The sequence below is a fragment of the Pygocentrus nattereri genome, chromosome 5 (assembly GCF_015220715.1).
Source record: "Pygocentrus nattereri isolate fPygNat1 chromosome 5, fPygNat1.pri, whole genome shotgun sequence".
Taxonomy (NCBI): Eukaryota; Metazoa; Chordata; class Actinopteri; order Characiformes; family Serrasalmidae; genus Pygocentrus; species Pygocentrus nattereri.
In genome coordinates this window covers 39,404,810-39,476,898 of record NC_051215.1, presented here as the reverse complement: position 1 = coordinate 39,476,898, position 72,089 = coordinate 39,404,810, and the positions used below count along the sequence as shown (strand labels likewise).

At 39.0% G+C, this 72,089-nt stretch overlaps 4 protein-coding genes and 1 long non-coding RNA gene across 8 annotated transcripts in view; all 5 read right to left on the bottom strand.

Moving 5' to 3' along the window:
* smap1 (small ArfGAP 1) overlaps positions 1 to 10,266 on the bottom strand; it is a 95,377-nt gene extending 85,111 nt beyond the window's left edge. Inside the window, exon 1 of one of the 2 annotated variants that reach the window (XM_017722796.2) lies at positions 9,970 to 10,266. In XM_017722796.2, coding sequence (XP_017578285.1) covers positions 9,970 to 10,087 — 118 coding nt within the window. In that variant the 5' untranslated portion in view covers positions 10,088 to 10,266. The remainder of the gene's footprint in view (positions 1 to 9,969) is intronic. The other variant, XM_017722788.2, reaches the window with a different exon arrangement.
* A 1,014-nt stretch (positions 10,267 to 11,280) lies between these two features.
* Positions 11,281 to 13,802, bottom strand: sdhaf4 (succinate dehydrogenase complex assembly factor 4). The gene is made up of 3 exons (XM_017722865.2): positions 13,654 to 13,802; positions 13,311 to 13,442; positions 11,281 to 11,673 (listed from the first exon to the last, which is right to left on the bottom strand). Exons 1-3 carry the CDS (start codon positions 13,724 to 13,726, stop codon positions 11,564 to 11,566), a joined length of 315 nt encoding a protein of 104 aa, XP_017578354.1. The 5' UTR covers positions 13,727 to 13,802; the 3' UTR covers positions 11,281 to 11,563.
* A 4,682-nt stretch (positions 13,803 to 18,484) lies between these two features.
* Positions 18,485 to 22,601, bottom strand: tlx1 (T cell leukemia homeobox 1). Of its 3 annotated transcripts, none has more exons than XM_017722838.1 (3): positions 21,955 to 22,601; positions 20,761 to 20,998; positions 18,485 to 19,269 (listed from the first exon to the last, which is right to left on the bottom strand). In XM_017722838.1, the coding sequence occupies exons 1-3, from the start codon at positions 22,406 to 22,408 to the stop codon at positions 19,059 to 19,061; spliced, it is 903 nt and encodes a 300-aa protein (XP_017578327.1). In that variant the 5' UTR covers positions 22,409 to 22,601; the 3' UTR covers positions 18,485 to 19,058. The 3 variants fall into 3 exon arrangements, with proteins under 3 accessions (XP_017578327.1, XP_017578334.1, XP_017578342.1); XM_017722845.1 differs by having other exon boundaries at positions 18,485 to 19,266; XM_017722853.1 differs by having other exon boundaries at positions 20,761 to 20,962.
* An 18,377-nt stretch (positions 22,602 to 40,978) lies between these two features.
* LOC108442207 lies at positions 40,979 to 68,268 on the bottom strand. The gene is made up of 3 exons (XR_001859008.2): positions 68,190 to 68,268; positions 43,020 to 43,486; positions 40,979 to 42,361 (listed from the first exon to the last, which is right to left on the bottom strand). It is a non-coding gene; the product is annotated as an uncharacterized LOC108442207 (long non-coding RNA).
* lbx1a (ladybird homeobox 1a) lies at positions 52,278 to 55,163 on the bottom strand. Its single transcript, XM_017722137.2, has 2 exons — positions 54,243 to 55,163; positions 52,278 to 53,480 (listed from the first exon to the last, which is right to left on the bottom strand). The coding sequence occupies exons 1-2, from the start codon at positions 54,547 to 54,549 to the stop codon at positions 52,987 to 52,989; spliced, it is 801 nt and encodes a 266-aa protein (XP_017577626.1). The 5' UTR covers positions 54,550 to 55,163; the 3' UTR covers positions 52,278 to 52,986.
* Positions 68,269 to 72,089: the final 3,821 nt, after the last annotated feature.

The following is a 72,089-nucleotide window of genomic DNA, read 5'->3' as shown; positions in this document are numbered from 1 at the left end:
ACTCCCCACTGCACATACAGAGGAGGGAAGAGAAGGGCAGGAGTGAAGGGCTTAGGGCAAAAACACTTACTGATTGAATCTCTTCAAACAAACTGCAATAGTACTCTGCTGCCTCCTAGTGGCCAGTTCTGCAGCCCACTTCTGCACAACTCGGTCACAAATTAACCAGCTGCATTTGGTTTCAAGTTTGGAAAATACATTCTCAAATAAAAGCCTGGATTAAAGCCTTCAGCAAGACCTTCCACACTAATGCAGCGTTTCTCTCACAACATATGAAGCCCCTAAATTGAACACAGCAAACCTTTAAACACATTCCAATGTATTAGTCACCAGAACCTCAACAAAGACAGAAGGCGCTGCACTTCCAAGAGCCAAATTGCTTAAAGTCACAATCCATTCTCAGAAGAAGGAAGAACTGACAGCTGCCTAGCAGGCCCCACAAACCTGCTGAGGCAAGAAGACGACATTAGAAAAGCCTTTTATTCTCTTTAACAGTGTGCCCAACGAGAAATAACCTGTGTTCAGCACTCTGTTCTGGAAGCCTGGACAGAGGCTATTTTCACATCCATTCTCTGTTCTCCCCAGGGAGAATATACACCATTTCAAAGAGCGAACACAATGGCCGCTTATACCATCTTTCCTAACCAGTCTACCAGGCCATGGATGAATCTGCAGAATACAGAGAGAGCAATTCACTGAACCTATGCAGATGTACATTACAATTCACATTTACATCAACCTCTGGGACAACACAACACGATGCTTAGCACACAAACAATACACAAACAGATTGTATTGCAATTGTATTGTAAAAATATGCAAAGAGGCCAAGCAATTTCAGGAATGCATAAAGCAGTCTGGCAGACTGTACCACAACAGGGCTGCCTGATATGGACGAAAAAACTACACTGCAATTAGGACAGTACATATTACGACTGTCTCGTGGCGAATCTTTCATGCAACATGGTTGGGCAATCCTGCATTATCTGAAAAAAATCTTTTGTTGAAAGATATGAATGACTTAATTTACTGAAACTGAGATTAGACAGGAAGCTTACAGCAGCGCAGAGTTTTAAAAATTGTGATTGGGAGGCTTATTTGCATATTGCAACTTTCTGCAATATATCAGCACTGCAAAGGTCAGTATCTACATAACGGTAACTAAAAACAACACTTTAATTGAACTATTTAATAGTGTAATATCACTTCCCAGAGGGAGAACAATGTGTGTTCAGGGTGTTTCAAATCTTAAATAATGGATTCGGCTTCATTACGACAACACATTGTGTGAATCTAACTGACAGAAGGCAGGTCACATACTATAATCCTCTCCACCACTTTCACAATCTTCTGAAGGGCAGATGTGTCAGGTACTGTAGAATAGACACAGCTATACCACACTGTGAATCCATTAATGAGGACACCTTCTGTGGTGCTGTGCTATAAGCTTTGAGAAGCTGTTTCTCAACGCTGTATTACTTTAAATACTGCAGAAACTGACTTGCACCTATGACTTTGAGAGCAGCTACAGTAAAGTAGCTGTCTAGATCCACTGCTGTGGTCATTTATGCTAATTGGGCTGTGGCGAATAATGGGTCTTCTGACATTCACAATATCCAAAGGATTTTTGCTTCAATGATTTGAACAGTTTCTCTGTGTAGGCAATGGAAACGGAAATTGTCAGTAATATTGTATGAATGCTGACAAAGCTTTTTTCCACTCACTTAGCGGAAAAATGTCTGCCAATATCTGATATGGCAATAGCTGAAATGTCACAAAAGAAAAACGAAAGAACACAAACTTTTCTTATCAGTATGATATGAGGAAGTTAGTAGGGCCAAAGCTACACAGGTTATGACATGAAGTAAAGATGGAAACATCAGATACAACTTAACATCAATAAACCAAGACAGCAGCAAAACAACAGTTTTCTGCAGGAAATGATGTCTTTATGTAAAGCATTTTAAAAACTAACTTTGATTAACTGAGTTCGATTAACTGATTAACACTTCAGTACAGCATCAGTACTTTGAGGACATTAACCTATTAAGTATCTATTAATAAAAAGAATAATCCAGTACATTTTTTATTAATATTTATGTCTTTATTAAACAATGTAGGCTGTAGCCTAAGATTTAACAACATAGGCCTTTAGACAAAACAATTATTGTTAATATATAGAAAATGTCAAAAGTAAATAAAATAACAGCTACTTCAGTTGAATATCATATCATAAATTAATTTTAGACATATTATCACCTCACTTCAGAGCATAGCCAACAGCACTACATTCCACATGGCTATTGAAGTTAAAAGAGCAGAAATGCCTGAAAAAGAAGTCACTTGCAGGAGCAACAGATCAGACAATAGAATAGATCAGCAATAGATCAGACACTGAGAAAAATGCTTAAGCAATAGAGAAAATTGCAATACGCAGCTGGTGTACCATGAATGCATGACAAATTTGATTAATCATCTCAAATATGCCAGTATATATATATATATATATATATATTTTTTTTTTTTTTTTTTTTTTTTTTTTTGCATACTGCCATGTGACCAACCTATACTGCTTCCGACTCACGCAATCACTTTTTTTCTCTGTTCATTTCTAATTTAACAGTTTCATTGAGGGTTAAAAAACAGCCTAATCAGCAGATTCAACAAATCTGCAAACAACAAAACCACAAGCTTTTACCACCGTATTAGAGAAGAGAAGCCTCCACACATTGTTGGTACAGCACAGGAGCTGCTCTGAAACTGCTACACCAAGAATGGCACATTTAGTTAATTTCTTGTTTTAAATATTTCTGTATAGTTTTGAAGGATCTAGCACAGTTGATTAAATGAAAGATCTGTTCAGTCAGATGAATGACAAAATATTTAAAATATTGTTTTTAAGGGTGAACAAATATTTGAGCACAAGTATTAAAAGCCTGTAAATGCTGTTTGCACCAGCAAAAAAAAAAAGACAAAAAAAGATTTACAATTATAAAGACACTGTAAACATCAAATATGCAGTAACTGCATAAATTGCATAGTAAAAAGTAGTTGCCGGCATTTCACCCTATTACGGCATTACCTTGTTTTTAAATTGACTGATTTTACAGTATATTTCTGAAAATATAAAATATAAATACTGTATTCAGTTTATCATATCCATTTGCCATGTGTTGCACCATTGTTCACTAGTGCAGTGTTTTCAGCAAGCTGAAATAGAACAAATAAATATAATACATGCATTATATAATTATGATTATCGTATAAATAATTATTATTTCTATATTGCACAAAAGCAATAGCAAACCATCATTGCTACGGATTAGTCCAAAAACAGCTGTATCATCAACTGAAAACTAATAGATAATACTATAGAGGGTCGTACAAGCATGAGGCAACAAGGAGAACAGCACAGAACTGAAATAGCAACCACCTGGAGTATGCTGTCAGCGAAACCCCAAATTGTCAGCATGCGGTCCGTATGGGTGCCCACCTGCCAGCAAACGGATGGAGGAGAGGGCACAGCATCTTTGAGCTTCCCTCTTTGCCAACTTCAGAGATGCCAGCAGTGTGACACTATGGTACTCATTCTGTGGCCAGTGTCCAGTGTCCATCAGGTAATCACAAGCTCTACAGCACAACCAAACATTGGTCAGGCTGTTCAAGTGCACATGATAATGTATCTACACCATATTAAGGGAAGAAAACCCACTAGCGTGGCTATTTTTTTCTTTTTCTTTGTTTATGCCAAACGTTTTCATATACAGGATTTTGTGAAGACTGATTTTGGCGCAGACACATTTTTGTTATAGTCTCCATTGTTTGCTTTGGCTTCTATAATGTGACATTCTGGCACACAATAAATGTGTTATTTCTTTATACCAAAAATGTTATTATTTCTTTATACCAAAAAATTAAGCTCAGTTTTATCAACATGTTTTGCTCTGAGCAGAATATTTCAGTGACGCTGGGCTACATCCCAAAATGTCTGCATTTTACTCATTTTATTGCACTTGTAATCCTACACAAATAAGTGTTAAATTTCTCTGTACAGTTTTTCAAGCCAGATCTCCTTCCACTTTCTATATAAATGTGCGTGTATCAGCACTGACATATGTACATTAAATAAACCTCATATTAGGGCATATGTAAATCATTAACCCCTGAGTACATTGGAATTTACATCCTACTGTATTTTATCTTATTGTGAAACCTAACGTATGTACATGTTCAGGGCAAACCAACACTCCATCAGATGTGTGCAGCTCGCAGTGCTCACTATGTGCCCACATTCCAGTACTAGCGTATGACATCAGCTCTTTCACAAGAGTTTCACACAGCTGTTAACATGTTTAGACACAGACTGAACAAAATGCTTTACGCTCTCTGTAAGCAACACAAAATAAACAGAAACTGACATTACAAATGTTTTTTTTTTTTCAAAGATATAATAGTAGAAATATACAGTGTTAATCATAATTAGCCTCTAGAACGATTCTACAAACAGGCACAATTTAGTGCAGTCAGCAAATATGCAGTCTAACAAACCACAAAAACTCTGTTGTGTGTGCTATGCTGACAATGCTGAGAACGCTGACAAATCTCTAATGATCCAGGTTAAGCTGGTTTTCAACAATACCAAGGGAGGTGCCAACGCGGTAGCACATTACTTCCTTGGCAAAATAATAGCCCTATTGGTTTTTGTAGCTGAAACAGTGGGCGAGTGTATTATGCTGCACCTTGATGCCAAACAGCTTACAGTAGGATGGGATAAAGGAAACTGGAGGGGAAATATGTCTTTAATGACAAAAGGAGCCGTGTCATTTGCAAGACTTTAAAAATGAAAACACAGAGGACAGTATATAAGCCTACTTCTCCAAAACAGCAGAGCAAAATTTCTCTGAAGGACTTGAGAGGGAAAAAACCCAGAGCAGACCATTCTGCAAGACACACTAAAAATAAGCTATGAGAGATCAAAATTCTCAGACCTGCTGTGGTCTAGAGATAATACCCTGAGGGCTATACTCTAAGAAAAAAATATAAGGAGCTAAAGCTACAGAACGTTCAATGAATTCCTTTCAGAACTGTTTTTTAAATATGAAAGAGGCATGTTTGAAATTGGGATTTCCAATATGAGAGGAGAGGAGAGGAGAGGAGAGGAGAGGAGAGGAGAGGAGAGGAGAGGAGAGATTTTCAAAAAGCTGAGGCTTGCCATATTCTGTCATGAAGAAACATGGCCATGATATTGGGGTCAGGGGCTATTAAACAGTGAGGGCAGGAAAACCAGTAACACAAGAAATGTAGTTTACTCAATGCCTGACTTTATACAAGGTCAAAAAATGACTTTATAAAAGGTCAGCAATTTATTACACTGCAAATGGTCACAGCAAAAAAAGCCATTACAGTTAGAGATCACAGGTGTCTGTAATTACACATTTTTAAATCACCTGTTGAAATTCCAAGAAAAAATATGCATGGTTAACTTACATGAAATGTATTAAAAATCAACCCGCTTAATACAGAAACAAACCATACACCAAAAATCACGATAAATTACTTAATTAACCTGAAAATAAGAATCCATATTCATAATTAATTACACAACACATTTCTGTAGCCCAGCTTTTCTGACACAAAGAATACCAACTACTGGTAGTTCCTCGTATTTTCTTTTTGGTCAGAAACATAGCAGCCTACTTCTATGCTGCAGAAACAAACTACTTTTCTTGTTATCATTCCCACAGGTAGAACACTAACTAGAACAATTAGTGTAGCTGTTAAGTGACAAGCCAAAGACATTGTACTTAAATGATATTTTAAGTGTAGGTGATATCTGAAGCTGACAATACTATAATACTTTTGTTCTAAGAGGAAATATATCAGAGTTTTAAAACAAAGCAGATAAAGCAAACATAAGGTTTTTCCGCTAGGCAGAACAAACTTTCAGACACTGAGAGGTAGTTCAGGAAGCAGTAATGGTAGTGATACGATTATCTAAATGTCAGTAATATGAATAGGAGCCCTGCGATGGACTGGCGACCTGTCCAGGGTGTATGGTGGACCTGTCCAGCCTGATGACTGCTGGGATAGGCTCCAGCACCCCCCCGCGACCCTGACGGAGAAGCGGCTTAGAAAATGGATGGATGGATGGGTGGATGAATAGGAGCATGAACAATACCACATTACCACAGCAAACACAAACCTTTAAAGGAACACACTAATGTTCTTCAACCTAACCAGCTGCATCTACAGCATATTGTTGGCTACTGGACAACAATATTAACAGTTAGAAAAGAAAGGAAAACTCACAGAGTCAAAAAACAATCAAAAGAAAGGGCCTCAAAGGAATTTGAAGCATCTGCTGATGGACTTCTATTTAGTGTTTTGAATGAATTGGTTTTCTTTTTCTTTACTAGGCACTGGAAGTAACTTCACTGTCCATGGTAATCAATCACATGCTATAGAGACAGGGGTTAAGAAACACTGGAGCCTTCAGAGAGGACTCATTCCCTTCCAGGTTGACAATCTGGATAAAGACATATACAGTTTAACAACAAAAGGGATAATTAGCAAAGAATTTTGAAAGGCCACACATAGTGCAGTGGGTAAACTGAATGAAGCATTAAACATATTCTGTATAAAAATGTAGTATTTACCACCTTCTTTTTTCAATGATTACCCTTCTTAGTCTCTAAAGAAAGCTTCAGCTTCTTCAGTAAAATTAATCAGTATATTTAGACTGGTTGTGCAGTGGAAGCTAGTGTTTCCCTGAATGTATGACCTTATTAAAACCATTCAGTGACCCCTTGCACTAACAACTGCCCTGCAGTGATATGGGGCTTATACCAATTGCTAGGTAACAGGCGTGTGACAGGAGTAGTGTAAGCCTAAGGCAGGGACCACCTGTGATGTAACCTGTGAGTCACACATGCAGGGACATCCATTAGAGAACAAGGCAAAACCAAGATCCAAGTGAGAGTGGGTATGCATAGAAAATGTGTGTCTGTACAGCATATGTACATGCTATACATCTAAAAGTATGTGTACACCTATATGAGCTTGTTGGACATCCCATTTCAAAACCATGGTCACCAATATGTAGTTGCCATTGGAGTTGACACTGTAATTCATCTCAGTGGTGTTCAGTGGGGTTGAGTTCAGGGCTCTGTGCAGGCCACTGGAGTTCCTCCATACCAAACTTGTCAAACCATGTCCTTATGGCCTCGCTTTGAGCCCTGGGGCACAGTCATGCTGAAACAGGAAAGGGCCTTCTCCAAATTTTTACCACAAAGTTCAAAGCATATAATAGCGCAAAATATCTTTGTATGCTGTAGCATTAACATTGCCCTTCACTGGAACTAAAAGGCCCAACCCAAACCCTGAAAAACAGCCCCTGAACCATTATCCCTCCACCAAACTTTATGGTCGTTAATATGCATTCCAGTGGGTAGTGTTCTCTGGCATCATGTGTTACATGCTTTAGCACTCAGCAGGTTCACTTTGTGAGTTTGCATGGTCAACCACTTAATTCACAATAATAGCACTTACAGTTGACAGGGGCAGATCTAGCAAGGTAGAAATTTCACAAACTGACTTGTGGCAGATGTGACATCCTAGAACAGTGTCACATTTAAAGTAATCAAGCTCTACACAAAGACATTCTACTGCCAGTGTTTGTCTGTAGAGGTTGCATTGCTAATAAAGTTAATAAAATCAAGCACATGGACATGCAATCTCCACACACTGACTTGTGGCAGAGGTGGCATCTTAGGACATTGTCAAATTTACTCAATGAACTCTTCATTACGACCTATTCTATGGCCAATGTTGCCTGTGAAGATTACATGGCTGTACGCTTAATTTTATTAACCCTTTAGCAATGGATGTGGCTGAAAGAACTGAACTCTCTAACTAGGAGATGTTTCCATATACTTTTGACCATATAGTATATATGTGTGTGTCTGACTGTTTGGCTGTAGATCAGTGTGTAAGCAGTCTTGTAAAGATTAAAACCCTCTGGAGCCACTGTGCTCACTCATGCTTGGCTGATCACTGCGTCATATCTTCCCGTCACATCCATGAAATACCAACCCGCCCAACTCCCCTAATGCCATACGTCCCTCTTGGTTTGTCTGGCAGACAGCAATGCATGTCAATCTGCCTTTCCTACTACATGCCAGTAATCAGTCCAGCACACATGCATCTCTATCTCAACAAACAGCCAGCATCAGCAGCTGTTTACACACAATATGCTAACCAGTCACACCAGAGGGAATACTGCCTACCTGGCTGCAGACTTTGTAAGTGAAAACATTGGCTAGGTCTATAAAGGGGCAGGGGAAATAATTTCTTTATCACTCAGACATGTGCACATGGCACACAAAGCCAATTTAGATTTTGTACAAATACAGCACCTATGAGAGGGTAAGATACAACAATGCAAACAAAGGCATGAATAAACTACAGAGCCTGTTTCCTTTTTCTGGATAGAAACTGTGCAAAACAGAAACCAGGGTGTAAAGCAGCAATAAGGTCTGTATCTAGCTTGTGATCTGAAAGAACCAGTGACTTCTATGCATACCTCATACTCACCCACAGAGAAAACTCACCAAATTACAGTAACACTTCTTCACTGAGCAAACGGCAAAATGGTTCTTGAACTAGTCACAGAACTGGGGTAACTGACCACCTTTTTCTTTCTCAAATACTACAGCCATGAGAGCCCCTGTCTATAAGTTCACAGTTCTAACGGTAAAGAGCTGAATGGAATAAAACACATGATTTTTGAGGCCTGCGCCACTGCAACAATCACAAACTAGGGGGAAAATCCTTCAAAAAAAGACATACTCCTATCAAAAAGCTGCAAGCTTCCATGTAGGGGCCTGCTAAAAACACCCAACTTTAGCAGTTCAACACTGTTCTGCTTGTCAACAAATGATTTTCTATGAAAATGAAGGAAGCGTACGAATAGGAAGCTTTACACGTAAGCAAGTAAGGAAATGAGAATGCAATGTTTCGTCCTCTGAGTGCCAACATCTCACTTACATTTACAAAATGACTGAGACAACATTTTAAGAGTTCAACAACTCAAAAAACACCCACGCAAGCCCTTCTCCCACAAAAACAAAACAAATCTGTTATTTCAGGACTGAAGTTCCACAATAAAATATTCATGAAATCCCATGTCACCTAAGATCCCTCAGCCACCACAGATAACTCAGAGCCTGAGCAGCACCTGAGAAGTAAGGAGCATCACAGATGAGTCATCTAGCTAACGCTGCCTTTAAATAAACTAGCACTACTGAGAGGCTGCCCAATACTGATAGGAGCACTGCTAAACTGTGATCTGGAATTAAAGCTTCAGCGATGGAGGAGATCTACTTTCACAGTCGATTATTAGACTGGTGAAAGCTGGGTTAAGTGTATAACGTTGCCAGTGTTCGCCAACTGCAACCACTGACTGAATTTTACACGTGAGTTTTGCGTAAACAGTACGTACATGCTTGATGCTGAATTTTAAAACCATCATATCATTAGTGACAGAGTAGGACTAAGACGATACTGTACATTGTGGTTTATAGGTTAACATGTTATCATCACTGGTTGTCAGTGAGGAAGGTTTCGCTTTAAATGAACACCCAACAAAACTGCATAGGAACAATCTAATTATCGGTTCCAGACACGTTTTCCATTCATGCATAAATTATAACTCGTCGTTCAAGGGCACTCCACTCCACAGACTGACTGACAGGCTGCACTTCTCTCTCTCCCTCCCTTAAGACGCCGAAGGCTCGCTAGCCGCCTTTAGCACTGCTAGCCTGCTGAGACACCGCTGTTAGCTGGCTGGCTAGCCGACTAGTGCTAAACCAAGAGAATCAATGGCTCCGCTAATGCGGCACGAAAACGCCAGCTGACATTGGGACGTTACTAATTCCCACACGCGGCTGGCTCCCCGGCAGCAGCGCTTACCTTTTGCCTCGCAGTCGGCGCAGTATTTGTTGTCCTCCTCCCGGAGCATTTTGGACAGGATGGCCTGATGCTGCTCATTCAGCTTCTGAGCCTTCTCCCTCTCCGAACGCGTCGTCATCTCTGCCTTTCTGTCTGTAACGTTTCCTCACACAATCACCAGCTTTCCCTGTGTCTCTCTGTCTAATTTATCGGTGTTAAATGGAAGACCATGCCCCGGGAAAAAACCGGACACTGTACAGGTCTGCGCCGCTGAAGCCCGGCTGCGAGACGGAATATGGCAGATTGAATCGACTACCCGGAAACGGAAGCGATCGTAGTATGAACAAAACGCTATTTTCCAAAGCGCCATAAGTGTAGGTTATACCAGTAAGTCACAAAGCTTTTTCATGCTGTTTTATTGATATTAAAAATAGTTCACACAAATCGAACGCTGTGAATTAAATAATAAAGTTAAGGCTGTTTTACGTCATCATACAGAAGCGTCGTCTGTGCTTCTCAGTGATTGGTCCGTTGTTCTGACGCAAAAACAAAACAGGTTTAGAATGGAATGACGTGCTTGTGCCCATTCACTGACACTGCACAGACCTGCCCATCGTCACACCTACAGGCAGCCATCTGGCCGCTGTCTAGTAGCGGTAAGTCAAGGCAACTGGATTCGATATGGTATAAATATGTAGACTTCCCGGCTTTGTCGGTTTCATAACTTTGATGAATCATAAAAGCAGTAGGTGTGCTCAGAGTTTCACATGGACAGACTGAGCACACCAACCTACATTATGACTGTACCAACAACAAGCCTCTAAATAAATATTAGTAATTATTAGTAATAATGAATGAAATACATCAACAGGGAGTTTCCCCTCCTTTTCTCTAATCTTCTGGGAAGGTTTTACCCCAGATGTTGGAACACTGCCATGAGGATTGGGTGGCATTTAGCAACACTTAGTCAAGTCAGATACTGGTGCTGAATGACTAGTTCTGGATCATGAAATGGCATAAATACAAGAATTATTCAATTGTTTCAATCACTTCAGAGAATGTAGTTACATAGACCAGTGCTGCGAGACGTATACCTTTCTAATTGGTGCTTAGCATCCGGCATGGATGGTTTTTATTACCCCCCCAGGGGTAAAAAGCATGAAGAATAAACTTGAAACAATTTCATATTAAGCTAGCAAATTTCATCTGATAACTCCATAATGGGTACAAAAGTGAATTAGACTACAGTAAATCATTACAGATTGTTTCCATGTGGTAAAAACCATAACCATACAAAGAATATATATGGACACAGGGGGAAAAAAAACCCACTCCTTTTTCCAAATGTTTTAATTTGTTCATACTGACACATATTTTAGTGAGAGAATAGTACACAGTGTTTTTTTTTTTTTTACAAAAATATTTATTTTAGCAAGAATTAAATTATACAAGTAGAGGACGCATCTATTTAGTGTCCACTACTGAACAAGTTGGGTCACTTCTCAAAAACCTTAACAACCATCTAAAGAGATGAACGGTGCCTCTTGGTTGGGATGCACATCTCAAATACATAACAGTATTTTAAAAAAACCCTCAATATTCTTTGTGAAGAAACCTAAAAGTCAATACAGCGTCCCTTTCTCTCCCAGTCTCCATACCGTGTTGGCTCAGGGCCTCTGGGGCCCCCTTTCTCTTTTGTGTGTGGATTCACATCATCTGGAAACTCTGTTTAGAGGAAGAAAAATAAATAAATACAATGTGCAATTAGGTGCATACTGTGACTATTATGCTTGGACTGTCATCAGTATCATTTTGATCTCTACTACCTCTATACTCACACCACACTTAAACATTTTTGTTTACTATACATCTATCTACAAAAAGGTGACAAATTAAAGGTTAAATGTTAATGAGTGGAGAAACATGAGTACAGATGCTTCACGACAGGTGTACTACATGATGCAATAACATAATACCCTGTGCTCTGTGGCATGCTTCAAAGTACTGAGAAGGCACATTTGACCTTGATTTTGGATCAAAATGGCAAGAGGACAAAGATTTAAATGACTTTGAAGAGGGTTCATTGTTGAGGCATGGATGGCAGGAGTCACAAAGACTGCACCAAGATGCACACCAAGAAGATAACCTGAATGCTTGATCCTAACAGTGCCCCTGTCTTGCAGCTCTGTTATATTGGGTGGGGTGGGATTGTGCTGCCATGGTTTGGGTTCACCTTTCTCTTTAGAGCAGGTGTGTTGCCTGAGTCCATGTAACTCATCTAATTGATAATTAACAGATGAGTTACATCAGGGGTGTTTGAACAGGACAATCACCAAATTATGTGGTAATCCAGCCCTCCAATACTGCCTTAGAGGAGTCTCTGCAAATTATCACAAAGTTATGATGACTGATCACCTTTATCCTATTATGAATCATTCCATCCTGATGGAAACCCTATCTTTAAGGCATTAGGATTAAAACCTGCTGGTTTTGCTTTCTAATGTAAATTGGTTTAATGGTTACGTTTAGAAACCAATAGCTTCCTATAGGACACACAGTCCTTTGCACTGTGATATTAACCCATGAGGAAAACCATTGAAATACCATTACTAACTATTGGGCACCACCAGAAACTAACAGAAACTTTTAGTGGTTTCTATGTTTACTTTTCAGCAGAGAAGGACAGGCAAACTGGTGAACATGCATGGTACATAAATTACTGTGTAAATTATTAATGGTATAAGGCAGATCACTGTAAACATAATACAAAAATACAGTACACATATTGCACACTGGACAATCCAGGTAGCTTACAGATCATTATGTGCGCAAGGTTTTGTCCAGCATGTTGGCAATATTGATATGCACAGATGGGTCACATATTAAAGGAAAAGCCAACATGCAATGTCTTAGTAAAATGTTGGGCCACCACGAGCCAACAAAACAACTGTAATATACCTTGCCAAAATGTCTCCAGCTCTCTGGAACTGTCCTGGAATGATGGAACAACACTTTTCCAAAGATATTCCCTCATTTTAAAAAAGTGTTTTCATGATGATGATGATGGTGGTGGTGGTGGTGGAGAGTACTGTCCAGCATGTTGATCTAAAATCTGCCATAGGTATTTAATCGTGTTGCGACCTGGTGACTGCAAAGTCTATAGCATATAGTTTAAATCATCTTCAGGCTCCTCAAACAATTCACTGACTCCTCATGGCCCTATATGTCTTTTTTCAGGGGAGTAGTTTTACGTCTACTGTAAAGATGAGCAAGTGAATTGATATTGTGGTTTACAAGATTTACGACACACGCTGCAACTGTAACGTCAGACAGGGAATTATAATAAGGAACCAATGACCTACTTTCAAGGACGTCTTTAGCTTCTGAATCTTTGGCGTCCACGTCGAACCTTCCCTGTGGTGTTTTTGCTTTGCGTAGCGGCTCTTTATCCTTCACCACTCCTCCGGCTGAATACCCGTTCCTCCTGGAGCATGCTGCAACACACACAACCACAACAAATCTGCAAAGACGAGTCGATGGTCTAGCTAGTCTGTTTCAAAGCTGCGTAATTAACCGTGTCTATCGACATCACAGTACATCTACACGAATTCAGCAGGGGGTTTGCTAGCTGAGTTAACTGATTAACGTTCGTGAGCTCTCGTCCTGTAATACACCCAGGGTGAAACGGCTTAACGAACCAGTTACCTGTTACAGACTCCAGTAACAAACCATTCCTTACTAAACATTTGGTGTTGGACCAAAGCCGTAAAAAGGACATTCCGGCCGAGCGCGACTCCGACACACAGCAACTTACACCACTGCCCGCTGCTCGGACAACTTGCAATGACGTAGGCTGCGCGTCATCATCTAAGGGACGCAATCCATTCAAGAGCTGCACAGCAGCGCAGCGTGTGCGCATTAACAGTCCTGGTTCAGTCTGTTTTACAGACTGATACATTTTCTTTTGCACAACACGGAACACATATGATAGACATGTGATAGATAAAGCCATTAACCTTTTATGCCTTCTTGGAAAATTACACATTCATAAGTGTAAAACGGACTGTAGCTCAAATTGGAGTTCATGTTATTACATCATAACGCGCTCCACGTCTGCCTGAAGATTCTGCATTCGAAAAATAAAATAAAATAATTGAATTCTAAGTTAATATCGTTTTAAATACTGTTATTTTTATTAGTTAAAACGTTTACTACAGATGATGATGATGATGATGATGATGGCAGTGGTGGTGAAAATGATCACAGTAATTTATTTGGGATTTTTTATTATCATTGTTATTTCTGTTTATGTATTTTTCTCTATCATCTCCATCCATCCATCCATCCATCCATCCATCCATTTTCTAAGCCGCTTCTCCGTCAGGGTCGCAGGGGGGTGCTGGAGCCTATCCCAGCGGTCATCGGGCGGAAGGCATGATACACTCTGGACAGGTCGCCAGTCCATCGCAGCGTCCATTGTTCTATCTACTTCTTTATTTTTGCGTCCAGTCATTTACGTAAATTTGTGAAGTGAAAATGTATTCTAAATTGAAATCGAAACATTACACTTATCAAATGAATACCTCCTTAATGGGTTTTTTCTAATGTATTATCTTATTGTCATGCTGGTATGAAATGACTAGGTTTAACCCCTGTCCTGAAAAACCAACCTTCAGTGTTTAGCTTTAACATTTTAGTTTTTTGTGTAATATCAAACTAATAAACACTTCCTCCACACTGACTCTGAGCACAGGTGTTCTTCAGGGGTATGTACTTAGACCCCTGCTGTATTTCCTGTTCATGCACAACTGCATTTCTGAGTACAGCTGCAGTGTCAGCCTGATCCTCATCATAAATGGAGATCCTCATTGCACAGTGGAAATCAGTGCTCTATCTGTGGTGCGATGATAACAGTCCTAGGCGAAACAAAGAAGATGATTGTTGGCTACAAGGAACAGCCCATTTACAACAGCTGAGGTGTGGAAAGAATCAACTGCTTTAAGTTTCTTGCACCATACAGAGCATCATTACTGGTTCGGCTGTCACTCCCTATGTAGCTATAATGCTGTCCAGAGAGTGATGATAACAGTACAGGTCACTATAAGCAATAAACTCTACAGGAAATCAACTCACAATGCCTGAAGAAAGCCCCCAAAACTGCTGCAGACTGCAGGGTCCTCCATAGGTATCTGCCATCAGGTAAGTGGTACTGGAGCATCCAGTCACAGACTCGCAGACTACTGAACAGTCTTTAGTTCACTCTCTCAATATTATTGTCACTAAGTAAACTAAACAACTAGTACAACTAAGTCTTGTGTCTAGTTGTACATTGACTGTCACTGAGTAACTTTATACATAATGCTGCTTAGTTTTAGTCAATGCTGCTGATGGGTTTATTTTCTTTTCCTTGCACTACTGTTATATTTAGTACGATAAACTTTATATTATATTTTGCACATATAATTATTCATGTTTTATAATTTATATGTAATGATAGAATACGTTTTTCCATGCACCCAACAAGATTATCAGCAGCCCCACATGACTGATTCACCATCACACCTCACAGTGGAGATTAGCTTTCTTCTTCATGACATTGGCTCTTTTTATGCCAAATCCTCCACTGGTATTTGTTGCTCCCACTGAGCCTTATCTGACCAAGAACCTCGATCCACTCTATGTTTGGTGATGTTTAGTGAATACCAGGGTCTACATTTGTGGTTTGATCACAGCAGAGGCTTTCGTCTGGCAAGCCTTTTAAATAGTTTGTTGTCATGCCATGGCATCTTGGAGTTCTTGGAGACTTGGTAACTTCAGGCAGGATGTAACTAAGCCCTGCAGTTGTTCACTGTCATCCTTGGAGAAGTTGTTTTGACTCTCAAACCATCCTCTTCACTTTACCCGGTGGCAAAATACATATATACATATATATATATATATATATATATATATATATATATACAATCATTATATTTATTAATTGCAAACATTTTAACATGACCTTCAAATGTTTCATGAAATTAAATGACAAGGAATAATTACTCAAAGTATGACTAATCAAAAACAATACAGCTGACACAGTCTGCATGCTGGGCACTCTGAAGATGTAAAATGCAAAAGAGTGATGCTATGCCTTCATGGGCACATATATCACAGAATTTTAATAGATCCCATCTTGTCTTATTCTTATTTTATTATATTTAGTCCTAATTCTAGGTGCTGAACAATAAGCAACACTTCTCCTAGCAACAGTGAACAAACTCTTATTTACACCTTTTCTGAAAAAAGGCAACATTTGTCAAAAAAAGGGGAAAAATGAATACTTTTATTACCAAACTAAATTGCTGTTAACACATGGTGAAATGCTTTTAAATAGTTTGTTCTCATGTTCATGATAGCTATGTGCATGTGTTTATGTAAAACAGTCATGAACTCTGATATTACAAAGTAACAAGTACAAACGCTGTGCAGTAGGTGTATAATTTCCATTCTCTAAAGGTTGTCTGGTAAGTAAGGTATCAAAGTGCTGCAAAAGCAGAAATGTGGCTATAACAACAATGCTCATATCCTGTACATCCTGCACGATGCTCTTGTGGGGGACAAAAAATAACAGTAGAAGCCAGACATTTGTTGTTAAGAAGACATTTGCAATTGAGTATTCTGTCAGTATCATGCAATCCTTCATGAAAAAAGTAGGGCTTTTCACAAAGGTCCATAAAAGCTTTCAAAGCAGGCTTTACTCCTTTGAGGAAATCTTGTTTTATCCTGTTTTTTTCCCTCTGGTATAAGAGCTTTTGAAAATGCCAGAATGCTCCCCATCTCTTACATTTCTGGAAATTTCAAATGGACACTTGTGTAATGAAATATCATATTTGGAAAGTGCTGATGAAACCTAACCCTACATTCCTGTAGTGCAGTAATGGAAAGAGCTCCTGGTTAGTTTCAGACACACTCTCACATCTGCACATAGTTAATATCACAACCATGCTGTTGCACTCCCCATACAATGAGGAGGACATACATTTATCATGCAACTGAAGTAGTCATTCACTCTGAGAGGAAATCCATCACATATCTGCCTGCTATCCATCTCATTTGACCACAGCGTGTTACCATAGCTCCTCTGCAACATAAACCATCAGCCTCATTCAGTGATAAGAGCACTAAAGAGAGTGGAAGACTGGGCAGTTACAGAGAATAGGGGATTACTGATAGAAGATGGTACAATCTCACTTACATAACATCACAGATATTATCAAATAACTGTTTTAGTTATGATTCTAAAACAGGTGAGGAATTAAGGCCCATATAAGGTTGAACTGATCCTTCTGTTGTACTTGTCTTGTCTGCGGTTAGATTAACATTTTCCTTTAAAAATGAGTTGAATTTAACATACATTACACATTTCATAAAAGAAATAGAGAACTAGACACTTAAAATGATGGCTCGTCATGGGTTCTTTAGTGAAAGGAATAGCTCCATTTAGAGCCAAGAGTTGTATATGGAGCGATTTCATTCTTAAATGGTTCTTTGCATGGTGAAATAATTCTTCAGATTGATGGAGAAAGTGTTGTATGTGGTTCTATTATGGGAGGTTGATATGGTAAAAACATTTTACAATATACAATATGCATTGTGATTTAATTTAAGATTTAATAAGTAGGAACAGACAAAGTAGAACATGTAGTGCCACAGATAATAATGATAATAATAATAATCGTAATAATAATAATAATAATAATAATAAGAAGAAGAAGAAGAAGAAGACAGAAAAGCATCAGAAAAGCATATTGTGACATAATTTATCATGACAATGATAAAGTATCATTATAGTGAAGACCCTGAGGTTCTATACAGAACTATTTTTCATATATATGAAAATAAAAAAGACTTTTTAAAAGTAAGTTTGGGCCACTTCTTTTGGTCCATTCATCATAAAATGTTCCACTATATCCAGTGTAAAGGGCAGTGGACATTTTCAAATTCAAAAACTGAAAAATGGATAAAAAAAATGGAGAGATCTGACAGAAGCTCTCTCTCTCTCTACACACACACACACACACACACACACACATATATATTGTATGTATGTGTGTGTGTGTGTGTGTGTGTGTGTGTATATATATATATATATATATATATATATATATAGTGTCTCCACATACACACACGTGCATATATATATATATATATATATATATATGTGTGTGTGTGTGTGTGTGTGTGTGTGTGTGTGTGTGTGTGTGTGTGTGTGTGTGTGTGTGTGTGTGGAGAGAGAGAGAGAGAGAGAGAGAGAGAGAGAGAGAGAGCGCACCAAAAAAAATGGCTCTGCTGTTGTTAAGCAGAACAAGAACCCTTTTTGGAGTTATATACAACCATTTTCATAAAAGGTTCTAAAGAAAACCATATACGACATATTCTCCATCAAACTGATGAACCATTTCACCACGCAAAGAACCATTTAGGCATGAAATTGTTCTTTATAAAACTTAAGGTTCTAGAATCACATAGAACCATTCCCTTTGCTGGAACTATCTTTTTTAAGCACATACATGATCATTTTGGTGGGGAGGAGTTAGGTGAGTTAGCCTATTTGCATAAGAAGTGTTTGAAACCGGGCTAAGCAGGCCTGCCTTCCGCTTAGCCTACAAATCCAAACAGACGCTCCTAATTCCAATGAAAAGTCCAGCAGGGACTTTTTTCAAAGACCTGCTTTTATCTCGAAACAACGTGCAAAACTGTGTCTTTAAACGTAGCTTAGTGCATGTGTGGATACACGTATACAGTCCTTATTGGGTTACAGCAGTTGGTGAGCGTTATTTCGTGTGTTTCTCCAGGTGCAGTCACATATTCGGGCCGCTGTGTTCACTTACCGTGGAGACCTGACTGAGTGCGGGGCCACAACAGAACTGAGCCATGAAGAAATAAATATGTTACCACAATAACAGGGCTGAGTGGTGAGAACGTGAGGCAAATCGGCTATTATTAAATAACAGCCTAGAAACTGGCGCTGAATAAACCCGCGCAGTCCAGCCGGTCTAAGTAAGCGGACACTGCGGATGTGAATTCAGCGCTGGGGATTTTGCTCTGGATCTATAAAAGAGTCCCTGCTAGTCGCAGGTTGAGACGCTGCTGATCTTGCCGGTGTTCTCAGTCCACGGCTGCAGGTTGTGCAGGGCGAACAGGGAGCTGTTGTGCAGGCAGATGGGGTCCGGACTCACGGGCTGGTTCAGAGTCTTTTGAAAGGCCTCTTGCTGGAGCTGCATCAGGAGGCGGTTGGCTTGCTGTCGCTCGGCCTCTCTCTCTTCAGCTGTCTGTCTTCTGAACACACGCCATAAAAAGAAATCAAATACGACCCTTTATCTCCACACACGACACGCATCCTCTGCAGCAATTATTTAAAGACTTCAGATTCTTAAAGGTTCACCAAAAAGGAAACGAAACAGTTTGGAGTCTGAATTTGTTAAACTGAAATGCTAATCTGTTGATTTTAGCCGAACATAAATGAGTGAATGAATGAATGGTGCAGCCAAACACACACACACACGCACACACACACACACACACACACCTTTTACATTCAGTACGGAATTCAAGTGTCAGTGTAATTCAGCCGTTGGGATGTAAACAAAGTCAGACTGTTTGCTGTAGTCAAACTTAGGCTGCCGCGGATTGTCTGAACAGTGGTTGTGATTTGAACCAGGGGTCGTGATGTCTACAAGGCAAATATAGCCTTTAATTTACTACCCCAAACTATCAGTAAACCTACACATCTTATGGGTTTTATATGTAATCTTTATATTGGTAAAACGGCGTTAAACAGAAAAAAAAGTTTTCTTTGGGGATTCACAGCACCCTGCATGTACCTCTCCGCCGTGAATCTGTTTATTTATATATATATATAATATTCACGGCGGAGAAACTCTAGGGAAACTTACACAATCAGAATTACTCTCAATGTTGGTGACTGGAATCAAACCATCTGGTGCGTTTAATGTGTGTAAAAGCGAAAAAAGTTATTTTATAACTTTCATAAAACAATATAACTTTTCAATAGTTATATTGCTTTATGAAATTTGTTTCGATCTTATATATATATATATATATATATATATATATATATATATATATATATATATATATATATATATATATATATATATACGACATTTCACATCAAACCCCTCTGAATATTTTTTATGTATATCTTAACGATTTAATCATGCAGAAATGCAGAAAAATCGATGGAATTACCCTTTTAGAAAATTTTTGAATATTTGATCTTAGAATATTTAAGATCAAATATAATAATAATAATAATAATAATAATAATAATAATAATAATAATAATAATAACAATAATAATAATAATAATAATAAATGACACGCTTTCATAGAGCGGCTATTCTTAACGCTTTAAGACTTTAAGAGAGAAACTGTGGAATGTCAGGCCAGGCATACCGTTCACCACATAGAAAAGCCAGAATTATATCATTAAAAATATATAATTTATACAATTAATTAACATTAAACTCACTGCAGTAATACATTTGTCTCGTGATAAGGTTATCTGCCAAACTATTCCATTTAGATATATGTGATCTAATTACTATGAAGAAATAATTGTGGCCTACATATAATAATAATAATAATAATAATACTAGCAAACAAAAACTGTATAAAGTATTTGCACCCACACAACGCTTCTCTGCGTTCCTTATTCTCGTTTAGCTTAAAAAGAACTGAGTCTTAACAGCTCTGTCTGCAGGTGAGATCCTCCTTACAGAGGCCGATTAGAGCAGAACAGCTCACCTCCATTTCGTTCTTCTGTTCTGGAACCATGTTTTGACTTGGGCATCAGTCATTTTAAGTGCCTTCGCCAGAGCTGCTCTCTCTGCGGAGGCCAGATACTTCTGGCGGTGAAAGCGCTTCTCCAGCTCGCAGATCTGCAGGCGCGTGAAGGACGTCCTGGGCTTCTTCTTCTTCGGGGGCGTGCGGTTCTGGTAGGGGTGACCTATACGGCGTGTTACAGTGAAGGGTGAGAGGGCCACTGGATCGGGAAACAGGGCGAAAGCAAGCGGGAGAGAATCAGCAACAACGCGGAGCAGCAGAGCGCAGCAGTGAAGAGAAACAGTAGCGCACAGAGCTCCTGACCAGAGAGCCGCGCATTAGCACTAAAACTGAGACACGTGTGAAACATCCCGAGCAAAAACATCAACAAAGCAAGCAGGAAAGATGCATAAAGGGGCTGAATAAAGGGCCTCTCGTGTGCTCGGATTTAGGACAGGCTTGCTCCTAAATTAGGCTCGTGAGTGTTAAATGAATTGCGTCAGTTTAATTAGGCGGGTGACCTGGTAACTGAGGCCAGATTAATCTCAGCAGAACAGGACTGAATATGACTCTCATCACACCAACAGTAGGCCTATCAGAGTAATGTCATCCACAATGATGAAACCAGAATCAGCAGAACAGGAGTTTACAATCAGAATGTATGTTTTACAATCCATTCAGAAAATGTTTCATAATGTTTACAGCCATGTTGGAAAAAAGCTATACTCAGCCTAAATATTTAACATATTATTTTACGTAAATGTATTACGTAGTATATCTATGGAAATGATCGAAATGATTAAAAATAAATAAATAAAGCAGCCATGTTTAAGTGGATTTTCCGAATTTTAGAGCCCATTCTGTGCATAAATACAACACTGACTTTTCTATGATAAAGGCAAAGATAGAGTTAATAGAGTTAGATAAAGTTAAATATCGAGATACACGATAAAATCTAGAAGCTGATCAGTAATTTAAAAATCCATGAAACATTTTGTTAAAGCAACTAAACTAAACGACATGTCTACTATATCTAAATAACTAAAGACAACTCTAGGTTACTTGTAGTGTTATTATAACGTTGTTATAACGTTACAGTGTTCGTATATTTGGGTCAGAATAGTAAAGCATTAGGTTGGTCGTGTCTGGGGGCAGTTAGTTTCTGTCCTGTGTTACCTGTGAACCTGTCTTTGGTGTATCTTCTGTTGCTCTCCATCCACGGAAACGTTAATCCTGTGAGGTTGTTCATGGAGCTCATGCTGCTGGGCGCTGTGACTCCGTTGGTCTGGATGCTCGCGTGCACGCCGTTCAGGGGCCGGTGCGCTGGCACGCGGATCACTCCGGACGAGCTAAGGCCGCTAACGTTCCCGTTAACGTTCATGCCCGCGTTCATGGCGTACGAGCCGCCACACGCGCCGCCGCCGCCGTATCCGCCATTGCCGGAGCCGTACTGGCCGGTCACCGTGTTGTAGGCAGTGCTGACGATGCCCCCCAGCCCGCAGTCCAGGTCCTGCATTCGAGGGTTAGAAATCATGCAGCTGCTCGGGTCCGCATTGCTCAGAATGTGGTCGATCCCGAAACTGATGGCGTCCACGTGCGTGTGCTGCAGATGCGCTGCTATATTCTCCATGGTCCGGAGAGGCGCGCGCTCCCGGAGACCCGTTGGTTCCTCCGTGCCGCCGCGCGCGTGATCAGCCAGCTACTGAAGCGCGGCTCGGTCTCCGATCGGCCCGAAAGCAGGGACTGAGTGTGCGAGCGAGGGAGAGAGAGAAAGACTGAACTTCAGTCGTTTCTCTTTTTTTCTGACTTCTCTTTAGCTCACACACAAACACACACACACACACACACACACACACACACACACACACACACACACACACACACACACACACACCCCCGCGGACAGAGGAGCCGCGGGAGCATCAATCAAAATGCCAAACAGGCCGGAGGAGATTAAGCCCGCACTTTTAGGCTTCACGATCCAATTGGTTGGAGAAATAACGACGAGCTCATTCTCTACAATCAGGGACGAAGACTAGAAAAGCCCTCTGCACTGCTAATATTCATCACGTGAAGTGTGCAACACAGAAACTTGATAAGACACCAAATCACTCAGTATCACCTGCTCGGTTAGAGCTGCACGTCTTCAACTTCAGAATATTCCTGCAACCTTTCAGCCAGACTGGACGAACCGTTTTAATTACTCAATCTGTTCGGCAAGTCGTGTCGAAAATGAAAAAAGGAGCTAGAAATGCACTGAAACAAAAGTCCCAGCGAACTCGAAATCATTTACACAGCATACAAAGTGATGTGTTCAATAAAACCACACGGACTTGTGTTACCAATTTTAACACTTTCTGTCTTATATTGTTTTCTGATTTAACACGTTCTGTATTATAAGTAACCCAAATTGTTTTCTCCATAACTGGGAATAGAAATATCTCAACACATTTTCTGTCAGCAAGAACACAAACGCGTCGTTTCCAACTGAACACACTGGTGTGTCTAGTCAGAGACTCAATGTGTGTTTTAAGCACATCTGTTTTAAGAGTGCATTTAAGCTACACATAGCAAGTTTAAATATAAAAGCCTGAAGCAGATATTCTCTTTCAGAGTCCCGTTAAAAACCAATCTCTCCTTAATTCTCAGCAACTTAGAAATTTCGTTTTTAATGGAATTAAATTTTTATTTGCAGCTTTCTTGTTCTGAGAGCGAAGTAAAGTACACTCTAAACAGCAATGTGTTAAATAACAGGCTCGTGTTACCTGTTTTAACACTTTTTTGGGTTTCTGATTTAACACGTTTAAAGTAACCCAAAATGTGTTTTAACTGGTTACAGAAATATTTCAACACATTTTTTTTGTTAAAAGTAAGTGCAGTAAGAACGTTTGACTGGAGTTGAGTAACAGTTGAATAACATGCTGTATTTAACCGCTAAGTAGCCAGTAAGTTAGTCAATACCATTAAACACAGTGAACCACCAAGGCAAAAACATCAGTCTGACAACCTGATAAACTCATATATGAGTTTGCAGAGATCACGAGCGGGTCGATGGCGAGACTCTGTTCCCCCGGTGACTTAAAGTGCTGAGACAGGCTATAAGCCATCATTAATAACGCGCTCATGATCATACGGGTCATTTCAGCTTTACTGTGAGTAGTTAGTGATTCGAGGTGCAGTAGGTCGGTGTGTAGTGGTGGAGCTTTGAGCGCTCTGTGCTTCAATGATCTTTACTCCACACTTCTCAACTGAGGCTTAATGAATTAAAGGTGATTCCCATAGAGTTCTTTAATTAGACGCTTTTAATTCACAGCCGATGAACACTGAGACAAGTACTGGCGTGATTCATCAAACAATGAACAGTAGCTTATCGATATTAGCATTTACACGCGGTTTAATAGCAGACACATTGGACTTTAACGTTGAAAATAATTAGACTATTCATACTGAAAAATATGAACCATATGTGTGTGTAAGATTAATAAATATTCGATAAACATATGTTCATCAAACTTTGCTGTTTGCCTTGGCAAGACATAATGAAAGTAAAATAAAAGTACAATTTTAAGTGTGAACAGTAAAACTACAGCATTTGGTTTGCTAATGTTGTGTTTGTAGCTGCAGAGAGGCTATTATTAAACATAAGACTCAGTATATTAATATTTGATGGTCTTTATATTCAGACTGTCCAACTGGCCAACATGAAAGTTTAATGAAAATGCTTAGCATGCTACTGCTAGTGTATGCACTGCTAGTTTATATACTGCTAGTGCATGTACTGTTAGTGTATATACTGTTCGTGTATGTACTGCTAGTGTATATACTGCTAGTGTATATACTGCTAGTGTATATACTGTTAGTGTATGTACAGCTAGTGTATGTACTGCTAGTGTATATACTGCTAGTGTATGTACTGCTAGTTTATATACTGTTAATGTATGTACTGCTAGTGTATATACTGCTAGTGTATATATTGTTAGTGTATATACTGTAAGTGCATGTACTGCTAGTGTATATACTACTAGTGTATGTACTGCTATTTTATATACTGCTAGTGTATGTACTGATAGTATATGTACTGCTAGTGTATATACTGCTAGTGTATATACTGTTAGTGTATATACTGTTAGTGTATGTACTGCTAGTGTATGTACTGCTAGTGTATATACTGTTAGTGTATATACTGTTAGTGCATGTACTGCTAGTGTATATACTGCTAGTGTTTGTACTGCTTGTTTATATACTGTTAATGTATGTACTGCTAGTGTATATACTGCTAGTGTATATGCTGTTAGTGTATATACTGTAAGTGCATGTACTGCTAGTGTATATACTACTAGTGTATGTACTGCTAGTTTATATACTGCTAGTGTATGTACTGATTGTATATATCATGTTAGTGTATGTACTGCTCGTGTATATACTGTTAGTGCATGTACTGCTAGTGTATGTACTGCTAGTGTATATACTGCTAGTGTATGTACTGCTAGTTTATATACTGCTAGTGTATGTACTGTTAGTGTATATACTGTTGGTGTATGTACTGCTAGTTTATGTACTGCTAGTGCATATATTGTTAGTCTATGTACTGTTAGTGTATATACTGTTAGTGTATGTACTGCCAGTGTATGTACTGCTAGTGTATATACTGTTGGTGTATGTACTGCTAGTGTATATACTGTTGGTGTATGTACTGCTGGTGTATGTACTGCTAGTGTATATACTGTTAGTGTATGTACTGCTAGTGCATATACTGTTAGTGTATGTACTGCTAGTGTATGTACTACTAGTGTATGTATTGATAGTGTATGTACTGCTAGTGTATGTACTGATAGTGTATATACTGTTAGTGTATGTACTGCTAGTGTATATACTGTTACTGTATACCCTGTATACAAATTAGGAGCCCGAGTTCTGCTGCTCATTATTTCATATAATTATGTTTAAACTAAAATATTGAATCATCTTGCTCTTAAAATTACCTTAAAAATAAAATAGGTGATGAAAGATTAATTACACAAGAACTATACTATTTCATATAACAGAATAATAGAATAGAATAGAATTGCTGATATTTGGTTAAAATAATTCATTTATGACCACTTAATGTCCATCTCTGAAGCATTACATTTTCTTTGGCCAGTAGGTTCTCTGAGTTTACCTGTGTACAAATATAAAGAACAATTTATTTTCTTGTTTTTTATTGCTTAATTTATTTAGTACAATTCAGTGGCGAGGGACCCCTGCTTTTAACAAAACAACAGCAAATCCAAAATTGATCGTGAATAAAAGTATAAAAAAGTATAAAAATGGCAAATAATAAAACTAACAGGTACTCTTAGATCGCAGTGTAAGTCATAACGACCCAATCAGAACTGACATTTCACATCTTGCTAAATTTCATCGCTGGACATGAAAGGGTTAAACACCCGAATCATGGGCCGCTGGTTCTCGGTGTGATTCCGGTTGAAGCCCCCTCAGACAGCGTGGTGCATGACAGTGGGCTTCCCTCTCGAGCTCAGCTGAGCTCTGCTTGATTGGTTTGTGCGTGCTGATCAGTCGGAGCTCGTGCTGTTTGGGTGACTCTGTCGCTTTGGCTGCGCTCAGTCTGCGCTGCGAGGCGCTTCAGGACACGCAGCCTCTGGAAAGAGCTTTGAGGAACAATCGTTGAAATAATGATAGAAATCATGGTTTAAAAAGCACAACGAAGTGGCTTTACGCGCATGTGTTTGCCCTTCGCTTTCGGCCGTCAGCACAAATAAGCTAGTTTTACTTTAAATGACATTTACTTCAGAAATGATCGCATTTATAGCGAACAGCTGGAGAGTTGAGTGGAATATCATTGAACTCTAACAGGCTCATTTAGGTCTACTTGAAAAGGAATAAACACAAAGCCGGCTGTTCAACACCGTAGGCGTTCAATCGTTCATTTTCATCTGCAGACTGAAGGGTGCTGGGTTTAAGAGTTCTAAGTTTTCCCGAGTTCATAAAAAACAAGCGCACTTTGTGGCCAGTCATGAGGATTTCATTTCCTCCTGCAATTTGCTAAAAAAATGAATGTTGTGTAGTTCTACATTTATAATTAATAAATAAATAAATACACACATAAATTAAAATGTAAAAAGACCATAAATGATCCGTGATAATATTCCTCTACAATACAAACAGCAGGGAGGGACTTTTGCAGCTGAAAGGCTCGAAAATGAGAGAGCACAGAGCTGGAGCGCGTGGGCTCAGACAGAGCACGGATCTGATTTGGTCTCTTCTCTGCTGAAGGTAACAATTGCGTAATGGTTATGTTTGGAAAGTCTGCTACGTTCAGAATGGTTGGATTTATAAACGTTTTATAACAACTTGTTCTGTCCATACAGTTCTATCACAACGAGAGCGCAATAGACTAGAAATAGCAAGAGCTATGAGCGTTATAGCAACAACTGATCCTGTGTTTTTTTTTTTTTGAAATCGTCCTGGCTTTTAGAAAACAGTGTGTACCTCAGAAACGCCTTTTCTACAACAGTTTAGAAAACCTACAGAGCTCTGGATGCTCCACTCAGAAGTCAATGGTTTGTTTATTTGCATTGTCTCTAAACAATTGACTAGACCTAATCTTACTGAATCAAGTTCAATATATGTAAACACTAATAGCTCAGCTATAATATTAGTAGCCAAGATGTTACATAAAGATTTGTTACAATCACCTTTCTTAGATCTGGCAGATTTGGACCTTTCTCTGAATTTGTACATGATTATGTTTCTTTATTGTCTTTAAAACCTTTAAAAAATGTCTACATGTGTTCTATTAAGTTCTCATAGAATCTTATTTAAAGTGGCTGGTGATACAAAAAACAGCTTAGTTTTAATAAGAGTTTGCTCTGATTAATCATGTAGTTGAAAAGCAGCCAAAGAACATTCAGGATCATTCAGGGTGAACATGTAGTAGATTTATGTAGCAGTGTTTGAAATGCAGGTTTAGTTCAGGATAAACTAACTCACTGGATTTGCCATAAATGGAGGAAACAGTCCTAAGTTCACTGTAGTTAACCTATTTAGTAGATTGATGAATCGGGCAAGTACAGTGTATTAAACACACATGTCAAAGGGGAAAGGACCAGGAAATTTTGGCATTACTCCTGGACAGCATTCCAGGGCATTTTAAACGTGAAATAAAGTCATTAGAATCCCATTTGCTGATGAAAATGTATAAGCCGTGGACAACAGAAGCATGATGTACTATTGTTCGATTATCAAGTACAAAAGAATCCTCATTACAAGATTTTTTCAAGTTGTTGATAGTGGTCTGATACTCCAAAAGCCCATTAAATGATCTGCTGTGAGTTGTGTTTTTAACAGCTTCTTTTCTCTCAAAGTCAAGATGATGGTTGAGGTAAACTGTGCCCTGTTCTGTCAATGCGTTTTTTGTTATCATAAATACAGTACTGTGCGAAAGTCTTAGGCACCCAAGACACATTTTCAAAATCTATTTATTTGTGTAGTATGTGTTAATTTGCAGAGAAAAGTGTTAATATTTGACTAAATAAAATGTATAGAATATTAATAATGATTATATGATATATATATATATATATATATATATATATATATATACATAGTGATTTTAATATTTTATTTTACTGTTTAACCATTTTCAAGCCTCTCCTTGAGGAAGCCCACTGTTATATGCAGCTAAAAAGCAACTCCTGGTTTGAACAATCAGTGCTTCAGTAAATTGTGCTCATGATGTAATTGATGATATTAACAAGTCTCTGTGGTGACTGTGAAGGTGTCAAAGAAAAATATGGACCCAAGAAATTCTTGTTACTCTTTATTGTTTTCATGTTTATTATGAATATGACTTAGATGCCTAAAACTTTCGCAAACTTCTGTATATCTGTCAGATGATATAAAAAGGATCTATCATAAACATAAGACTAAACACTGAAAAAAACACATCCTATGTCTGAGTAAAGGTAACGGTCAGATTAATTTCAAATTTGGAAAAAAGCCGAGGGGGTGCAACCCTGTTGAGATTAGCCGGGTGTGCTGAAGGACACAGCTTCCATTAATGTGTTGTGTCTTCCTTTCTAATGACTTGTGTAACTTGACAGTGTGGCAGTCAAAATGAAGCAGGTAGAAGTAATGCGACTATCAAACTATCAAATGACATTATATTGTTTGATAAAGTATGAAGAGAATTTAATGTTAGCATAAATGAAAAAGACAGTTTCACTTTAAGTCTTACCACTGTTTTACCAAATGCTTGAAAGGACATCAATGTCAAGCTTAGTTGCAAGTCTTCTGATGTGACACTATTCACAGATTTTGCATTTTGAAACACCATTGAAAGGATGCTATGTTAACCTTATTTTCAAGATACAGGCTCAGAATTTTGACACAGAGATCTTCCATCAAATGTACAAAAGATGAGGCTAATATTATTAATACAATTGTAATCAAATAAACTCCTCATAATATTTAACCGTTATATAAAAGGTGCAGATATACTTTGCATTTTAAGGCCTTTATATACACAAAGTAGTCAAAAGTCCTCCCTTTTTCTAATTAGTTAGGTTTGATCAGCTCAGTTTTAATGCTGATTCACCTTTATGAACCTTTTACATTACATATCTTCTTAGAATATCACCCCATTAATAGGGTATCTCTTTAAACAGGGTATAGCCAGTGCTAACATTCGTGACAAGGAAAGAAAAGACACTTGGTTGCCCAATCTTATTTACCAGCAGTTTTCACCTTATCATTCTTTAGACTGTTCCATAATATCTGTAAAGTGAACTTCCTTTGCAGTCCCTCTTTGAAGGATGCACGTTTGAAGGCTCAGTGTCATGCTCATGGTGCCTACGAGAGACAGATGACTCAGTGGTTGAATTAAAGAACAGATTTATTGCCAGAATTCCCACTCCCATCTCCAACTAACACATGGGAAGTCTCATGCCTTACCCCCAGCACCATGTGGACTCACTCTGAGTCTGATAGGGGACTTGACATCCATGACAGCGGAAGTTGGTCCTCCCCGCTGCTGATGGTGCGTCCGTGCTCTCGAGTGCAGGCGCATCCTGTCGCCTGTTTTATTTGGGGGAGGCTGGATGGGCAGCCCCACTTCCCTTTCCCATCCTGTCCACTGCATCCCAGCTGGGACCTGTTTACTTCACAAAGATGGATGGATTCATCCCACCAGCTACTGGTCATTACAAGCACACCCCCTGTCCCCATTCCCCTGAGTGTCATTGACTCAGGCAGAGAGGAGGCCCTCACTTCTCCTTCCCCATCACTGTGGATTAGTGCCCTCCCCACTGCTGCTATGTTGAAACCATCCTGGCAGAATCTAAAAGAGGTACAGAGTGATGATGCTACTGTTTCACTGTAAGACACTGCATTCTTCTTCTCGAGAAGGAAACTGAGGAGAGATGTACGTTTTTTTTGTCTCTGCTTCTACTTACTCACAAAATAAGTAAGTTTGTGTCAAATAAAAAAAAGTTACTATATATCGCCGCTGGCTAACTCATGGGGGCTTGGACCCGGATTTTCTTTTTCTTTTCTTTTTTTTCTGTAATGCTGATTGTTCTGTAAAACTGCTTTATGGCCACACTTGTCGTAAAAAGCGCTATAAACTTTGCTTGCTTGCTATAGCATACCCCACTAGTAGTGCTGTAACAGCACAAGGTAGTAATAGAAAAGATGTTTTCAAAGTTATATTTATTGTAAAAAATGTATTCAGGTACATTTATCAGGTTCCCTTTTTATTCCCTCTCTTTTATTTCCTCTTCTGACTCTTCCTGCATGCCTATGCAATTATAATGAACTTAATGAACTTAGTTTCTTACCCACAAAACAGCCCACCCAGTCTTAGTCATGAAACTGCTAGCCGTTTTAGAATTGCTTGGTGATTTAGACTAGATCAGTTCTAACATTTAACCTGAACATCTAACATCTAACCTGAACATTTTAACTTTCACCCTTCAATGCTTGACACAAAAGATGTGCAAATGTGCAAATGCAGAATGAACATCAAAATGTGAATCAAAATCTGACTGGTATATTTTGATTTTTGTTCATATTAAAATTAAGACTATTCTTACCCTCAATAGCACAAACATGTTTGTTCACATGATAGCTCATGTTTTATGTACTGGTCTCATCAACAAAATGCTTGAATTTGCAGCCTGACGCCTCAGAAGACAAAATCACAGTTTTGGTTACAGGGGCATGTATGCATTACACATCTGTATTCTGCCTTGGCCTGTTTAATGAAGTCTGATGTTATTGCTAAGTTTTATTTAGTAATTCTTTCACTGTATGCTAGATAGCTAACTCTACACTCTCAGAAAAAAAGGTACGACACTGACAATGGGGCAGTACCCCTCTTGTCACCGTGGTGGTACCCTCAGGGGACCAGGCAACATAATTGTACCATAATCCACTGAAATGATTTTGTGAAGTTGTACTGACTCCACACCCCCTGTCTCATGTCCAGGCTTTTTATTAAATGGTTCTGTTTTAAAACATTAGTTTATAAAATGGTACAAACATCTACTTTTCCACTAGGTAAAACTTATTTAAGATACACCATTGGACCTTAAAATTACTGGTGTACCTTTGAGGGAAATTTTACACTGTTTGTGCCTTGATGAATGAATCATGTACCTGCATAGTACCTTTATTCCTAACAGTGTAGCTCTAGGAGCTAGTTTACTGTTTGTAAATATTGTATGGTAACAGGTAATGGTAATGATAATGCTAAGTTATTTAATTTCTCTATTTATCTTTTAAAGAGCTGTAACATTATGGGTGTAGCCCTCACTGAACACCCTGACAAGATATTAGAGGGGGCTCATTGCAACAAATGAATTGTGTTTTGAAACTTAGTTTGTCAAGTCATATGAAATTATACATGAAGATGTTGAAATACTACCTACATAGTTTTATTTATTCATTCTCTCATCACTGAGATAACAGTAATGATCACAAGCAGAGATGTACGAAAAACTTTTTTTTTTTTCCAAATAAGTTTTTAAAAGTTACATACTCCAATGGCAGCTTTGAGAAAAACCTCTGACTTAGCAGCACTTTAAGTTATTTTGTTCCAACCAAACTGACAACCAAGCAGAGACACTACATTCATGGTTACACTCTCAGAAAAAAGGTACGACACTGTCACGGGGGCAGTACCCCTCTTGTCACTGTGGTGGTACCCTCAAGGGTACATCCCAGTACCTTTAGTCAGGGAACATAACTGTACCATAATCCATTGAAATGATATTTTCTAGGTTATACTGACTCCACACACCCCATCTCACCTCTAGGCTTTTATTTTGCTGTTCTGTTTAAAACATTTGGTTATGAAAAGGTACAAATATCTACTTTTCCACTAGGAAAAGCTCATATAAGGTACACCATTGGGACCTTAAAACCACTGTTGCACCTTTGAGGGTACACTTACATTGTTTGTACCTTGATGACTGAATCATGTACCTGCATAGTATGTTTATTTATCAGTGCAGGACACCTAAAACATGCGAGTGCTTAAGTACACTTTTCAAATAAAACACTCACCTGGGTTGAGTGATAACAAGTAACTGCAACAAAGGACTCAGTCTATATTCTAACTCTATTTCTACCATCAGGACTATGACAGATAGGCAGTAAAACTACACGTTTGATTAGACTAATGTGTTTGGCAGAGACAGAATGATCGACACTGCAATTTGATCATAATAAAATATGTATATTGTTTAGCAAAATATGTGTGATGCTCTAGACTGCCACAGTAAAATAGACTTTGAAAACAGGAGAACAGTGGGGGAGCAGAGGAGAGTAGAAGCGGCAGAGAAAAGGCAGCCTACGTGACAGAGCATAAGAGATGTCCAGCACTTTCGGTGAAAACAATAAGGCTGATATTAATCAAAACAATACATCATGTGGCCTAATTTTTCTTTTAGTAGGCTTTATTATATTCTTAATATATTCATCCTCTTTGAATGCATAAGCAGCTTTACACAACACTACATTCATAATTGCATTGCTGCAAAAGGAGGCAATTATTTCTCATTAAACCTCTGACTACAAAACAATATCTACAAATGGTGCAGCTGAAGCAGATCATTAGTTCTCTTTGGTAGGGCGCTACCCTGTGCCGAGCAACAGGAGACACTACTATCTGTCATCGCACGGTGCCTTCAACAGGTAGGCTGTTTTTGTGTTTATGCGTTTGGCCTTGTGCCTCCTGCCCTCATCCCAATTATGCAGTCTACACTACACCATAACAAACAGATCCTCCAGCCCAAACATACAAGACAGAAACATAGGCACAGACTGACTGGTGCCTGCACTGGCCTCAGGGGCCTCACCTCACACTTAATGATCCGCTCTGATGGACAGAGGCTGTGGGCCAGGGCTTAGTGTCTTCTCTGACAGTTCAGCTCCATACCAACAGCAATATATAAGGGTTCAGCTGACACACCTTTGAACTTTATGACTGGCCAGCACGGACACATAACTCTTCAAAATTTTCTCTATATTCATTTATAATATGAGCACTGGTGAATATTGCTTACACGTGTAGTAAAACCCAAAGAATTAAACAATGGGGGATCCCTCAGGGCCTTCTAGATATTCAGAGAAGGCCTACTGATTTCTGTGAAGTAAAGAAAAAAATCTATAATTCTTAGTTAGGTTTTTTTTGTGTAATTTAACATTTTGTGTAATTTAACATTTTTAACATAATCAACATGCTTTTCTCTGTTGTAACCAAGCAGACACAGACAGTCTCTCCCATTGGAGACTGCAGAAGCTGGACTGAAGGCCTAATCTGTCATCTTATCCACTAAAATAATGAGGAAACTGAGTCAACCAATCATGCTTTGATTTACAGTGGGCCTATTTCAGGAGGACAAAATGTCACATGGGATAAATAGTGAATACAAATGGTAGACTGACCCATGCTTTTCTCTCTACTGTCAGAAAAGAGAAACTGCAGGAGCTCTAGAGCCTTTTACTGAAAAGGTCACTTTAAAACTGTTACAAGGTAAAAAATATGTTACTATATCCAAGCTTCAAATTAATATAAATAATAATACTATAATAATCTTTATTTATAGAGCACTTTTCATATCACTGGCAGCTCAAAATGCTTACAGACAGGTGACAAAGCTTAATGGTAACAGAAGAAATTGTGAGCATTCAATTAAAATCATATAAAAGTCATATCACAGACAGATCAAATTGAAAAGATACTTACAAAAAGAGAGGTAGAATTTTAGTTAAATGCCAAATTAAAGAGATAGACTTTCAGTTCCTTAAAAGTGAGCACTAAGCTTGACTGTCTAATAAAAGTTGGAAATGATAATAAGCATAATAACTGAAAAAGGCCTCCCCACATTTTCTGTATTTTTCAGAAGGCATTTGCCAAAGGCCAGTATCTGCAGATCTAATTTCACTTGCGGGAACATAAACAGACAGTTTTTCCATGAGGTAAGCACACGTGATGTCATTAAGAGCCTTAACAACTAGTAGCAGAACTTTAAAATCTATTTTAAAAGATACAGGCAACCGGTGCAGTTCTTTCAAGTCTGGGGTCTCTGTATTATTTTTGTTTTAGATCCATGCTGCTGCATTTTGTATGAGTTGCAGAGGATGTCATTGGTTTCTTAGGGAGCCCAGTAAAAAAAGAGCATTACAGTAATCCATTCTGCTTATCAATGTCTCTGAGTTTTGGTCACGCTGAGGTTTGGTATATAAAGCTAAAGAAAAGAGCTTCTCATAAAGCACTGAATTTTAGTACCAAGAATCAATATTTCAGCTTTTTTCTTGAATAACTTGTAGAAAATTTTGTGACAACCACTGAGAAATATCTGCCACACAGCAGAGTCTTGATGAAAATTAATGTTTCCTAATACACATACAAAGAGAAAAGCAAAGGCCCTAAAACTGAACCTAGTGGGTCTTCGCAAGAAATGTCAATTTTACTGATGAATAATTTCCCAGTGAAATCAAGAACTGTCTACTTCTTAGATTAGAATCTTGTGATCAATGGTATGCTGTTAGAAATAAAGATACCATGCAGGTACATGATTCGTTCATCAAGGTACAAACAGTGTAAATGTTCCCTTAAAGGTACAACAGTGGTTTTAAGGTCCAACTGTGTACCTTAAATAAGTTGTACCTTGTGGAAAGTAGATACTTGTATCATTTTATAAACTAATGCTTTAAAACAGAACCATTTAATAAAAAGCCTGGAAGCAGGGTGTGTGGAGTCAGTACAGCTTAGAAAATATAATTTCAGTGGATTATGGTACAATTATGTTCCCTGACTAAAGGTACAGAGATGTACCCCTGAGGGTACCATCCCAGTAACAAGAAGGGTACCGCCGCAGTGATAGTGTCATACCTTTTTTCTGAGAGTGTATTGAAAGCTACACTACGATCCATAAAGACCAGAATAGAAGGATTTTAAATTGAATTGCAGTTAGCTTAGAGGCACTAGCGAAAATTAACATAATGCTAAAAAGGCCTTTTTTCCCCTCAAAGTTTGACATTCACTGATGTCACTGATGGATATTGTAGGATTAATGAGAATGAATTCATATGAGTTACTCTGAAAGCAAAACTGACTGAAATGTATAACAATTCCATGGTGTGTTCTTAGCATTGTAGGCCTCAGCACCCTGAGAGGTCAAAGGCTATCTCTAAATGAGTTAATGGTACAAGGAAAAGAAAACACCCATTTTGGAGGCAGTAGATCTGATAAAGAGAGGAATCAGCAACAAAACACACAAGGGATTAGGCTGCTTAATGACAGCTAGAGTCATAGATTCTAATCTGCGCTGCATGCCTGAAACATTACAGGTTCATCAGGTGAAGTCTTCACCACGTCAGGGCTGCTGTCACTGACCACTCACTAAGAGGGACAGTGATTGGACAAAAGAGGAAATTATTTAATTTGACATATATTTGTGTATGTACACATGATTTCAAAATGGCTTTATGCATATGTCAAGAATAAGATTGCTGACCTGTGCCATTCCATAAGTGATCTTGCCCTATAGTTGACATGTGATCTATACCTCTTTGTAAGAGGTATGTGTCATTTTGCATTCCATACTTTACTTGGACCTGCAGCAGAAGACATTTTTGTTTTTTTCCTGTTCTGTTTTGAAAATAACAAAATATTACAGTTTCTTTTTTTGGTCTGCTTGATATTAAGTGGTCAATTCATCTTTCTTTTCTGCAGGGGACTGCAGAATCTGCCTCCATGGACAAACACGTACAGAAGAGACAGCCACCACTCAAAATCTGGCCAAACAGAAGTAGCTTAACCTCAGTGCACCAGCACCATAAATACAAGTGAGAGTCATATTGACAGCAGCAACTACGCCAGGGCAGGAAGCTGGAGTCATGCACTGCAGTGGGTCTTGTGGGATTGTGGAAAATCATTCCTTTCCCATCCCACATAGAATATGAGAAGCTGTCCGAGATTTTGGCCTTTGATATTCGCTCAGAGGAGACAGGTCCAGCACAGAGGTGGGTCTCAGGTTTCAAAATAAAACATAAAAGCAAAAAACTCAACTTTTCTTCGAACATACTTCATCTTTTGACATAAAGGATATACTGACATGATACACAAAGGGTCATATATCTCTGTCTGGCTGTGAACCATATACATTTATCTTACTCTTTTTGTTTATTGGAGCTAGCACTTATTTTGTCAGGAGGGGCCTCTACAGTGGGCAAGAGGGAGAGTTATGTTCTGTTTAGCAGGATAATGGTCGGAGGCAGCACGGCATCACTCAGCTCAGTAAACAGTGTCACTTCCTAACATTGCACAGATGCCCCTCCACTTGCTTACAGGGGAAACACACTCAGCCGTCAAGTGTCAACAAGACCCACGATGGCAGCGTAACAGCCACCAATAGGCCGTTCCCCACCGAGGACACAGAGAGAGGGGGGATGAGGAGGCTGGGCTGACAGTCTGCTTCTTTTATTGGCCTTAATTGAGCAAACTTTTAGTAAGACATTCTGAAAAACAATAAAGCAGTCAATTTGCTGGCAATTAAAATGGCCTCACGTTGCGAAGTCGTGCTTGCTTACGACAACTGCCTGTCCCTCTGACAGGCCGATGATTGATTACCCGGCCTGGGTCGTCTTTATAACGTGATAAGCCAAATTAAACCCTTGACTGTGGGGGCCCATCTGAGGTCTGGCTGGGCAAATTAAATCTCCAGCACTGCTGCTTCTCTCTTCCGCTCATTCTCTCTTATTTCCCTCTCTCCCACCCTCCTCCCTTCCATCTATCCATGCATGTCATACCAATAGGCAAGTGTCTTACTCAGAAAAACAATCTGGGGGGGAAAAAGGCAAACAAAGCATGACATAAATGCCCTCAATCTCTCCAGCAGCTCTCTGGAGAGAAGCGGCCCAGGTGAGGCAGCAGCAGCCTCCGAGCTGAGGACATTAAGCCATATTAAATGTACTAAAGACTTAATGAAGTTCAGGCAAGCACTGGCACTGTTGACTTTATTAGTTTACACCAGATTAATGGGGATAATCATTTAAGTGATGGAGATGGATTACCCTCTCCAAGCTGCTCTTTGGCCCGGGATCTCTCAGCCACAGCACATGACAGGCAGAGTGAGGGATCCAACACTCATCAAAGACTGCAGCAAATGAGAAAAGTTTGCCGTGAAAGCATGCACTTCACTTGTGAGCCAGAAGCAGGATAGGCTGGGAACAGTTATCATACAAATATACTTTTGAAATAGATAATAACATTCAATTCTATACCAAGAAAAAAAAAATCACTGAGGACATAATTTCTGTTATATTCTTTATCTGTGTATGTGTGTAGGGGGGGTGTGGGTGTGTAGGGGGGGGGGGGGGGTGTGGGTGGGCATGAAAAGCTCAATCAAATACATAAAGCACAAACAGAGTACAAAAGCAAAGTTATTTTTATTCAGTCCTAAGGTACAGTACTACTGTTTAATATTGTTTAATTGTAATATTTTTATTGCTTAATTTTTTTTTTGCACCACTACTCACAAACATGCGTGCACACATGCAAACACACATATATATACATATATATATATATATATATATATATATATATATGTATGTATATATATATATATATATATATATGTGTGTGTGTGTGATACTTTTTTACTATACTATGGTATGTCTATATATGTGCTAATGCATTTTGAATATATATGCAGAGTTGCATAGTATGGCTCCAGATAAAATAAAAGCAAGCAAGAGGCTCAAATAGGATATTGCATCTCTGACAGAGACAACAATAAAAGTGTCAGACCCACACAAACGGAGACACGCAGAGAGCGAGAGAGTGAGAGAGACAGATAGAGGTAGAGAAAAAGAAAGGGGGGGGGGGTTGGACCTGTGCCAGACTCTGTCCACAAGAAGGTTTAATTATTGTCTCTTCTTGCCCTGGCCACTCTAAGATGGAAAGATAGATCTCACTGTCAAGGCCTATGACAAATGGAGATAGAGTACAGTTACTGGCACACATATACACCAACTACTGCACTATACACTACTACACCCCACCCTTCTCTTCTTCTGGGAGGGAGGTGGAGGCTAGGATTCCAAACCAAAAACTAGGCCTGTTAAATGTTTAAAAAAACAAATAAATAAATAAATAGAACTTTGGGAAATTGAATCTAGTAAAACCATGCCATGTAAAACCTCTAAACATATGGATTTCGTATAGTCCTTAGAAATTATTTTAACCCTTTTTCTGTGGAAGTTACTTACATTAACTATATGACTTGTTTGTTCTGTTGTTGCTGTCTAAAAATAACATGTACCTCCATTGTCCTTTATTTTTTTTCTGCATCATTAGCACACAGCTTGTCTTTGTGTGAAAATGTCATAGTGAACGGACTAGTTGAAGTGCTCCAAACTATCTCTTTACTCTTCTTCAAAAGTAAAGAATGATTTTGTCGTCTCCATCATGCAATACTGCTTTTCTAAACTTGCACTCCTATGACTAGGAGTCTACAGTTTAACATTCACATTTAGCTCATTTTTAAGAAGGTTACTATTAAGTGGGGGCAACAAATTTTCTTTCATGTTTATTGTTTTATTAAATTCCTTTGGGACTAAACAAAAGCAATATGCTTAATACAAGACTATGTTACAATAAATATGTGAGTCTGCATTCAGCACGCACTGGAGAGAAGATCCATAGGATGTAGCCTGGTGTGGAATATGAGATATAAATCCAGTTTAATAACAGAAGATGCTTTGGTTACATCCTGAGATTCATTCTGCATTCAGTCTTTTATGACAGGACTCAGAACTCAGCATATCTGTCCATTCTGTGTCAGTGACATAATCACTGCTTTCTTCAGGCATCATCTTTTGACATGACTGTGAAACGCAAGGGCCTTAAAATATTTTCCTATCTCCAGCATCTAATATTAATGTGAAAGAAACACTGAATACATTCAAAACCCATATTTGCCTGCCTAATATAATGGAATGCTGATAGAATTGTACATATAAATATTTGATAAGATGCATAACAAAATGTATGGAGACTAATGAAGTCACCTCCAAATGAAATTTATGGCATTACAAAACATTTGCATATAAATTGGGATATGAATCAATAGTCTTATTCATTCCTATTAGATTTTATGATACATTGCTCTGCTCTTCTGCTGCTGAGTATGAGCTATTGTTCAATGCAAATCAGTTATCTAATCCACATTTCCACAAACCTAGATATGCCCTCTAGTGGCCAAAGAAGCAAATGCTGTTGTGGGTCCCAACAAAGCCTGTTTAAAAGAAATGCAAAGCAACATATACCTAAAAATATCAATTTACAGATCATAGATCATGTTTAAACTAGGACAATATCACTTAGACAGCACTATGCTTACTATAACTGCAAATATTAAAACCTTGACTCATGAGGTGTCAGATCTCTTACAGTGACAGTCAAAAGTTTGGACTTCTGTTAGAAGGGTTTTTCCTCATTGTTACTATTTTCCACATTTTAGAATAACAGCGAAGACATGAAAGCTTTATACAGAGACCAAAAGGGTTGGAGAAAACACCTCTATTTTAGATGTAGATATTTATTATATAGACATAAACTTTAGATAGTTAGACCATGAAAAACATCCCTGCAGATTTTTATGAAAAACTGAAAGCAAGTCTCCTGAAAGATTGAGTGGACAAACTTAACACTGAATAAACATATATTTAATTTAGTTTTTGAGGCTTGAGGTGTCATTTCCTGTTAATTATGTTTTCTGGGGTTTTTTTCTGAGGTTGAAAATGACTTATTTCTCCTTTGCACAGTACAGAACTTCACTGTTTATTTTTGTCTTAGACACACATTTCAGACATTACATTTATGCATAAGCCTTTATATAAAATGTCTTTAAAAAAACAGATGATTGAACAGTTTCAATAGTTATTTATTTATATAGGATTTTACCATAACATCACAAGTAATCATTAAAATTAAAGTAAAATCTGTAAAATAAAAGGTGGTAATTTTGAGTTTTATATTTTATAAATAAATAAATAAATAAAACCAAACCAAACAATACAAAACAACAACAAAAAATCAGTTCATATATATGTACAAGTATTGTATTATGATCTATTTAAACCCAATGTATTAATTGAGATAGGCTAAATATACAACAAATCAACATTTATAGGGTATTTTCTATTGGGAGGTGGCTGTCCCAAAGCCTAACTCCTAAATTTACTTGTGAAAAAAAAAAAAAAAAGAAAAAAAAAAAAAAAAAATATATATATATATATATATATATATATATATATATATATATTAAAATTTGAAAGATTTAGATTTATCATGAGTTTATTATATTTTATTAGATTATTTTAGCCACACCGCAGCATTTTAGAGCAGGAAGTGAGACTGCATCCCTGTTCCTCACAGCCACATTGTGAACAGTTAAATCCAACAGTTTTGAAGCAAATGTGTCCCAAAATCTGAAAATCTGCATGTAATATAGCAACTTTATAATTAAAAATATTATTATTTCTGTGTGAACAGCTGTTCAAAGTTCTAGTTGCTGGTCATGTACTGACTAGTGTTTTTGAGTTAGCTATAATTGTCACTACCAAAACTGTTGAAATATTTGGTAAAGTTTCAAAACAGTCACGGTTGAAATATTTGGTAAAGTTTCAGTGGTGTTATGATTGTTTTGGTAGTGACAAAATGGAATGTTCAATCACTTAATTTAATAAAATAATCATAATTAAGGCACTGGGTCAATCAAAGCAAAAGCATTTAAGTCTAAAGTTCAAATCAGTTAAAAGTCCAAAATGTTGACTTAATAATTCTGTAAAATGATCCATAAGCACACTCTCAGATCAAATGCGTTAAAACAGTGTTAAAATAACACGCCATGTCTTTAAACAGACACATCCCTGTGCCCTGTTATTTTTAACACCAAATGAGTTCAAACTGATGGGGAAAATTTGCCTATATAAAAATACAGGTAAAACAATGTGTTATTAATGAACAAATACTTCCTGAGAATGCATAATCATGCTAACTCAAACTCTGTTCTCTCTTTCTACACTTTCTCTCTGTTCTCTCTGTGTGTCTTGGTGAGTGGTCAGTGGCAGAGCTGCTTATGTGGTATGACCAAGTAGGAGAAGAGCAAGTCAGACAGCTGGCAGGCAGAGTGTGTGACAGACCATTACTGCAGACAGGCCCATAACTCACCCCGATAAGAGCTGCTGCTGACACGGCCTCAACTAGGCCTCAGAGAAACAAAGTCAGAGAGCAAGAAACTGTGTGTGTGTGTGTGTGTGTGTGTGTGTGTGTGTGTGTGTGTGAGCATAAACCCACACAGTTAGCACTGCAATGCCAGTTATCCCCAATGCTGACAACTTAAGTACTGTGCCTGTGTGGCTCTTTGCCCCCTGCTTCTCTCTTTTACTCTCAGTGCCTCAGCTCCCTTCTTTCATTTCTCTGTGAAACCTTCACTGCAGTTTTCTAATCCATTCTACTCCTCCTTCCAGGCTCAGTACCCTGCAATTTTCACAAAACAACCGATCAATATGTGAAAACCATAAAAAAACAAAAACAACAAGGCAATCATGTCAAAGTAATTGCACACTATTCTGGCAAGTGGGAGAAATTTAGGATCATGTTTTCAAAGCAGATTCTTTTACTGCTGCTGCTAGTTTTCACCATCTAAAGAAATGCACTTCAGCTTCATCAGTCTCATATTTATGAGTGATCCCTATCCCCCCCACACGAAAAATGTAATGATGTTTCAGGGGGCCTTACACAAGAACAGCACTTCATGGTAAGCTCATTCATGCACCCAAATAACTTTCAGTATTCTAGTTTTAAGAACAGGCAAGTGGTACTGATTTGAGTGCAGGAGTTAGCTCCATTTGCAATGGTAACATTTATTCTTTTTCCATCCATCCACCCATTTTCTAATCCGCTTCTCCGTCAGGGTCGCGGGGGGGGTGCTGGAGCCTATCCCAGCAGTCTTCGGGCGGAAGGCAGGATCTGTTACTTTTTGTTCCAATAAAAATACCCCTCCTAAAATACACATAAAAATATCAGCAGGTGTAATGGAAGAATATCAGTATCAATTAAGGGCTGCCCTTTATGTTGTGTCAAAACCTTAGGATGAATAGACTAATGGTCCAAAATTACTTGGAATACACATTAACTTCCAATAATAAAAGATAAGAATGTTTTTCTTTCTCCTGTGAAGCTACCTTTTATGAGATATAATGTTTTATTTATATATTTTATATATAACGCCAACAATGTGTACATGTACACAGATTAGTCAAAACATTATGACACAGATGAAGCAAATGATGCTGATTATCTCGTAACAATAGCACACATTAAGGTCTGGGATAACAGTCAGCAGTGGTACCAACAACTGGTCTGAGGTGGGGCAAGCCACTCCTCAGTCTCCCTTGTCCGAATCAAAAGAAAGGCCACTGTGTAATAGAGATGATTTTAATGATGGTTACAACACACAGCGACTCACAACCTGCTGCGTATGGGGCTGCCTAACCTCAGACCAGTCAGTGTACCAATGCTAAGCCCTGTGCAAAGCAATTACAATAGGCATATGAGCATTGGAACTAGACCTCATAGCTCTGGAAGAAGGTCATCTAGTCTAATGAGTCCCATTTTCTTTTATATTACGTGGACAGCTGGGTGTGTGAGCACTGTTTACCTGGGGATGTGATGACTCCGGGATGCACTGTGGGAAGACAGCGAAGAGAGTGTGATGCTTTGGTCAATGGTTTGGTGGGAAACCCTGGATCCAGCCTTTCATGTGGGCATCAGTTTGACACGTGCCACCTACCTAAATATTGTTGTGGATCAAGTACACTCCTTAGTGGTATTCCCCAGTGACAGTGGCCTCTTTTAGCAGAACAGTGCCCCCTTCCACACTATACACTGTTTGCGAACGGTGTGAGGAACATGTAGCAGAGCTCAAGGTGTTGCCCTTGACTCCAAATTCCCAAGATCTCAATCTGATCCAGCATCTGTGGTATGTGCCGGGACAATAAGTCCAATATGAGGTGGCTCCACCTCACAACTTACAGGACTTAAAGGATCTGCTGTTAATGTCTTAGTGTTGGATACCACAGGGCACTTTCAGAAGTCTAGTAGAGTCCATGCCTCAGCAGGTCAGATCTGTTTAAGAACCAGAAGCATATTAGCAGGTGGCCCCAATGTTTGACTTATCAGTGTATTTGCTCTATTAACAGTGTATATTGTAAAATAATGGTACTAGATATAGGTAACTATGCCATTTTTAAATATCTAAATATATGTCAATATGTATATTTCCCAATATATTTAAAAATGTGCATACATGTAGATGAAATATACACAACAGTGTTATTTTTGATGCCTAAATTTATATATCAAACATATATGGAAATACTTCACAAACCTGACACATATTTTGAGAAATATGTGTAAATATATTTCCTTTGTATAGGGGAATGTTATTTAAAGAGGGAAAAAAGACCTGGAGCTCTGGAGACAAGTAATTTGCTAGAATCAAATAGAATCATGTGTTTTCGGAATAGAAAATACTTAAATGTGCAGGGTTTCCTGCCCCAAGAATGATGACTGGGAATAACTAGACTTGGCTATGGTCAAAAATCTATACTTGATTAGGACTAATCCATCATGATCTAGTGCTCCCCTCCACCCAACCCCCTCCTAATAACAAGGAGTTTGCTGCTGTTTGTGTAGTTCTTAGCAGGTCATGACAGTGTGCAGGCCTGTCCCTGTGGGTGCTGAGCAGCACTTCCACACGCCCTGAGGTCAGCTACTAGTGATAACAGAGGGCCAGAGGTCAGGCCCCACAGTGGATCTCCTTTCGTCCAGACAGCTGCAAGAGAGCAGCTCAGTTAGTCTCCACTCTCACTGCATACACACTTCTTCATCACAACTTCAGGATATTTGCTAACACACTGAGCTTAAGGTTACAAAGAGCTGCAGAGTTCAATTCCAAGTGTAATCTAATAGGTTACGTACATTCTTTTACACCTAATCTTAGAAGCAGGAAGTTACTAAAAGATTTAAACCTTTAATGAAAATATAATTGTCATACACATATACACATATCTAGAGGACTCTCAGTACTTTTGAAGAACATATCATTTTAAATCAGTGCTACCAATTTGATTGCAACTGTAAAATATTTCCATATGCAAGTATGAGGCAAATTCTGACTCGTTTTGATAACACACCACCTAAAACATAGCATGGCTATTTGAAAATGTTCTAAAAGGTTGTTAAATAAAGCTACTAAAGAACATGATAGGTCTAGAGGACTTGTCTGCACATATTTTCACGTACAATTACTGTATTAAGTATTTATACATTTGGCAGGGATAACGGTCTCAATTGTTCCTCATTTCATTTCTCTTTGCAATGTTACTATTTTTTCTCTTTCTTAATCCACAATACAAAGCTGAATTTACTTCTACTATTTTGTGAATAAACATTTTCAAGAACCAGCTGTCATCAGGAGTTTAGCAGTGATGTCAGTGTGGAACAAAGAGGAGCTTGATTCTAATTGGTTGCATTTAAAGGGGATTACCAATGTTTCAAACCTTCTGCATACTTCGTTGCCTTTAAATGTAATGTTGGTAGTGGTAAAGCTAAAAATTTGTACTATTTTGTCTTCCAACACTTTTCATGTACCTGTCTGCTATGAACCAGTTTAGAAAATACATGTTAGCCCGAAAAGCTGATATCAAATCACCTGTATAATGAAAATTTAGGCCACCAGACAGCAATAATTTCATGTAATAACTTTCTGTGAGAGATCTTTTACAGACATTAAATATTTCAGACATCTGGTTGCCATCAACACCACTGTGAACAAATCTGACTCAATATGTTTATGTAAACCGGAGCAGTTTGCATCAAACCACTTAATCGTTTACGTTTTACTAACTGCTTTATTCAGAAATTTTGATGGAATTCCCCTTCAAAGCATGCACGAACAAGCCAGTAACACAAAACAACCCTGTAGTTATGTCGACTGGCTGACAGAAAAAGCATCTGAAACACTGTCCACTTGCTGATGACTGGATGATTTCATACCTGCTCTCTTCCTACAGGCAATGTACTGCAGTAGGCCACAAACTCTTCAATTAAAATAAACGCATGCCCAAACGTTTGCCTATGCCTGTTCATCCAAAATGTCTAACAGTAACAAAGTTTTGAGGAGTGCTTCCCCTCTTTGTTGCAGTAACAGCCTCTACTCTTCTGGGAAGGCCTGACAGTAGATGCTGGAACATTGCTGTGAGGATCTGATTGCACTGAGCCACAAGAGCATTGGTGAGGCCAAGTAGCCTACTGAAGTTGGATTAGTACTGGATCACAAACGCCACTCCAACTCATCCCAATACATCCAAGGTATTCGACGAAGCTCCATCTCCATCCAGAGGACAGAGCTTCGTCACTGCACAGCCCAGTGCTGCGGGGCTTTATACCCCTTAATGAGATGCGTCTGAAGGGGTCCACCACAAGATGGCAGTAGATGTCCATATTGCATGTCGTGTTGCTCGGCTCGCAGGGAGAGGTCAGAAAATGCTCGTATCTCGCCACATGGTGGCCCCCTTGACATTTAACTAAAATTCACTTTTCAGCCCACTGAGTCACTCTAGAACACAGGGTAAGAGCAGGTGTAATGCTAGGACTATTCCTGATTATACTACTAGACCTAACGTCATTAATTATGTCTTAGACCTGCATCACTTCATAAAAGATTACACTGGTAATTGGCAAAGCAGATATATAGTAAAACGTGACACAACCAGATAGCCAAATTTCTCAATAGCCTCCATTTCAGCATTGTTTGTTTTCCTGTTTTCCTCAGTTACTACCATAAATTCAGCTTTTTCCTGTTTCAGTTCCTTCAGTACAGCAAACGGCTGTCATGTTCACAGCATCTCAACCTTATGCTAAATATGTTTGACTGATTATTTATTAACCAACTGCACCAAAAGAAAGAGTACCTGACGTAATCACAGAGGGGGTGAAGAGCCCAACAGCGTCTCCTTCCACTGAGAGTAGAACTAAATACACCCGACGACTTAAAAACGTCCAGTCGCATCATCATCTCGGGATACTGCGCGAACTGTTAACGAGTTTTTATACATTTCCTAAAAACTTCAGTGCAAATGGATTTACCTGTTAGCTTGGTAGCTAGCGACGACGCAGAAACCCATCACTACCTACAAGAGGCACGGACGGAAGCCCTCAAGGGCCATTCATTTACTACGGTTTTTCCGTGAAAGCAGGGTACTTCATTAGCTTTTTCGCGATCTTGAGATATTTATGCTATTATCATGGCAAAACCAGTGCTGTTTTTCTCGAGATCGTGAGGCATGTATCGTTATCATGACTACCGATGCTGTTTTCTTGAGATTTTGAGATATGTATGCTCTTCTCATGACGGCATTAGGTTATTGTGACAAAACAGCGTTCGCTCTGTCACGATTGATATTAATAACTCAAGATTTCCAGAAGACTACGTTCGCTGTTAATGACAAATATAACGAGATCTCGAGGAAACAAAACTAAACCGCTAGCACGGAAAAACGACCCTTTAGGTCTTCATAGTCACAAGAGCGTGGCAGTAAAATAGACCCAGAGCCGTTATAAACACGTGTTCCGTTCTTCAGGAGAAGAAGAAAACGGTGGAGAATAACCAGGCAGGGCCTCCAAAACCAATTTACTCTCGCTTTCTGTGCCTCGTGGAAGTCTGGTATACCTTCATTCTTAAATAATTATTTATTTATATCTTAAGCAACTAAACATAAATACATAAATAAATCGCGCTCCTTTATTTATTTATTTATTCATTCATTCATTCATTTACTTGATTGGTTGGTTGGTTAGCCATGAGAAAACGTTGGAATATTCATTTAATTGAAACTCCAGTCATCTTCTTCACAGGCTACACACCCTCTAACGGCTCCCTGTAGACTTGTTTAAACTCTTTTCACTCCGCCAGTCTGAGCTCACTCTGACACGTGCGCCTGACAATCCATACTGCACATAATCTCAGTATTCGCAGTTTGTACCAATCACTGTTCACACAGTGGAAGAATCAACTTATAACAGTTATAATATGTAAATAAATAACAGTTGACGGTCACGTTATTGTTTCATAAGTTAACTCTGAAGAAAGGCATCATAGGTTTGTATCAAACTTTAATTAGACTAAAGTAATTAAGTGAAAACGGGCTCTCCGGAACGTGGACTGAACCAAGTGTAAGTGATGAAGTCACTGAGGTGAACTAAGAGACAGTCTAATTGTTCTGAGGTGGAACATAAAGCGCATATAGAGACTCTGAGTTATAATTATGGGGGATCGAGTCTTTATGCCAGAACTAATAACTTAATGGCTTTTCAGTGTTTGTTATATGCAGTTGCAGTTGGACAGTGCAAATGGGATGTTTAATGAACAGTGTCGTCTGGCTTAAGGGTAGATATGAGACATTGGCCAAGATAAAGAGGGTTGATTAGACTAATAGGGGACAGTGCCCTGCTTGGCATATCTATAACATTTAACACAGTGACTGCGAGTCACTCAGCAATGTTAGGACATGGCATAATAACTAGCGCCCCCTGTGGTGTGCAAAAGCCCACCAAACTGAGCATTTGGGCAGAAGACTAATGTTTCACTTCAGTGGGCTTCAAGACGTGCTATTAGTCTCCTTGCGGAACAAATACGAATTCAGTTTGCAGATATAAAATAATTTCTGGGCCATTCGGAGATGTTTCTTTAACTCAAAAGAAGGAGCAAGTGTTTTCTCTGATATTCGGTACTACACTGTACACTGAGCAACGTATCACATTGCCACGATGCCTTAACTCACTCATAAACTTACTTCATTTGCCATAAGTCAGGTTCATTTGTTAGAACCTCAAAATACCAATCCGTGCTATATTAACACTAAAATCGCAATTAACAAAATTATACCATTCATTACAATCATAACTCAATACACCAATTTCTGCAATGCAGTTTGAGGACGAAGTGTCTAAATGAGAAATGATTTTGTAATTAGAAACAAATTTTATATTTAAGGTTTAATGGATCTGAAGTGGAATAGAGTTCAAAGGGTCATCTGAGAAAATGATATATAAACGTATTTATCTGGGAAGCGAACAATTATTTGTTTAAAAAAAACACAGGAAAAAACAGTGGAACAAAAACAAATAAACATCACATTGTGATTGTATGTGTGTGAATGTTAACCATTTCCAAAGCATTCCTCGAGGAAATGAAGTTTTGTTTGAATATTAGTACTGTACTCAGTTAATCTTATCCGTCCTTCATTATACTAATTTATTCATTAGAAATATAACAAATTCATAAAGAGGGATCCCACTGTTTTACACACACACACAATATATATATATATATATATATATATATATATATATATATATATATATATATATACATACACACACACACACACACACACACACATATATATATATATATATATATATATATATATATATATATATATATATATATATATATATATATAAAATGATGTATATTATAATACTAGATATATAAAGAACAATGCATCGCTTTATTATTGAAACGATAAACTACAGGTTAATTAAAAGTCTGTAAGTTAAAACAACAGTGGGTTTTGTTTTTAGTGTAAAACTAATTTTAGCCTTGTTGTGCTAATCTCGCTCTCTCTCTCTCTCTCTCTCTCTCACACACACACACACAAACACAAACACAACCACACAGAGCTTGGAGCTTGTGTGTTGAATAAGCCTCTTTCTCCTTTAAATCTTGGACATTTTGACAGGTCACATTAAGATCTGCCTGCTCAGCATGAACACATCATAAAACTGGACAGGCAATTTCTGTTTTCACCAAATAGCCAGGCTAACTCGTTCTGCATCTTTGATTTTAATACACTAGACAAGCAGCTTAGCAGCAAGGGAGGGAAAATATCTGGCTTAGGTATATTTTTCGAGTTATGCTTCTCAATTCCCCTAGATCCATTTTTCCGTTTGAATTATCAACTAGAATTTGATTAATATGCAAATTTGAGGCGAAAAGTCTCGTATAACTCTTTCAGTGGAGAGTAGTAATTAATCAACAGTTAAAGAAAATTAATACATATATCAATTTTGTCAGGGACATGCTTAGTTCAATCGTCCGTAAAATTGAAGTTTGAAGCATTAAGGGGCTCTACAGGAGCGGTATAACTAAAACTTTCAAATCCGACCTATTTAGTGATCAATCAAGCTTTCCCCTTAGGTTAATCTACTTAATATTTCACCTCAAATCATACACTCTTCTGACATGAAGTCTCGCGTGGAGTCGATGAAATGTTTTTTAAAACGTTAACGACCTGGATATTTCCCGTTGTCCGCTCTGCTAATGCCGTGGGTTTAAACCTAAGGGCTAAAGGTGGGACCCCCTCACTGAAACCACAGCATCAGAACACACAGCATCAAGTTCACTGTAAAATATCTATCTATCTATCTATCTATCTATCTATCTATCTATCTATCTATCTATCTATCTATCTATCTATCTATCTACTTAAAAGGAGGCTACTTACCATTTTATTTTTAAGTAAGATAAAGAATATCGTTGGGAAACTCCTCTCAATCCTTACAATTAGGCAGGAGAAGAGAGGTGGGGGGGTGTACAAACCCCATTGTTTCAGCAGGGACTCATGCATCAAACTTCAATTTTCCGGACGATTGAATTAGTGATTTTTTTCTCTCACTCTCTTGAGCTGAAATACACTTAAGACTTGGGGATTAATTACCACGTTCTGCTCTTTCGGGTTGTAGTATTACTTATCTTTGCCACGTTTGACAACACCTCATAAAATAAGGAACTGGTCCTGACATATCAGCACTGAACTCTCCACTATAACTCTTTAGCCTAGGCTATAACCAGAGCACATATGAGAGGTTTAGTGCAGCATCAAGAAAGAAGAGCAGGCTTTTGTCTGAATTAAGGTATCAGATCTTAAGCTGTAAGACCTCTGACATTGTCTGACATGCGCAATTGAACCAGCAGCTGAAATGGACAAAAGTATGTGCCAAAAAACGACCTTCCTGGTGGACTGCGATGACATTCGTTCTTGTATAGAGAGGCATAAGAGTGGATTCGAACAGCAAGAACATATACAGGAAGTGACGTTGGTATCCGCTTATCTTAATGGGGTGTGGAGTGGCGACACATTTTACACAGTGCTCACAGGACTATAATCCCCCTATTAGACCCAACTCCAGACCACTTATTCACAGTTCAGGTCCACCACGAACAGCTATTTATCTATCTATCTATAAACACACACACACATACACACACACACACACACACACACACACATATATATACACATACATACACACACAAAACACATGAAGCAAGCCTTAGTAAACCGGAATGTTCAGGATGATATGCCCCCCGCCTCAACAGATGCCTCTGCCCTCCGTAGAAAGTTGCTCCAGTTCATTCATAACTACACAATGGTGAGATCGTGAGGTAAAGACATGCTGCTTTTGCCATCAGTAAACTGTGAGATTCCTTGCATATAAAAATAACATAAAAATGTCAGAAATTTGGGATCTGGTCTACAGTTCAATTCCAGAAAAGCTGTTAAAAGCTTAATTTAAGTGAACAGCTCAAATGTCACTGTATCAGTCAAGTCTCATGTAATCATTATGAAGACCGGAATAATAATGATATAGTAATAACAATAACAATAATGAGTCAGTAATAATAATAATAATAATAATAACCGTTTAATAACAACACCTCAATAATAATAACGATAATAATAGTAATATTAATAATCTCTTATCACTTAATATTGTTGACCACACAGACGTTTAATAGAGTCGATAATTATAAATTAAACTGTGTTTAAAATGAAGGCCAACTGTTCAACCACTTGCACAGTTAAAATACCAAAGTCCCAGAAATGAAGTCTGGGAGGAAAGACGTCAAATATCTGCACAAAAACCACGATCCATTAAGTCTCCTGTTTAGTATTAAAACCACTTCAGCCACAAGATGAACCGCTTTAAAATGCTGCCAGAAAAGCCCTTCACACGAACCCACAAGGGCAGAAGGCAACCTCTTAACAAACCGAGTCAGTTTCATTGTAATTCATAGACTTGTTTAAAACAGCCGAGCAAGAAAAGGAAGAAAAGAGGGAACATTAATAGGCCCAGATGCCCTCGCACGAGGAGAGGGCCTATGTATGCATTAGTGCCTTTTGTGAAAATTGAGCGAAACACGTCGAAGGGAGGCCTAACTCAATCCATCAAATTGTCTGAAATTGTGAGGAAAATTCAGAAACCATATGGCCCCCGAACGCTTGTGTCCTTTGAGCGCGCTTGTCTCCGTATTGTGAGCTGCGGGAGGCGCACTGAGGCCCATTGGAGCCTGGCGCAGGAGGGAAGGCTGCTCATTTGTCCCCGCGTTTCACGCTTCACTCCAGAAATGACAGCGAAAAGGCCGTCACAGGCGCTCAGAAAGTGGCCCAAAACTGCACTTTTTCAGGCACTATTTATGCCCACATTCACCCAACCAGATTTCTGTTTCTCACATAAATCTATTCAACATAGCCCATTGAAAACACGCGTCCAATGGCTGAGGTTACGCCTGTCTACGAATGAAAGGAGAAAAGGAGGCGAGACTGAAAGCCAGTGGGGTAGTTAAGAGTGTACAAGTCCACTTTTGTGTTTAAAAAAAGAGGAAAAAACGAGACTATTTTAGCAGCACGCGCAGCTGAAGGTGATGAAAATGAAACCATTTAAATGTCCAAACCAGTCTACATATTTTACCGTGATATCTCCAGAATATAAGCTAGAATTATTTCGAATAGAGTAAAATAAAGCTGTGACTAAGATGAGAAATTTTGAGAAAGAGATTTTTATTTCCTTTAAATACATTACACTTTGTACACTGGGTTTAAATGGTGTCTTGGTTTAAAAGGCACTTACAGGCATACAAACCATAAGAAATATATTCAAAACGTGACCGTCTAGATTCAACCTTTTTTCGTTTTCACGCAGTAACGTCAGTATGAAATGTTTTGTAACAAAACGTATCAAACGTTGAGTGTGCAGTCCTACACGCATTACACGGCCACACACACATACACACACGTGTGGACTTTGCCGTGTGTGAACATTTTGGAGATATTCATATGAGAGAGCTGCAGTCAGTCACTTTAACAAAAACAAAACCGTAAAATAAAATAGAACATGCATAATAAATTACTCAAAACACGGTAAGGGTTCTATATGGCCTAGATGTGCATTCGTCTTTGTAGAGCGTGTGTGTGCGTGAGAGAGAGAGAGAGAGAGAGAGAGAGAGAGAGAGAGAATATATCAGGGTACTTATTGCTTTCCTTCCACTACCGGTTTGTCTAAAATAAATAGGCTAAATGGTTGTGATATTTAGATCGGTGTCACTGCATAAATAGATCTGAGGAAACTGTCCATGCTTGTTTTGAGTTTTTCTCTGTTTCTGTTTTTCTTCTTCTTCTTTGTCATAAGTCATTTAAATACATTTGGTGCATTAATGGCACTTTAAGCTCTGCAGGGCTTTTGAAGGAGGAGCAGTTCAGAGAGCGCGTGCAGCTCCATCAGTCATCCACGTCGATCTCCTCGTCCTCGTCCTCCGAGCACTCTTTACTGGTTGTGCGGTCTGTGAACGGGGAGGCCGGTGACGCTGGCGCGCGGCTCGCACCCTCACGCTCGTGCCCGGGCTGCGTGGAAGAATCGCGCGCCGCCGCTCCGCCGCCGCCGGAGATGCCGTTCGCGCACTTCTCCAGATCAGCCAGTTTGGCCATTTTTTCAAAGGACACGGAGCCTAGGGCTTTGGCCGACTCCACGTCCGCCTTCATCTCCTCCAGATCGCGCTTGAGCTTCGCGCGCCGGTTCTGAAACCAGGTGATGACCTGCGCGTTGGTCAGGCCGAGCTGCTGAGCGATCTGGTCCCGGTCAGCGGGGGACAAATACTTCTGATAGAGGAAGCGCTTCTCCAGCTCGTAGATCTGATGGTTGGTGAAGGCAGTTCTAGACTTTCTCCGCTTCTTAGGAGTGTTCCTCTGACCGAACAGAGTCATACCGTCCCTGCCTGCAGAACACACACACACACACACACAGAGCGCTACAGTCAGTACAGTCACTACACTGACCACTCACCACCTTTCAACCATCTACAACAGAAGCAACGAAAACTACAATAAGGGGAAAAAACGACTAACGATAATAATAATATTAAATACGTTCAAGAAGCAAACTAAATATAAAAATGAAATATTTGCATGCTCAACAAATGCATTCATTCGTGGCTTTTATTGTTCAACAACAACAACAACAACAACAATAATAATAATAATAATAAAAAGTAATTCACATTTATTACTATGATTATTAATAATAATAATAATATGAAATAATTAAATTCTAAAATGAATAGTCTATTTTGGTTTGACTTCAGTAGCTTTTCTACTTTCAAGCAGCCTCTTCTGAGGCCATTTCTACATTTTAATTGCTTTAAAGTCTTTTGTATTACTTGAATTTTTATTATGAATGTAAATTTATAGAATAAATAAGACTAAAAAAATAGGAATAACTTTCCCATCCTGTAATAAATAAATTCAGAAAACAAAAATCATAAAAAAATACTAAAAATACGTAAAATATTATTTTAGGCAGAAAGAAAGAAAGAAAGAAAGAAAGAAAGAAAGAAAGAAAGAAAGTGAATTTATCTTATTTTTTCAATCGAGTAGCACAAATAATGCGTCAGTTTTTCAGTGTATTTTTTATTTACGTATTTATTTGTTTCTATTTATTGTCAGTAATATGCGGTCATGTCTGTCTGGTGTGTGTTTACCTTCGGCGGCCTGCAGCACGCTGACCTCCAGCCCTTTGAAGGTTTTGCTGGCGAGCTCCTCCAGCGCGCACAGAGGAGAAGTGTGTGTGAGCAGCGCGCGGGAGGCGAGCGGGTGTCCGGCCGGAGTGGCCTTCTCCGCGGCGGGCAGCAGCGAGTAGGAGCGCTTGACCGAGGGCTTGTTGAGGATGTCCTCGATGCTGAAGGGCGTCAGGGGCTTGTTGGAGTTGGCTGGAGGAGGGAGGTGGTCCAGAGGACTGCGCCTCCTGTCCTCCACTGAGGCGCCTTTCGCGTCTTCTTTGGAGCTCATTTTCTTCAGTTCGCCCTCAGCTCGTTTCGAAAACACTCGCGTGTCTCAAAAACAGGAGGAATGAGCAGAAAGCTCAACGGCTCCGCTCGTACAGACGCGCTGGGTTTGGAGGGAAGCGAGTGAGACGATGCGCTCGGCGTGTGTGTGGAATTACATGCCCGCTGTCTTCAGGCTCGTTTTGCCGCAGGCTTGGAGAACTTGAGGTCCTTTAAAGTGCCTTCACTTCTCCCGGATAAGGCTCCTGGATGGCGGTCCAGATCTGCCACAAACAATCCCACAGCCTCTGATACCTCAGTGCGCGCACTGAGCCTGGAAAGCAGCTGCAATTGACTATACTAACAAGTTATTGTTGATAGCGAGACAATCAATTATATCCAGTGGCACTTTCTCTCTCACCCTCTCTCTCTCCACCTCCTCTCTCTGTCTGTCTCTCTCTTGCTCTTTGACTATGTTGCAGTCCAATGCAAGCTTTAGCGAGGAAGGAGCCCCGTTAATTAGAGGGCATGGCCGGGAGGAGGAGCCCAACCGGATTAGAATACTTAATGCTCCCACTATTTCTTCCAAATTAATGATTTGTCGATAGGAATCTTCATTTTGGTTGAGCATATTAAGCATCAGACGATTCTGTAATAATTCTGTAGCAGACATTTAGCGATTTAAAAGGTAATTTAAATACAAAATGCATTAAAATCAGAAGGATTTGCTTCAAAACATTATTATTATTATTATTATTATTATTATTATTATTATTATTATTATTATATGTCTCAAGTATTTCTTTCTAAGAATAGATTATTCAGAGATAATGTCTTTGGTTCCATAAAGGTATTATGAACCCAGACAGTATATCACGGTTGATAATACTTGAAAAAGAGAGAGACAGAGAAAGAGAGAGAGAGAGAGAGAGAGAGAGAGAGACAGACAGAGAGAGCGAGAGAGAGAGAGAGAGAGAGATCGTCCCTTTCAGCTGCACCACTTCCCCAGTGCCATAACTCAGGCGCAAAGGGCCAGCACACATCAGCAGTAAGATATTTCATCTGTAAAAATCGCCTGCTGCTCCTGCTCCCATATTTTTGGCGTTGTGAGGATTTTTTTTTCCTTTTTTTTTCCTCGTCGTCTCGCGCAGCATGTGAGACGTGGGTAACGCTGAATTCGCTCATATACATGGAAATTCAGGCCGGCTGAAGGAGATACAGGCCGCTTTCCTGCCTCTGTCTCCGTGAAGCTGCCGATGGCGGAGTGATGAAGTACAGTCAGCTGTGAGAGAAGCTGGACTAGTGTGTGTGATCTCTGTAAATTAACCATGCAGAGACCCGCAGGCCTCCGAGTGACCAGCAGAGAGGAGGAACCTGCACACACTGCCACACTCAGCTACTCCTGGACTTGCAAGACATGCTAGCGAGCTGAGGAAGAGCATCGAGAATCTACATTCAAATAAAATGTATTATTATCTTTTTTTAATGTATGAACATAACTGCTTCGTTTATTTATTTGTTTGTTTGTTTGTTTAAAACTCAAGCCATTCGTTAGAATGACTGTTTTGTTACTTACTGACTTGTTCGTCAGAATAGACGGTGGTCCTGAAGTGTGAATAAAATTAACCGTGGATTGGGCAAAAACGTATGAAGCTAAAATCAATGTACTCATTAAGTTCTCGTTCTTATAAAAAAAAAGAAACGTAAAAACACAGCATGATATACGGGTAACTCAAAATAGCTCCGGTCATTTGACGCTCTGAGTGACATTAAAACAGAGGCATTACTGAAGCCCACCAAGCTAGCGCCACACTACAGCGTAAAGCCCTATTAAACTTCACACAGAGCCAAATTATGAACAAAACCAACTCAGGTGTGACAATTATCAGATAGAACCAAAACACACAGAAACAGATCTAATACGCAATCTACTGGATGCGCTGTATCAGCCCGTTTCAGTATAAAACGGCTGATTCAGATGGTTCTTCAGGAATCTTTACTCAAGAAAACGGTAACCATGAACTTTTAGATTGAGAAGATATTCCTATATAGAACCTATATTTGAACAGTGTTGTAAATAGCACCAAAAAGTGTTCCACTGTTGTTACACCCCTAAGGACCATTTTTGGCACTATATAGAGAAATGTTCGCCAACAGTGTACAGCGTGACCATTATACAAACTCCTGAAGAATAAAGAGAAACAGGCCGATTCAAACTCTCAATGCAAAACTTTCTACAACACTGACTTATTTGTTTAACGAATACCACAGAGAACCGCGCTGTACTGAAGTCTACAGTTGGTCTTTATGTTAATGATGCTGAATTTGCTCAGTACCTTAAAAAAACGTCCAAATAGTCACGAATTTCTGGTGAACGAGAAAACCTCCACCGAGTCTAGAGAATAAAAGTAATAAAAACATAACAAAGCGTTTTGATTGGCCTCATACTGGGGTCTCAGTTTAAGGGGGTCTAGCTGTAAATAGCGCGCGCATACGACTGAGCGAAATGGGTCACTTTGTTAAAGGCTCGCGGAGGACAGTCTGGACAGCTTTATTATAGAATTTATTCGCTGCTTCCGAGCGCGAGGGATCCGATTTCACAGGCAATGTCGGCTCTTTTCACCAAGTTTGCCTTTTGCTCGTATGGCCTTTCTAAGGCTACTAAATCATCCATGCACACATCTGCTGTGATGGATGCGGCCTAATGTCTGCATCGGATACTCTAAATCGAGAAGCACAGAGGTTTCCACGTACGTCTTCATTTAATCTTCGTGCAGCAGTGAGGGTGTGCTGAGGGCAATCCTCTCTCAGCTCACTCTCTAATCACCTCACTACTCACTGCTACCTTCTCTTACTCTTTCAGCTCTCACCTTCAGATCTACACTCCTCCAACTTTGCTCTTCTGGAAAATGACAGCAAAGGAGAACTTAACAAATGATAAAATTATTATTATTATTATTATTATTATTATTATTGTACTTGTGAGTGAGGACCCATAATAAAGCAATGTGCCCCCTTATTTATACACCCTAACTATCTACAACTGCAGTTATAACAAATGTCCAGTTACTCCATGGAACATGTTATGTCATTCATTCATTCATTCATTCATTCATTCATTCATTCATTCATTTATTTATTAAGTAAAAACTCAGATTAAGAGGTGGTAAATCTTTTCTCTTTGCCTTACTAATTTGCCCATGTTTTTTTTTTCCGAAACTCAAAAACAGCAAAATTTCTCTTCATTCCAACAATCAGTAATGACCAACTCAGCCTCCTACACTGCACCACCCTACAGCATCTTTACAGCATACAAAAGAAGCAAATTTCTATTACGATATTCAAATATACAGCCTAAATAATACACAAATATAATGGGTGTTAAACGCCATATTAAAGACTACACAAACCTTGTTAAACATGTGGACCAGTTCAATTCATCTGGGTTAATTTGGTCTACTTTCAAGAACAAACGCGCTGTACAAACGAACAACTCTACAATAAAACAAAATGCTTTAAAATAAAATGAAACACCACAGAAATTCTCTCTGAGTGCGTTTAGATACTCATTATTACCATGTTATTACTACAGTGAGAGACAAATGTTTGTTGGTGTTCGCTAATGTCTCACTTCATCAGAATTTCACTAGAATTTCAGTAGAATTTCAATCTCTGGTGAGACTAAAAGTACTGCTAAATTTGTGAAAATGTCTTTTTACAAACTGAGCAGGAAATAGTCTCACTTTCAAAGTGACACATTTAAAGAGATACTTCTGCTTTTTAAAAGTATCATTTTGTCACAAGGCAGTCTTTAGAACGTCACATCATTTTCATATGCTATTTTCAGATTATCATTACATTTGCTTTACTCATTAATCTTAGTATAGCTTTATGATCAGAAGATAAATGACAGTCCATATTCCGGAGATTAGTTCTGATTATTATGAAAGTTGTGAAAGTAAGAGATCATCATCCACTTCTAACCTCAACAATTGTTCTTGACAGAACCGCTGAGGAGCTCCAGTCGGTGATATCTGTTGTTCTGTTGTTTTAATTGCATCACTATTCACACAGAAACTCAAAGACACTCGTATAACATATCGTCCAAGAGACTTAGTCTCACACACTTGGATTGATGCTCACAACTACACAAGCTCTTGTATTGACTAGCCTCCTGATGATGACGCCCTAATCCCACACGCAGATGTTTGTAATTATGGAGCTTGATAGCATCCCCAAGACTTGAGCATATGAAGGAGCTCAAGTGATGCCCAGAAAGTGGACAGAAAGAACAAAGAACAGAAGAATGCATAACACTTAGATCTATCACAGTTTTCGTCAGCTTTTTAGAGCACCATTTACTGATGGGCTTCACTTACAAATCTACACTTCAAACTCTTTCAGACAGCCCTTGGACAGCCAGTCTTATGATATCAGAGTTTCTTATGAACACTGCTATTTTTCCATCATGTGGTGTACATGTGGTATTACAGGAGCTCTTGCCAAGTGGGGCTATTTTATCACAGTCACTTATTGTAGTTAGCTAAACACACTTCAACTCCAACTTATGTGACTCCTATAGTACACAGTATTAAAAATAAAGGTGACCATACAGGTCATTTGGCGAGATGCCATGTAACAACCACTTTGGATTCTCTACAGATCCTTTCAGTGGATGGATCTTAAAACAAGTATTTAAGTATATAAGCATGTAATGAGTGAAAACGTGTGTGTGAACAGTGAAGAACCTTTTTAAAGTTTCAAGAACCTCCATATGATGTAAAGGTTTTATACCATTTAATGTTTCTTTTTTTCCTTTAACTGTACATCCCAGCCGAGAACCATTTAGCAGCCTTTTACTGTGTGCACCTGGAAAAATATGTGCACTACTTACAATGTTTTTCCTTACAAACAGATACACGGATTTAAAATAAAACAACATGCATTTTTGTTCACTTGTTGTATTTGAAGGCATGATAAACCATGAAAGCGTGAATTCTGCAAAGCAGGCCCCACATCTATTATTAACAACAGTAGCTTGGATAAAGGCCCAACTGAGGTGGATTAACATTTGGCAAGCACAGCATTGGCGCCAACTGTCCTGTCATCCCCATGTAAATTACCTCCCACAAAAAAGAAATACAAGGTCAATCTGATGTGATTAAGGCATTTCTCTGAAGAGACAGCCTCCCCTAATTCCTGTCTGCAACAATTGCGCTGTATTGCACCTTAGCCTGATGTATAAATCTACACCATGTTTTGCAAGCATTTCACAAAATAATAATCATAAAATATTAAATGACAGGCCCCACACAGCAGAAAGTTTAAGCACAGTGAGCACATACAGAAACATTAAGCTGACAAATTCAGGTGTTTAGATTTTAATTTGGTCCTCAATAAGCAAGTCCACTGTTGATATCTAAAGTGCTAAATGACTCACAGAGCCATTACACTGTTTTTTTGTTTCTTTTTAAAGATGTGTTATTGACTTCCTTTGTTACAGGGCATTTTTGCCATGCCAAGAAGTGATTTAGCATTTTTTTTGGGGGGTGGGGGGGGCTTTAAACTTCAAATTATCTCCAAAATGCTTTGATTCACAAAAGAAAAAGAACAAAAAATTACACTCTGTGCTTCGATGCTGTCTGGAACCCAGGACTAACACAAATGCATGTTTATTGCTGGCTCTTCAAGGAGCTCTGTACAGTTCTTTGGCTTTGGAGCTTGATGCAGAACCTATGTTCTGCTCCATCCACCATAGACCCAAGGTTTTTCCCATGCCCTCTGGGACAACATCATCTAATGTAACACCAGATGAAACACTGAATTGAGTGGCTTTGCGGGCCGTAGTGGCTACAGTGGAAAAGGCTCTTGGTGGTTAATCTGCAGGGCGAATGCTCAGCACACAAGCCTGCACATCAATTAGATGAGTAATGGATGTGGAGCTGGCACAGGACTCGAGTGAAACCAGAGCTGACAACTTGCTGAAAACCGAGCATGGAAGTGAGGCCTGTGTGCTGGGGTTGGCTGAGAGGGGGGCAGATGAGGCGGAATGCGTCCCCGCCTCCAGACGCATGCTCTCATTACACGCAGTGGAACGGTCTGGGCGGAGAGGAGCTTGAGTGAGACATGGGCCACACTGGGCCCAGTGACATTTCACTCTAATTGCAGTGCTGGGCTTTAGCTGTGGTTAAAAGAAGATTAAAAAATGAGAACTGAGATTGAGAGGTACTTCACACAAGTAGCAGTGGGCATCCTGATTAGGCCTTATCTGCCAATCTACACATGCATGAACACATTATAATCACTTAGTGGTGGTATAAAAGGACACAAAGAAACCATTTTTATCCATTCACTTCCTTTCTGTTGCCTTCCTCAAGCTATATCAGAAGTGGTCCCACAATGACTTGATAAAACTTCTGTAACGCTACACACTGGCAGTGATGTCATACTATTTTTTGTTGACTTTTATTTTTCCCTACACAGCAGCTGTCTTTAGTATAAAAATGCTATCAAAATGCTCCAATATCACCTGGAATAAAGCCTTTTTATATTAACTTACACTGAAAATTGAGGAAGATTTCTTCTTCTCCTGTAAAGCAAGATCAGTGTTTTTGATTGGACAGTGACAATCTGTATTTCGCAATTTTTCCAGAGGAGCAATTTTTCCAACAATTATTAGTCACTTGCAGTTCACTAATGCAAACAAAGAAATGATATCAGACGTGCAAATTCTAAACCACTGATAAACAAACCCTTCTTCAGGACATCTACTTCCCTGCAGACCTTAGATCCAACCTGCACTGAACATGCTACCCCCTCCCTTATCTCATGCATCTGATCCAGCTAATTAAGGACCAGAGTTGTTGACCATTGTTCTAAACTTCTAATCAATTGCCTATGATTTTCATGGTCGTAATCAGAAAAGGAGATAGAGTTTTTAATTTGACCATTAAAAATCCTTGTCTTGAGTACACAAAACACAAACATGGTCTTGTTTTGCACAAAGAAAAAAAAACACCTTTACATTTTTTCTATTAGTCAAAAAAGCGAGAAGTGTGAAGATGATCTCCAGCTCACCTTTCTCTCTAATTTGACTTCAGAGTCTTTTTACTACAGCAAAGCCTTGGAAGGAATTTGTATGTTTGTTTGAGTGTGTTGATTTGTTGAAATAATTTATCTCCATTTTTAGCCATTCTTTTAATATTTTCTTTTGGGTCCCTATTAACCTGGAAATGACATTTCAATTAAATGTTCCCATACTTATATCTGAAGTCTAATTCTCTTTTTTGCATTTTGTAGTATATCACATCACAGATGTTATGAATGGTTGTTTTTCATCCATTTCAAATGATCAAAATTTCTATCCTATGTTGCTGTAAATTAGCCAACAAACTTGAACATGTTGATGCAGAAGGCAAGTCACATGTAAATGTAATTTATTAGGATACCTTAATTAAGTAATTGCATTAGAATAGTGACGCATGTAAACTGAATACACAATGATCTGCAATTTTATTAAAACCACCTCCTTGTTTCTACACTCTTTGTCTATTTTGTCAGCTCCATGTATCATAAAGGAACACATTGTAGTTCTACAATTACAGACTGTTGTCCATCTGTTTCTCTGAATACTTTGTTATCCCTCTTTCATCCTGTTTTTCAATGGTCAGGACTCTCAGAGGATGCCATAGATCAGGCATTATTTGGGCAGTGACATTGATGCGGGGGTGGCATGTTAGTGTGTTTTGTGTTGGTGTGTTGAGTGGATCAGATGCAGCAGTGCTGCAAAAGTTTCACCTCAGTGTAACTGCTGGACTGAAAATAGTCCAACAACCAAAAATATCTAGCCAAAAGTGTCCTGTGAGCACCACCTGTGACCACTGACGAAGGACAAGAAGATGACTAGCAAACTGTGCAGCAGCAGACAAGCTTCTGTCTCTGACATTACATCTACAAGGTGGACCAACAAGGTACAAGTGGACAGTGAGTGGACACAGTGTTTAAAAAGTCCAGCAGCACAGGACATTAACATGACACCACTACGTCAGTGTCACTGCAGTGACTGCAGAGAATGATCCACCACCCAAATAATACCTGCTCTGTGGTGGTCTGATCATTGAAGAACAGGGGGAAAGAGGCCTAAAAAGTATGCAGAGAAACAGATGGACTACAGTCTGTAATTATCAAAATAAAAAGAGCACCTGTGTGGTAAGTAGAGCTGATAAAATGGACACTAAGGTGGTTTTAATAATGTACAACAATAACTTTACAATTATATAAGGTTTAGGACATCTGGATAACCAACAAATGAAATGAAAATAAACCAGATTTATCATTAACTCATGGATGTTAGGAATGTAACTTAAAATGTCAGACAGGGTGACCCTACCACAGTGGGTCTAAAACATGGACATGTCTGTCCTGTTATGGTCAACAAGCAGAAGCAGCTGAGGAAATCTATCAGCTCACTGAGAGGAGCGTGAGTTGGAAGAGAGCGGAGACACAGATAACAAGTAGCTCATAGTCAGACACAGCACACTTATCGCCTCTCACTCTCTGACAGTACCGTTTCGAATGTCACAGCCTGGAGAAGTCCTGAGGCAGAGGTGAGAAATAGGTTTGTGTCAGAGGAAAGATATTGGGAGGACAAAGTGTGTCAGGTATGCACCTGAGGTTAGCTGCCATGGCCCAGGTCCAGTGTCTGCCACCGAACAGCACTGAGAGCCCTCATGACCTGAGGCAGACAGAAAAGAGCGATGACCTAACTCTATGCCCTGATTGCCTTATTAAAGACAGCTACAATCGCAGGTGACCTATGCTGTGAATGACTCCATTAAGACTCTTATCGATATATACGTTGTACTGTCCCAGCAGCATATGCATATATTCTTTGCAAGAGTGTAGTGAAATGATGTTCTTGAGCTTATTTGCAGTATAATGCCACACCGATTGCCAAGTCAAAAGCTGATCTAAGTCCAGCCAGCATAAAGACTTGGATAAATACTCAGTCTTATGGAAAGGTTTCAACAGCCCTGGCCAAATGACATGTTTTGAAAATAAGTTAACACATCTTCCACAAGGAACAAACAAACATTGCAATGATTTTCTGATTTTAGCGCACAATTTCTATTTAACACATTGGAAAATATAAAACATAAAATATGCCATAACTTATTTGTTTTGCCTCTAATATGTTAAAATTAGCAAATAATAAACAGTAATTGTACATTAAGTGCACAGAAGTGTGTTCTCTGAAGAGGATGCATACATATTCTCATTTAGAAAATCAAAAAACACAATTTTCTGTGGTGCCTAAACTTTTGCATACAACTGTACAATAAAATAACATGTTTAGACTTGACTGTAAATCTAAACATATACTGTCAAGCAATATGGCAAAAAGTTTGGCTCCTGCTCTTTCCATATCAGTAATAAATCATTCAGTCATTAAACACGAATAGCATAGTTATAACAATCTTAACCGAAACAATGTTTAAAATAACATTCAAAATTTTGCCAATAACCCCCTCTGTCTCTTTCAAGAGTCTCTCATTTGATATCTTTTGAGGAAACTTTGCATCTACCCTATTAGAGTAAAGTGGGTGGAGTTATGCTGTACATGAACCCTGCTTGAATGCCAAAATAATCTGTGGAATATTTTATTAGAGCTCTGTAGAATCAAGTCATTTTCATCCATATAAAATATATTGAGATCTTGACAGAAAACCATACTGAACCTAAAAGCAGGTGTGTCATTATGTCTCTGTTCTCTGTACTGAAAATATTTAAACAAGCTGATACAATGGACGCCTTACTTCTTAATCATAAGAATAACTCTGTACTCCCTTTTATGAAACTGTATCAGAGGGATGACAGTGATAGCAGTTACATTTGGCTGCATCTGGCTATCAGAGCTAATTTGGGCGTACAGATAACGCTCCTACAAGCAAATCCAGCAAGTGTGACTGCTGCTGTGTTAACGAACGCCTGCTGACAATAAGGACAGAAATACTTCTCCCCGGCTGCGCATCCTTTCTTACCAAATAAACATGTCATGCTTCACCTGCTTTACCGAGAGCATTCCCAAAAGTAAACTAAACACATGAACAACAAAACACAACAACTGAAAGTTTTATACAATAAGCACTGCTCATTATAACTTGCAGTGGAGCACCCTGCTGTCAAGCCAGTAGGTTTCGTTTGATGCTTTTCACTTATATAATGATATAAATATATACTGTGGCTGATCTGCAGTGTTACAAGAGCACCTAATACACCTAGTCTGAAAACAAGCAGGGTGGATTTGCAGGCCCAGCTATCAATCATAGGTGAAGAGGTGTGTACAGAAAGACAGATGTACAGCAAGGGGTGGAGGGAAAGAGAGAGAGAGAGAGAGAGAGAGAGAGAGTGAGAGAGAGAGAAGCAGAAGCAAGAGAATCATCGCTCACCTGTTATAATTAGCCCTGGCCTTTTCACAGGATTAATTAACGCAAGATTTTTCACTTGCCTGATTAGACCACATGGGACAGCTAGAAGCAGTGAAATGACTATGGCTGAAGAAAGAGCAAAAGAAAAGGACAAAATAGAAAGATGCCTAGTAGCAGCTCACTCCTCATTTCATGGAAAATATTCTCCATTTTCCCGCTCACTTTCTTTGTTGACCGCAGTGATTCCACTTTCAGGCCTCACCCATAACTTGCTCAGATGGGATTGCTCTATCTACCTAAGATTTATGGACTGACCTCTTTGTGTCAATGACTGTTTGCTCATCTCTTTCTCTTTCTCTCTCTCTCTCTCTGAGCTGTGATTGGCCCTGTTCGCCAGTTGCTTCACAGTGTAAGACACAAAAGACACACTGCAGAGCACCTGTGCAATAAGAGAAAGGGGCCAGAAGAGCAAGAGGTAAAAAAAAAAAGGAGAGTGAGGGTTAAGATGGCTGATGAATGTCTTTACCTGGGTGACTAAAAGAGGAAAGGAGGACGGGCGGACCTTGGGTAAGCATGAGGGGAGAGCTGGTGTTATGATTGATGGTGAGGAGCCGGGTGTGTCTGGATCAATGCTGAGCGCTCTGTAGTGTGGAACAGGTGAGAGGAAGATGAGGAATGAGAGTTAGGCTCTAGTCTGCACTTTTCAAAATAAAAGATGGTTAAAAAGAACAAGGGGAGAAGAAGAAACAGTTTCATCTCCCTAAAGAACTTTTTTAATTGAGTGGTTTCAGTGGACATCCATGCTCCATCTACGACGAGCTTTACAAAACACTGGCAAGAATTGCTAATGAGAAGATGTAAATAATTTAAAGTGCTATTTATTTTTATGCATATCATTGATGTCCTAACAAAACCATGTATCACCAAAATGGTATATTTACAGGAGAAGGTAAAAACAAGTTGATAATGATATTTTATTCCAAGTAAGTCTATATGTCATTAAAATGTTCACAAAACATAAAAATAGCCGCTGTGCTCAAAGGACGTAGAAAAATGGAGGTACATGATTTTGATATGACAGCGATGATATTAATAGTCATACTGTTAAGGCAGATCACGCATAATGTGAGTAACTTGGCTAATATTAGCATGATAGCATAATTATTGCAGTTTTCAAACTGCCGAGCTGAATTAACTAAAGCAACCTAGCCCAGCTCAGTAGCATAGCATTTTAAACTGCAAACTAACCACTATGCAGTAAATCTAAACTCAACACAAACTTGTTAAGTTGAAGGACTGGCAGGATCCTCTAAAGCTAATCCAACCCTGCAACAGTTGCTAATTGCAGTTGTTAATTACTATTAGCAAAATACTACTTGCAAAATAATGTTTGACACACCTATTAGCCAATCAGATTTGTATCTAAATACAGCTACTTCCATCCGGTGAAGAGATCAATTTGACAGTTCTCACAACAAACCTGTAGTGAGACTGACAATAGCAATAAATTAATTAGAGTTAGATGTGAAAATGTGTAACTATGGAACTTGCGATTCAAACCCATGCTATCTTGAAAATCTGGAAGGTGGTGATTTTTATCATCAAAAAGTTTTGGCTTAATCTCTGTCGAAGATCACAGGCAGATTTATGCAGGCTCAAAAGCAAGCAACCTTATATCTGGGCTACTGTATTTGATAAAACATACTTCATAAGATATAAGATTAATAGCTAACAATAAATATCGCTACAGAGCAATGTTAAGAACAGCTAGTTCAACAACAAAAGCTAACTACTGCTGACAGCTTGATAAATGAGTCAGATTAACACCTTACATGGTCATGGGCTTGCAGGCAGACCCAAAGTTTTATTACACACTTCTACAACCTAAGAACAGCTCAACCCATCTGCACTGAAGGCCCTGTAATTACTGAATAAAAAGCTTTACTTTGTAATAAGCCTGGGATTTTAAGGGGATAAAGAGTGCTCGCATTTATGATTAAAACATTCTGTTGAAAGGAAAACTTGAATGCAACTGTATGCCTGTCCAGTTGCTAAAAATGTCCATGGTTTGATTGTTAATATGGTTTCCAGAATATTTTGGATTATATTGTATTTTTGGAGCAACAGAAGTAGTGTAAATTTGGAATAAACTTCCAAAAACTTGTGTTACCAGCATCCTGTAAAACTTCAAACCCTGCAACAGTTGCTACCAGATAGAACATTTCCCTCTGTATGTTTCTAAATTTTCTTTTGTGATGCTGGACTCTTTAGTCTATTAGCACAAGCCTGATAGTCTGAGCTGAAAGTTGGACAAACAAAGCAACAGTAACTTAGAGAGATGAGACTTCTCAGAACTTTTTTGCAATGGACTGAAGGGTTTCAACTTAGTTTTTAAAGAAGCATTTACTGAAAGGTTCTATATAAAATCAAGATCGAGTATTTGACACTTTATTATTTAAGAATATTGTCTTAAGGATTTGCCACTTCAACTATTATTTATCACTGATAATTCTCAAAAACATACAAAAATAGACTTGCATTAGCCCCCGTATTTTTTGTGACCAATTGTAGCCACTTGAGCATGGCTAATTCTGTTGCCCTTTCCTCACCCTCTCCCTCACAACCACACTACAGATAACTCCCATAGCTTGGGTGCTCGGGTTAACTTGATATATTCATTAGCAGTGAGTGATGCCTGTAGATGGGTCCAGCAGCTGTGTGGCTCTTTGTGCTTGCTGAGGGGAGTGAGAGGAGTCTGATTGAGCGGCTGCAGTAATCTCTCAATGACAGACACTCGTCCAGCCATTCGCTCCCTCTCTCATCTGCTTTAAGACGTCAGAGTAGAGAGGTGCTGAATAATGCAGTTATCCATGGGCCAGTTCCAGCATCGCTGTCACCATGCACGCATGCACACACACGCGCGCACACACATAGTCCTCATGTCCTCACATTCAGGTTTCAATTAACTAACCAGCCAGAGAGAAAGCAGAGGACTGTGGAAAGTGTGAAATGGAGCAACACAGAAGGGAAAAGCTGGAACGAAGCTGCTGAAAGCCAATGCGGAAGAGACAGACAATAGAGCAAAAGAGAGAGAGAGAGAGAGGGAGAAAGAGAGAGGGAGAGAGGATTTGGAAGACGTACGACTCAGTGGCCTGCCACATACAGCAGATGTTGCTGCCTATTGAGCTGTTAATTTAACGGGAGTTTATTGAATAGTAATTAGGAGGAGCTCACTTACCATCATAGAGAGAGGTCCTACGCTGTGAGCTAAACACATCTTTCTGCTTTCCACTTTCTCTGATTCTCCAATTCTTCTTCACCTCCTGCTCACCTCTGCTCTGTTCTTCAACGTCCATGCATCACCTGCACCAGACAAAACAACAACTGAAAAATCACTCAAGCTGTCTAAAAACACTTAAAGGCCCACATCCTGCATTTTTCTTGTATTTTATTAATTTAATTTTTCATAATTAATTTTTACACAATCTCTTTTTCCCTCAAAATTAAACAAGCTGTTTTTGTTACTATGTCTTTAAGAGTGGTATTCTAAATGATCCCTGTTCTAATTGGTTGTGCTGTATAAGGCCTCATTCAAAAACCAAGTTTTTGAAGTCTTCATAAATTCAGTGTGAATGGGTGGGACTCACCTGCTGTAGGCTGTATATGTGGTTCTATTTAACTGTAATGGTTTGTGTGACATCATAAAACAGGCTGTTTTTGCAGCTTATTTTCAGCGTATTATATCACACGAGTGAACTGGGTTTAAACAGTATGTTTTGAAACTAACAATATTTACGTACTACGTCAAACTCTTATTTTTAAAAAGTGAGTGTATTTCAGTTTTCCATGACATGGGCCTTTTAAAACGCACTCCACTGTTTTCCAAAAGGAATGTTCATTCTAATAATCCACATGCCTGTTTTGTAGATAATCTCCACTTTGTTAAAATAATCAATTCAAAATGTTGCTCAAAATATTTTGGTCGACATGTAATAACAAAGGTTATTATTTCCTAACGTTGTGGAGCCTTTTTTTAATGTACAGGTTGTCAGGGTGAGGGGGTGTTGAGGAAAATCAATGTTTAATCAGCAGCGAGCTGTTTGCCTGTGCAGCACAGGGCTCTGGAAAAAAAAACTGAATCAAGGTGGATTTAGTGCTATAATTATTTCAGTGTGTGATCAGTCAACATCTACAACTCCGAGCTTCAACATGCCAAACTCCATTGGATCACAAGAGCCTACCATGCTGCTAGCTAGCGTTTTCTGAAAGGTCTTTCTGAAGCATCACAGCACTTTTCTGGTGGGAACTACAAGGAGTAGCACTTGGACATTTCATCTTAAGAGAAGCTTGTTAAAGGGCTGAGGCTGTGTTTCACAAACACTGCGGCCGTTCTCTTCCATCAGTGGGAGAATGGACTGCCTGTGGGTGTTTTCTGCTCCGGCACCTGGTCTCTCTAGTCAGGCTAATATGGACACTGCCAGCTTCATGTGCTGAAATACACACAAACATATGCTGCCTTTGTGATGGAGATGAGCAGCGGGCCTCTCCTTTCACTGCACAGCCAATAGGGGACCCCTGCCGAGGAGCGGAGGTCAAGTGGGAGCTATTGTGATTGGCGGGCTCCGAGGGGAGGTCTTGAGGATGTGTGAATTAGGCTCATCAGTGTGAGGTCGCGCGTGTCTGAAAGAGTGTGTTTGACCCTTCGTGTGTCTCCTACCCCTGACAGCTTCATCAAGGCTGAGGCTTATGAATAAAAACCTCAACAGTCATGAATTTTAACACCCCCAAGGGCCAAAGAAGCATTCTCTTAGGTTAACAAAACTAAACCCAATGAACAGTTCATGTCATTTGTCAAACACCCATGTCATTTTGCAGCCACATCCACTGGCTATTAACTCTAGCATGGAAAATGGGACAAATAATGTACATTTGCAAATTTGGGCTATTGCTGTAAAAAAACAAACCAGTCAAAACATTTGCTTATACAGTGTATAAATTGAAGCAATTTTTGAAAGCTGTTTGTGTCCAATAGTATAATATTGTGGTTGACCACAAAGTTGCTGTCTGAACAAAACTTTTTAATCTCCATTTTTGTCCTTTGCATTATTTGAAAATGCCAGTTGCTGCTTACAAGGTCTCAAAATTTCATGAACAGAAATAGTCCAAACGTTTTATAATAAGATCTTATTACACTGAAAGTTAGCAAAGTTTTTCCCTTCTACTTTTTTGGAGATGTGAGGTTCTGTTCCGACAGTGATGATAAGAAGCTTTGGCAGTCACAAATTCTGTATAGGTTGGATTCATATTCATATACACTTAAAATACATTGATTTCCTTTGGAATAAATCACTAAACATATTAATTTCGAACATTGTGACATTGTAAACTATCACGACTCCTACACAGCTGCTTCTTAAACTTGTAACATCTCATTAAACTATACAAGCATTTTTTTTCTTTTAAACCCAGCATAAACAAATGAACTAATCTCTCCCATTAGTGAGAAAGTAGAGAAATAAAGAAAGAGAATAGCTACATAAGAGTCACAACTCCTGAGGAGGCCATTACAGCCAGAGCATTGATTTTAAATAAAACACTGAACGTCTGCTGCTACTTGGAGCACATTTCAAAATGTCACATTTCTGGCCTGTCAAGCAACCACTGGCTTAGAGCTGTTTAGCCTGCACCACACTGCAAAGCCCAAATCACTGCTTTAATATCGCATCACTCTCCCATTGATTTCGTGTTAGTTGGCCAGTCCACCCCTTTTTCTTGAATCAATTTGAAAAATAAAAGAAAACCTGAGGCAAAAAGAACCATTAGAGGTTGCAACCTTTGATCCCAGTATAATTGAAAGAAAAGGTCAATGTTTACTGGCACATTCATACATTTGCTTTTCCATTAAATGCTATCATTATTGCTTATTGTCAAAAATCATCAGTGTACTGCAATGAGAGGATACCCATGAAATATATGGCCATAAATGGTTAGTGGCTACCACTGCATCATTTGCAAGCCCATGCATGTGAATCTATCCAGGTTGCTCAAGTGCAAACAGGGAATTCAAATCTTTTATTCAAAGTGAAAACAAGTTGACGGACTAGATTTATCACCCATCCTGTACTGACTACTGTCTGGATCCTTTCTACTGCCCCCTTGTGTATGGTTAGAGAGCTGTGAGCTTAAAGGGTCTGGCATGCAGCATTAGACATAATCAAAATATCCTTTACTGATGCCAAAACTATCTTCCAAATATTTTTTAAGCAGCCACAAACTGACAAAACTCAACAAAAGCACCAACAGTAACCAATAATAACCGAAGATTAAGCTGCTCAATTAGCCCAAATAATCACGCATGTAGCTGAGCTGAGCGCCTGATAAATGGAATTCAGCTGAAAAGTGACATTGAGCTGATGCAGTTAAATGTCAGTTGAGTGTTAAGTGTCTTTTAGCTGTGAGAGCCCTTTCCTCTGCATCACTGGGGAGCTGAAAAAGAAAAAAAAAGTGCCCTGGCCTCTTCCTTTCACACCTGAACTGCTTGTAATGAATCACTGGCCAACACAATATCCACTCCCCTGAAAGAGGGAGAGAGGCCCTTGAGCTTTAAAGCAGCATCCATCTGCACATAAGTCTCCTCCTGCCACCTCAACTGCAGCGAGTAAAACAAATGCAGCAGGTCATCACTGCCAGTCGTGCTTTAAGGGCTCAACGAGAAACGACTCCGCGTTACCTTCCTCCCTCTACCCAGTGGGCATAGCGCAATTTCAATCCCTCTGTTCTGCCCTCTTTAACTCTCTCAGGCTTGCTTGCTTTCTTCTGAGCGTGCTCTCTCTCTCTCTCTCTCTCTCACTGCAGTGGAGCCCAAGCAAGAAATCACTCCCATTCAGCCAAGGACACAAACTCACATCATACACACAAACACACACACAAACACACACACACAGAGGAACACTCTCAATATAAATATCTCCAACGCTCTGGATAGCTATGAGATTTATTCTGCTGCCAAGCCAGCAGAAAATTGACTTGTTTCATGGAGGCAGGCTATTGACACACTACCATTGGGAGAGTTAGAGAAGGAGAGGGTGAGAGAGAGAGAAGGAGAGGGTGAGAGAGAGAAGGAGAGGGTGAGAGAGAG

Excerpts from the sequence above, each read along its gene's own strand:
- sdhaf4 (XM_017722865.2), bottom strand. The coding sequence starts at position 13,726 with ATGTCCTTTTTACGGCTTTGGTCCAACACCAAATGTTTAGTAAGGAAT. Across the intron at positions 13,443-13,653 it reads GTTACTGGAGTCTGTAACAG|CATGCTCCAGGAGGAACGGG; the intron begins GTAACTGGTTCG and ends TGTGTGTTGCAG. Across the intron at positions 11,674-13,310 it reads AGCTAAAGACGTCCTTGAAA|AGTTTCCAGATGATGTGAAT; the intron begins GTAGGTCATTGG and ends TCCTCTAAACAG.
- tlx1 (XM_017722838.1), bottom strand. The coding sequence starts at position 22,408 with ATGGAGAATATAGCAGCGCATCTGCAGCACACGCACGTGGACGCCATC. Across the intron at positions 20,999-21,954 it reads CACCAAAGACAGGTTCACAG|TGGCCCTCTCACCCTTCACT; the intron begins GTAACACAGGAC and ends TTCCCGATCCAG. Across the intron at positions 19,270-20,760 it reads AACAGAAGAACGAAATGGAG|AAGACAGACAGCTGAAGAGA; the intron begins GTGAGCTGTTCT and ends GCGTGTGTTCAG.
- lbx1a (XM_017722137.2), bottom strand. The coding sequence starts at position 54,549 with ATGAGCTCCAAAGAAGACGCGAAAGGCGCCTCAGTGGAGGACAGGAGG. Across the intron at positions 53,481-54,242 it reads CGTGCTGCAGGCCGCCGAAG|GCAGGGACGGTATGACTCTG; the intron begins GTAAACACACAC and ends TGTGTTCTGCAG.